This window comes from Lycium barbarum, chromosome 4 (assembly GCF_019175385.1).
Source record: "Lycium barbarum isolate Lr01 chromosome 4, ASM1917538v2, whole genome shotgun sequence".
Taxonomy (NCBI): Eukaryota; Viridiplantae; Streptophyta; class Magnoliopsida; order Solanales; family Solanaceae; genus Lycium; species Lycium barbarum.
In genome coordinates, this window is record NC_083340.1 from 26,871,406 (window position 1) to 26,943,280 (window position 71,875).

At 36.5% G+C, this 71,875-nt stretch overlaps 5 protein-coding genes and 1 long non-coding RNA gene across 9 annotated transcripts; 3 read left to right on the plus strand and 3 right to left on the minus strand.

Moving 5' to 3' along the window:
- Positions 1-20,350: 20,350 nt before the first annotated feature.
- On the plus strand, positions 20,351-26,575 carry LOC132635663 (pentatricopeptide repeat-containing protein At5g25630). The gene is made up of 4 exons (XM_060352143.1): positions 20,351-20,575; positions 22,196-22,308; positions 23,004-23,897; positions 25,403-26,575. Exons 2-4 carry the CDS (start codon positions 22,204-22,206, stop codon positions 26,270-26,272), a joined length of 1,869 nt encoding a protein of 622 aa, XP_060208126.1. The 5' UTR covers positions 20,351-20,575; positions 22,196-22,203; the 3' UTR covers positions 26,273-26,575.
- An 822-nt stretch (positions 26,576-27,397) lies between these two features.
- Positions 27,398-29,603, minus strand: LOC132635664 (uncharacterized). Of its 2 annotated transcripts, none has more exons than XM_060352145.1 (4): positions 29,550-29,603; positions 28,154-28,262; positions 27,936-28,060; positions 27,398-27,832 (listed from the first exon to the last, which is right to left on the minus strand). In XM_060352145.1, exons 2-4 carry the CDS (start codon positions 28,236-28,238, stop codon positions 27,599-27,601), a joined length of 444 nt encoding a protein of 147 aa, XP_060208128.1. In that variant the 5' UTR covers positions 28,239-28,262; positions 29,550-29,603; the 3' UTR covers positions 27,398-27,598. The 2 variants fall into 2 exon arrangements, with proteins under 2 accessions (XP_060208128.1, XP_060208127.1); XM_060352144.1 differs by having other exon boundaries at positions 29,461-29,595.
- Positions 29,604-31,410: 1,807 nt separating this feature from the next.
- LOC132635665 (beta-adaptin-like protein A) lies at positions 31,411-47,021 on the minus strand. The gene is made up of 11 exons (XM_060352146.1): positions 46,826-47,021; positions 45,721-46,237; positions 41,366-41,490; positions 40,522-40,720; positions 38,270-38,498; positions 35,538-35,704; positions 35,142-35,351; positions 33,649-33,759; positions 33,186-33,362; positions 32,576-33,004; positions 31,411-31,959 (listed from the first exon to the last, which is right to left on the minus strand). The coding sequence occupies exons 1-11, from the start codon at positions 46,876-46,878 to the stop codon at positions 31,669-31,671; spliced, it is 2,508 nt and encodes an 835-aa protein (XP_060208129.1). The 5' UTR covers positions 46,879-47,021; the 3' UTR covers positions 31,411-31,668.
- A 6,188-nt stretch (positions 47,022-53,209) lies between these two features.
- LOC132635666 (GTP-binding protein At2g22870) lies at positions 53,210-65,186 on the plus strand. The gene is made up of 4 exons (XM_060352148.1): positions 53,210-53,778; positions 60,628-60,697; positions 64,289-64,451; positions 64,575-65,186. The coding sequence occupies exons 1-4, from the start codon at positions 53,268-53,270 to the stop codon at positions 64,791-64,793; spliced, it is 963 nt and encodes a 320-aa protein (XP_060208131.1). The 5' UTR covers positions 53,210-53,267; the 3' UTR covers positions 64,794-65,186.
- Positions 53,785-59,924, plus strand: LOC132635667 (uncharacterized). Of its 3 annotated transcripts, none has more exons than XR_009580648.1 (3): positions 53,785-55,560; positions 55,649-56,201; positions 56,492-59,924. It is a non-coding gene; the product is annotated as an uncharacterized LOC132635667 (long non-coding RNA). The 3 variants fall into 3 exon arrangements; XR_009580647.1 differs by having other exon boundaries at positions 53,785-55,156; positions 55,254-56,201; XR_009580646.1 differs by having other exon boundaries at positions 53,785-56,201.
- A 999-nt stretch (positions 65,187-66,185) lies between the features above and the next one.
- Positions 66,186-69,797, minus strand: LOC132635668 (large ribosomal subunit protein eL37). Its single transcript, XM_060352149.1, has 4 exons — positions 69,654-69,797; positions 69,431-69,566; positions 67,267-67,368; positions 66,186-66,395 (listed from the first exon to the last, which is right to left on the minus strand). The coding sequence occupies exons 1-4, from the start codon at positions 69,654-69,656 to the stop codon at positions 66,349-66,351; spliced, it is 288 nt and encodes a 95-aa protein (XP_060208132.1). The 5' UTR covers positions 69,657-69,797; the 3' UTR covers positions 66,186-66,348.
- Positions 69,798-71,875: the final 2,078 nt, after the last annotated feature.

Consider the following 71,875-nt stretch of genomic DNA (forward strand, 5'->3'; position numbering starts at 1 on the left):
AAAGTGGATACAGATTTATGTTTTCGAAAGTAAAAGTGAATTTATTTTTGCGCCGTATATTGCAGACGTGAAAGTAGATGTAAATTTACTGTTGTACCGTATAATACGGACGTCAAAGTCGACGTGGATTTATATTTTGTACCGTGAAATGCGGACGTAGATTTATATTTTGAACTGTGAAAGTGGACTTGGATTTATTTTTCTGCACCCTGAAAGTGGATATGGATTTACATTTTTTTTGCACCATGGGAAGTGGACATGATTAGGCACCCACCTTAGAATGCGGGTATTTCAATGTTCAATCCAGGCACCCACCTTAGAATGCGGGTATTTCAATGTTCAAATTAGGTACCCACCTTAGAATGCGGGTATTTCAAAATTTAATTTAGGCACCCACCTTAGAATGCGGGTATGTCAATTTCAATTCAGGCACCCACCTTAGAATGCGGGTATTTCAATGTTCAAATTAGGCACCCACCTTAGAATGCGGGTATTTCAATGTTCAAATTAGGCACCCACCTTAGAATGCGGGTATTTCAAAATTTAATTCAGGCACCCACCTTAAAATGCGGGTATGTCAATTTCAATCCAGGCACCCACCTTAGAATGCGGGTATTTCAATGTTCAATTCAGGCACCCACCTTAGAATGCGGGTATTTCAATGTTCAAATTAGGCACCCACCTTAGAATGCGGGTATTTCAATGTTCAAATTAGGCACCCACCTTAGAATGCGGGTATTTCAAAATTTAATTTAGGCACCCACCTTAGAATGCGGGTATGTCAATTTCAATCCAGGCACCCACCTTAGAATGCGGGTATTTCAATGTTCAATTCAGGCACCCACCTTAGAATGCGGGTATTTCAATGTTCAAATTAGGCACCCACCTTAGAATGCGGGTATGTCAATTTTCAATTTAGGCACCCACCTTAGAATGCGGGTATTTCAATGTTCAGTTCAGGCACCCACCTCCGAATGCGGGTATCTTATATTTCAGTTCAGGCGCCCACCTCCGAATGCGAGTATCTTATATTTCAGTTCAGGCGCCCACCTCCGAATGCGGGTATCTTATATTTCAAGTTCAGGCGCCCACCTCCGAATGCGGGTATCTTATATTTCAAGTTCAGGCACCCACCTCCGAATGCGGGTATCTTATATTTCAGTTCAGGCATCCACCTCCGAATGCGGGTATCTTATATTTTATTTCAGGCACCCACCTCCGAATGCGGGTATTTTATATTCAAGTTCAGGCACCCACCTCCGAATGCGGGCACCCACCTCCAAATGCGGGCACCCACCTCCGAATGCGGGAATCTTATATTCAAGTTCAGGCACCCACCTCCGAATGCGGGAATTTTATATTTAAGTTCAGACACCCACCTCCGAATGCGGGTATTTTATATTCAAAGTTCAGGCACCCACCTCCGAATGCGGGCACTCACCTCCAAATGTGAATTCAACTTCTGAAACAGGGGCTGCAAGTGTAATTTCTCCAACCCTGGCTTATTTACATATATTTCTTTATTGCTAACAATTATTTTTAGCTGATGGCTTTGAACAAATATCAAAGTTGGTATCACACATCAAATCGTGGAACTTTTTCTTCAGCAGCGAACTGGGGCAATTCGTCGGGAAGGATAATCAGACTTCTCGACACGGGTCAAAGATCTACCTCGAACACTCGTCTCTAATCACTAGTATTCTTTTGCATTCCAGCAATTCAATTTTCAGAATTCTCAAGTTTCTATCACAATACCCAGTGTTATCATAATTCAACATTGGGACAATATTTTGCAAGTTTCGCGCCAATTGGGGTTCAAGTGTCGTAATTGTCCCAGAACTACACTTGACCTGATTCTCGTACAGCCCGAGGTATGTAGGCAACTCAGAGACCGGAGTTCGGTCATAATCCTTTCAAGTTTCCTTTAGCCGGGACAAAATAGGCTACTGAGTCAACGTCTTTGCCCGACAACTCTTTCATCATTACCGGGCAAAGAGGGACAAGTTGTTGACACCCAATTTTGTCCCGCCTCTCTTCCAAAATACCTATTTATGCTCCTAACATTTTGTGGAAAATTAAAAAATATATATATTATATCTTACTATGATTATTAGCCTTTTATCAAAGCCGGGGTTTCATTATTATATTACAGTTACTAATTATTATTATTATTATTATTATTATTATTATTATTATTACAGTTCACAATTTTTATGATTTCAGTATTTTACCAGCTTACGCATACACATCGCATTTATCTTTGCATAATTAAATAATAGTATTTATCTTACTGTGGATTTTCGAAATATTATTGCACGGCTATTACAACGCCATTTTTTATCTGAGCACTAATAATCGCATATTTTATATCAAGTAATATTTTAACACAAGTTATTTAAGTAGGTCTTTTATCTAAATGTGGTAGCCCAATCAACTCATACTATTTTTCGGACCAATTCACAAAAAAAAAAACCAGTCCACATCTAATTTACCAACCCAATTTTCAAATCAGCCCACATTTTAACCAATTCAGCCCAAATAATTAATCAACATTTCAAATGCCAGCCCAATTAATTCATACCCGGTCCAGCACATCACTGACCCGACCCGGACGGCCCATTCCCTTCCTAAACCTAACCCTCCCCCCATTTTTCTTTTCTTTTCCCTTCCCTCTTCATCGTCACCTCCTCGTCTCCGCCTCCCCTCCCCTCTTTCCTCTCATCTCCGCCGCGGCTCTCCCTTCCCCTCCTCCCTTTTTCGCCCGCCGCTCCTTTCCTTCATCCCTTCCCTTTCCCTTAACCCTCCAAAACCCTAGCGCCGCAACCCTTTTCCCCCCACGTTCCTCCACCCCACGCGTCTGACATTCTCCACTACGCTTCTGACATCCCACTCCCCTCTGCTCCACTCAACTTCACCACGTTACACCCACGCCTCCACTGCTCCGACACCGTCACACCACTTCACTTTGTCCCCCACTTCGTCACACCACCCGCTCCTCTCTCTCTTCTTTGTAATAAGCCCTAGAATCGCTATAAATAAAGGTTGGATAAGTCATCGGAGGGGGGACTGATAGGAAAAAACCCCACCCTTTTCCCTCAAAAATACGCAGTCTGAAAACCCGAAAACCCCCTTAAAGAGGAACGAGTTTATTTTCAGTGAAAATCACCATTGATACTAGTTTATTAGCCGCCTCAAATCTCTATAAAAACCAGTTTCTCTAGTAAATCATGGTCAAAAAATATCGAGTCAAATTCTAGAACGTTTATTTTCGTTTCCTGCTTTTATCTGCTTCGTGTTGTTGCAAATCCGGGCATCGCAAATTAGGATTCGATAGTATTCGGGGTAGATCGAAGATTTGAAGCCTCACTTCGCTGCGCCCGAAGAAGGTAACTTCTTCTCTTTAAACCATTTTGCTCATAGTCTGGTCTACATATGTGTCTGCTCTGTTTGGTGTTTTAGAGGAACTCGTCTTAATTTGTTTTGTGTACTGATTTTATTTTCTGTTTGTTATGTGTTTGTTAATACTTGTGATCGATAATTAAAACTAAGGATTAGTTCAGAGTTGTTATGCAGTTTTAGTATCATAAGTCTGTTTCTGTTTAGTTTAATGTAATACCATTTGCTTATAGGTTAGCTCAGCTGCTATTGCATTATTATTTTAACATAGTCCAATTTTCAGTTTGGCGTTAGTTTTGTCTGATTAATCCTTAAGTATGTTATTGGCTCTTATGTGAGTTTGGATGCTGTCTATTATCTTATTTGACTGGTGTTCATGGCAATTCATTCTTGGTCATGTATCCTCGCTCCATAAATTTAAATCATGTGTAATGGTCACTTTAATCTGCAAAAAATAGTTTGATTAATAGTGGCTTGAGTCATTGGCACCTATATGAAACTCCGTTACTGTCAGTTATCCTCTATATTCGTATGATTCCCCCCTTTTGATTCAATTAATCACGAACATGTTTAACTGAATGTTAATGAAAGCACATTCACCTGTTTGTCATAGTTAAATAATTTCAGGGTAATATGAATTATATATGTGGTTGGCTTGCTATTTCTTAGAATGATGTTTGCTTTAGGCCAAGGTCAGTGACTTTTCGTTTATCTTCCAATTCTGGTGTGAGCCTATTTCAGTACTTAATTAGCTGTTCAGTTCAGCTGCCATTAGGACGCACTCAAATGCTTATATGACGTAGTTTTGTTTGTTTCATCTGGTTGTTTGTTTGTGGTTAGTTTATCTCTATTCTGTTTTAATTCATTTTAAGACGTCGAATGTTTTCTGATTAGTGTTTAATTTATCTTACACTTCTAGTACGCCTGTTATAGTTTGGGTTTATTTATGCTTCATCCTATTTCCTGGAACTTGTTTTGGTTTCATGTTTGGACAATTGGATGAATGATTTAAGTATGAGACCGATTGGAGATTGCTGATTTCTTATAATTTCAATTTGGTTTAGGCAGTTTGCTACTTTGACTAACTGTATAATAGTTTAAATTAAGCATTGGTCTGTGTCTTATTGCCATCATTGTGATCCAAACCTAGCCCAGTCGTTAGCAGGTTAAGGAATTCCAATGTTATTTAGTCTATGTTTTCATTGATAAATTACAAGTTGGTAAAGTATGTGAAGAATTTCTGTCCATTAAAGGCCTGTTAGTTCATCACTAGATTTATTTGTTATCTAGGCCTAAGTCAATCTGAGCTATAGGATTGATTTGATTAATTTAATCACCAGGAGTCATGCACAAAGTCGTCAAATCTGCCTAAGTATTAATGCGTTCAACAGTATGCTCTTGGATTTCCCATGTTGGACTTGAATATATCCTCCCTCATTGCATATGGATGTTATCTTAGAATGTTGTATGAACATGTCGACTGCCTGTTTTTCCCTTCCAAGAAGTCCTATACAAACTTACTACTTTAATACTTGCTTAGCTGCTATGTGAAATTACCTTCCTTTACTTCTATGCAATAAATTGCTATCTTCATTTTATTTGACTCCTAATAGAATAAAACAATAGAACTGATAGATACCTTCCCTAGTTTAAAGGATGTTATTATTGTTACTGTTTAATACATGCAGCTGCGAATGCATAATCGTCGGAAATCATTACTAGTAGGTGCAAAACTAATCAGCTATTGTAATCATTTGATGAGTTAGAAAGAATGATCCAATCTCGGTATTATTGGGAATTTAGTAACTGTTCGTTTCTTCAGTCTCGCTTCATTTTCAATGTGATCATTTTGCCTCAGAATTTATGGGCAGAAAATATTCGTACATGTGAATTATATATGCATGCAAGTATGTTCAGAAGATACATGAGATATACTTAAATGTACATAGTTTATACATAATCGATCAGATTTTTTTTAGTTTATGTTTTTACATATTCGTTGAGTGTATACTAATCCTTTTCTTTTTTTATGCATGACCATCGCCCACGAGTCCGAGGGACCCATTCTCTTCCCGCATTCTGCGTTGGGCTAAAAGCCCAACGACGTCTCCTCCGTGCCATTTCTGTCCGCAGATAAAACAAAGGGGGTTCTGGGCCAAAGCCCAATAAGTATGAACAGTCGCAGCAGCTTTAAAATGGGCTAAGCCCAATCCCGACAGCAGCAATCCTAAAAATGGGTCGAACCCGTTTAACTTTTATTTATACTTCTGCACTATTTTTTATTTTCTTTGCTTTTGACTTATGTATTATTTGACTAACACTTTTCTTATTGTATTTCCCCCTTAGCTTAGGAAAATTATGGAAATTAACATGGATAGTTTTCTTTAATAACGGGTAGATAATTTAAGGAAATTAATTATTAAATTCACAAGTTTTTATTCTCTTTTTATGTTAAAACTATTTATAATGCATAATATTTATTTCAAGGACAATTGATTTGCAAAAGCGGCATGGCTTATATATTTTAAGTAAAGGAAATTGTATTTCATTCTTGCTATCACATACACTTCAAAACATCATTAATACTCAAATATGAACTTTTTTTATTAACTCTTTAAGTTTGAATCAATCATATATATATATATATATATATTTAGCTAAGCATAGTTAATAAAAAATAATGAAGAGGATAAAGAAAACTTTCAATAGCTATTTTGTATTTTGTTCCTAAAAATCAATGAACATCTCACCATTTAAATTATTTCAAGTATTTTGTGAAAACGCCGCATAAACTCGTATTTTCGTCTACTCATATGTAAATTATCTTTTGCAAGTTTTATTGCAAAAATAGCACTAGTATTCAAAATCATATCAACATTCGTAAGTTTATTTTAAACGGCATTTGAAATTTCCTTTTATGCATCACGTTTTCTACATGTCTCATTATAAATAGCATTTTTATTTAAAGTTTTATCAATTTCTATCAATTTTGTTTTAAATGGCATTTGAAATCTTCTTTCATGCAAATTATTATATTTTCTTTAAATCTTATCTTCAACAACATTCTTATATTTTTCTTAAAAAACCTTAGCAACATTTCTTAGCATTTTTTTTGTTTTTCTTAAGGTTTAACGTTTTATTTAGCATTAATTAATTAACCTAAGTTTGGTCGGATAACCGTAAGTTAACGGATTCTAAAGGATGCCTGACCCCTTCCCTTTAGGATAATATAGAGCCCTTATCTAGAATCACACTGGTTAAGCAAACTATTAATTGAGGTTTAGTTTTAACTTTGCCTTAGTTAACCTCTAGGTGTCCTAATTCACCGTTAAATTAATTAGGTGGCGACTCCTTAAAACAAAATAAACAGGAATCACCAATACGTCATACTCTTAATCGGCCCGGTTAAAATGGGGTGTGACAGCATGCTTCTGCTTCCCCATCCTTGATCCGGTCTTTCAGACTAACGCCAGGTTGGATTGATCCTTCCAAGTTAGCGGTCAGCCACTCCAGATAGTTATCCTCGCATCCAGCTTGATATCTATTTGGCTCAATTGAATCTGCTTTCATAGTTTCCCTCAATTTCCACATACGGATAACCTCTTTTGCAAAAGGAATTTTCCCTTCTTTGTAGTCAGCTCGATAATGATCCATGTCTGCTACTAAAGGTATGTTTTGCTTTCTTCCAGATTGCCTTAGAGTTCTAAGTGGGGCGTAAGGTTGCAAGCCCCGAAGTCCCATCAAAACTAAAAATGGCACGATCTTCGTACGAAATACCAAACCCTCGGATGGAAACCAACTGAACATCCATTGAATTGAATCATCGTTCAAATGGCTAAGAAGTTCTACCCACTCTTTGACACACTTTGGCTTTTCAAATGGTCTACCTGTCAAAATAGCGCCTGGAACATGTCCCAGAATGTGATTTTCACCCGTCGGCTTTCGGAATGCTAGACCCCCGTCGACCTTTTGAAGATGTTCCATCAACCAAATCTGTAAAAGCAAGTTGCATCCCTCAAAATGCTTATAACCGTGTTTGCAACGTCCTAATGCTCGGTAGATATCTGCCACGACCATAGGGACCACAGTGTAGCGTTTCCCGTCGATGCCACCAAATAGAGCTTTAGTCACAGTAATGAGATGGATGTGGATGTCTCTTGTGGTTCCTTTAGGGAATACCATAGTTCCCAAAAAACACACTGTGAAAGCGAAGCACCGTTTTTGTTTCCAAGAGTCGTATGAGAAGAACTCATCTTGATGATCGGTGAAACTTCTTGGATAACCAAACCTATGATACAAATACTCAAATGGTATCGTAGACCTTTGTAAACACTCCACCCCTTTACCCTTTCTGAACCCGAAGCTGTCAGCAAATTCTTTTGGTAAAGGTTCCTTTGGAATAATCATGCCACAGTTTTGCCATTTCTTCTGCTTATGTAATAAAGCAACATTTTCTATATAGCCTCCTATTTCCTCTAACAACGGAGTCATCTCAATGTTGCCAAATCTAAACACGGCCCTTTTCTCATCCCAAAACACAGTTGCCGCCTCGATGATGTCTCTACAGGGTTGGATATCCATCAAAGACGGTAAGTGCCCCAATGCTCCACGTACAACTCGCTGTCCGTAATCCCCCAAATCAACCCACCATGCTGTTAGTTGGGAAGGGACGCTCAAAACCATGCTGAATCTCGGGTAGGCATTGTGTTGACTCATGGTTACCTGCGTTCACAAATGGTTAGTTCTACCTAAATAGCACATGGTCCACATAACGCACATTCATCCTTCAAATCAATGCACATAACGTGATTACCGTCGCTCGGGGTCGTAGACCCACTTGGACATTTGGAAGAGGTTGACTAATGGACTTAATACACCCTGGGTATTAAGCCTCCTAGGTTCGTGCATGCCCTTAAAGGGTTTTGGCTTAGCTCTATCTTAGGCTGACTAGGAGTTGTTTTCCTATGACGCAAGGCTCCCCCAAGCGGACAACTTGGGAGTGGAAAGTCCGTGGCCGTCGACTGCACCGCTGATCGACTAAATCCACTAGACCAATCCAACTAAAGGGGTAATTTAGTAGTGCACGGGCGCGAACCGCGAAGCCGTTTTAAGTGTGTGAATATGTGTGAGTTTTCCAAGAGTGGAAGAAATATGAACGGAATGCCAGTTAAAGAAAGCAGTAACATATTATTACATAGAAAACATAACAAAACAATCACTCAAAAGGATATAAGAGAAACAAATAGAGCAACAATAAATGCAAAAATAAAGAAAAACAACCAAACATCCAACAAATTAATTATTAACCTAAGTTGTTATGGTTAAGAACCTAAAAGTCCCCAGCGGAGTCGCCAAGCTGTTATACCCCATTTTAACCGGGTTAAAGTAGAAGTACGACATATTGGAGATTCCTGTTTTTGTTGTTTTTAAGGAGTCGCCACCTAATTGATTTTAAGGTGAATTAGGGCACCTAATTATTAACTAAAGTAAAACTAACTAAACCTCCGTTAATAGTCTGCTTAACCAGTGTGATTCTTGGTAAGGGTTCTATATTATCCTAAAGGGAAGGGATTAGGCATCCTTTAGAATCCGTTAACTACGGCTATCCGACCAAACTTAGGTTAATTAACTAATGCTAAATAAGATGCTTGAAATTTTAAGACAAAAGGGGGCTAAGAAATGTTACTAAGATTGTTAAGAAAAATATAAGAATGTTGCTCAAGATAGGATTTAGAGAAAATATAATAGTTTGCATAAAAGAAGATTTTAAATACCATTTAAAATAAAACTTATAAAAGTTGCTAAGGCTTTAAATAAAAATGCTATTTAGAATTTGTAGAAAATATAATAATTTGTATAAAGGAAATTTCAAATGCCATTTAAAATGAACTTATAATTGCTGCAAAGACTTTAAATAATAATGCTATTTAAAATAGGATTTGTATAAAATATATAAGTAGAAGAAAACACAAGTTTGTACAGTGCTTTAATAAATATTTGAAACAACTCAAATGGTTAGATATTAATTGATTTTTGCAATTTAAGAGCATAAACAAAATATAAAAAATATGTGTAAATGACTCAAAACTTGAGAGTTATTTATAAAATATATTTGAGCTTATATTTGCATATTAGTGAAATTCTAAAATTCCTAAGATAGTAAGAATAAAAATGATTCCTTTAACCCAAAATATGTAGGTATGCTATTTTGCAAATCAATTATTCCAATAAAAATAAATATTATATATGCTATAAATAGTTTAACATAAAAGAAACTTATGGGACTAATGGTGAGTTTCTCTCTTAAATTAACTACCCATTATACTAACCCGCTAATCTTACTAGAATTTATCTAAGTTGAAAACAAAACAAAGTAACGGATTAGTCAAGTAATACAAGTTAAGTGCACAAAACAAAATAAAGGAGCAAAAGATATCAAATGGGCTCAGCCCGTTTTGGACTGCTGCAGTCCATAGCTGCTATTGGGCTTTGGCCCAGAAAACTTTATATGTTGCTGCTGTGGATCTGGGCTGCTGCTGTTGGGAATGGGCTCAGCCCATTTCTAATATTGTTGAGAACTGTTCATACTATTGGGCTCAACCCAAAATCTGTTTTTTTTTTTTTTTATTTCTTGCTGCGGATATGAGCTGGACAAAGAATGACTCGGAAGACTTCGTTGGGCTTTTAGACCAACTCCGAATATGGGAGAAGAAACGAGTCTCTCGGACTCGTATACGGTGATCATGCATAAAACGAAAGAAAAAAAGGATTAGGATATAATCAGATGAATAAGATCAACATGTAAAAATATACACTCAAAGCAGATCACGTATATGCGGTATGTAATTAAGTATACCTCATGTATACGTACTATCAAATACAACATGCTTGCAATGTAAAAGACATAAAAAAAATCGAACAGGCAGGAACACAACGTGCCTTATAGATATGACCCCTTTTACTTCTTAACAAGTTAACAGAGATTAAGCACACCAACTAGTTGACATACATCCTATGGTATAACCCGAAATGAGGAAGATTAAACACTGCCTAATCATGTGGAATTTAAACATGTGCCGAAACATAACATGCTTTACGGATCTAACCCTTCATTGCCTAATTTTATAAGGCAGTTCAGGGACAAGGAAAACAACAGCCCAACACTCCATAGAACATTGACTAAATGCAACAGTCTATTAACAACTTAACTTTCAAAACCCTTAACTAAGTGTAACAGTCCAGCACTCTATATTTCACTCGAAATAATTCAGAACACACAGAATAAAACAGACAAGCATACAGGTGTACATCATAGGCAGAACTCGAATGAGGTATATGGGAAATATTCATGCATATGCAGGACCAACAAAGTTTTCTAGAGACTGATATCAAACCACAGAGACTTACAGGTATATTTAAATCAGAAACATACAGATATCTCATGCGTAAGTAAACAAAACAGTCCATTAGAGGATCAAATACATATAAGAACTAACCAGGTTGAGACATTTAACAGACTTCTGGGCCAAAGTATGACTTTAAACAAGTATCAGTTAATCTAGCAATGTTCGGAACTGGGCAAGATACAGCTTCAGGTTTGAGAAAGAAGGCTCATATTCAATAGAGTAAACCCTTCATATATACCATTTCCGAGATTTGTGACTTTGAAACATCAATAAGCTAAGTGACTCTGAGCAAGTATAAGCATGCTTCAATTATCAATAAACTCTAGATCCATAATTTAGTGTACTGGTCTGATTGTAACAAAAGAAAAAAAATCAGGGGGGCATATTGGACATACATTTAGGCAGGGTGGGCATACATAGTGATATTTTACCCAAAAAAAACAATCAACAAGACCAATAATCATATGAACCTAGGTCCCCTTAGTATATGAGCAGACTTCTAAACTAACAGAATATAGCACTGGTCAAGTGTGATCCAAGGCAGGCTAGCTTTCAATTTACCAAGATGTTTCTAGTATTATTCCCCTTTGTCATGCCATCAGAATACCTCTAGCATAATACATGAACCATATAAGATCTTGACAGGACTACACAATACAGCTAAAAAAAAAGGCAATGAACAAGGGTCAAAATAAGTAGGCAGATCCCAACTGCTAAACATTAACTAAGGCAAAGGGACATTACTCATCTAGTATAGCTGCCACATGAACACACTAAGCTTGTACATAAAAGCACATTTAATTGGGGTGGATTAAACCAAACAACATGTGACCAACATTTTGGGAGTAAGAAATCAAATGCAAATAGCCAACAAGATAGCTTAAGCATGATGAAACTAACTATATCAATATACTTGGCAGGCTTCTAAATCATATTTGGACATGGCAATAGACAAACATCATTATCAGTAAATTCTAGGTCCATAGTTTAACCTAGATGCTAACAACAATCATGCCCTCACAAGAGGGCTTAACCAAACTGAAATGATACTTGTAAAGAACAGGCTTGGCTCAAACAAGTCAAACTAAACCCTGTTTAACATAATAGATGTATAAGACTAGGCTAAGTTGATATACAGGACCAAATTATCCACTAAAGAGTAAAACATACTAAACTTAAACTAAACAAGAACTAAACAGAAGATATGGATGATGGACCCCCTTATGGTCCAAAAGGTCATTTCCTTAATCCTCATAATCTTAACTAATTGTGATTAGCTCACTAACAGAAATAACTTATTGACTAACAACATCATTCGAGAATCAATCATATCGAAGCTAATAGCCGAAACAAATGGAGGTCATAACTGATTGTTTATAACCAACTAAAACAATATTCATGTTCACAGTTATAAGCTTACCACTTTATCGGATTAAACTAATTTAAACAAACCAAGCAATTCCATTGGCTGGCAAAACAGGAAGATCTTTCTTCTTCGATTACGATCACTATTTCAGCAACCAGATAAGGCAATATATATCATTTTTTCACTAAGTCAATGATCATATCTATACTACTACAGCCGTTTCAACAAACCATACCATACACGCTTAACCACATAAATAGGCTAACACAGAAACATATTTAACTAAACCTGAATCGAACTTGGCATATAAACACAGGAACACATCTTGACTGCTAAAACAGAAATTAACTAAATAAAGAAGAGTTGTTTACATACTTAAATAGACCAAACTAAACTATCCTACATAAACATGTTTTACTACATAAACATACTAACATAGAAACGGACTTATCTATCAAACTAGAACAACTTGACTAAAACTAACATACTTGAATTATGAAACAATAAACTAACAAAACACAGAACAATGAAAATGCAACAGAAATAAAAAGGGAATGGAGAATTACCTTCTTCGGGTGCAGCGAAGTGAGGCTTCGAGTCCCCGACCTACCTCGAAACACTACCGAATCCGAACTTGCGATGCTCTGATTCACAACAACAAACAAGGCAATCAAATACAAATTGGATCTAGTATTTTGACCCGATATTAAATAAGATTATGACTGCTAAAGGGACTGATTTTTAAGGAAATTTTCATGCGGCTGAAGAATTCTTTCTTTTCTGGGATTTTCGCAAATCAAAAAAAGGGGCCCTTAATTCATTCTAGGAACGATTATTTATAGCTAGATTTTAGGATTTGGGGATAGGGTTTTCGTTTTGAGGAAGAGAGAGAGGAGCGGGGGGACAGGAGAACGTGGGTGGCAGAAGCGTGGGGGGACAAGGCGAGGTGGGGCGGCAGAGGAATGGGAAATGTGATGATGGAAGAGGAGAGGAAAGGGAGCGGGAATAGGGGTACGATAAAATAGGAGGGGGAACAAGGTGTGGTGGAGGCGTGATGGAGGTAGTGGGGTGTCAGAGCAAGTGGGGGGAGAGGTGTGAGGCGGCTAGGGTTTGGGGGGTGAAGGGAAAGGGAAGAGACGAGGGGAGTAGAGGAAAAGAGGCGGAGGGAGTGAAAATCCCTTATTTTGAAGCGGATGCGGGTCGGACCCGGTCCATTTATGGACTGGGTTGATTTTTTGGACCGGGTATTAAGAAAATGGGCTAGGGAATTAAAAACATGGACTGGTCTAAAAATTGAGATAAAAAAATATGGGCCAGCCCAAAAATATTTAGGAGTTAATTGGACTTTGATTTGGGGTCCGATAAATCAAAAATACGGACTGAGTGCACGAAATAGTTTGGCTTCTAAATTTAAATAAAAGACCTGTTTAAACAACTTGTGTTAAAATATTGCTCAATATGAAATATGCAATCCTTAATGCTCAGATAAAAAATGGCGTTGTAATAGCCGTGCAATAATAATTCGAAAATCCGCAGTAAAATAAACACTATTATTTAATTATGCAAAGATAAATGCGATGCATGTGCGTGAGCTGGTAAAATGCCGAAATGATAAAAATTGTGAATTATAATAATAGTAATAAATAATAATAATAATAATAATAATAATAATAATAATAATAATAATAATAATAATAATAATAATAATAATAAACACGACAATAGTAATAATAATAATTGATAGAATAATGCAATGACGGTATTGATAGGAGGCTAATAATTATAGTAAACATAATATATATTTATTTTATTTTCTCAAAAATATTAGAAGCACAAATAGGTATTTCGGGGGAGAGGCGGGACAAAATTGGGTGTCAACAAACCAGAGCTGAGTTTCCATTACAACTCATTCATTCTGATATATGTGGTCCTATGAGTGTGAGGTCAAGGCATGGAGCCTCATATTTTGTTACATTCATAGATGATTATACTCGTTACAGTCATGTTTATTTGATCTCCCATAAGGTAGAAGCATTGGAATGCTTTAGACGATTTATGAATTTGGTGGAGAATCAATTAAACCTGAGAATAAAAGAATTAAGAACTGACCGTGGACGTGAGTACCTATTAGATCACTTTAAGTATCTTGTGATGAAAAAGGAATTGTAAGACAGATAACAATTTCATACACTCCTCAACAAAATGGAGTACGAGCGAAGAAATAGAATTTTGCTTGATTGGTTAGGTCTATGATGGCGCAGGCTAACTTGCCAATTTCCTTTTAGGAAGATGCATTGATGTCTGCAGTTTTTGTGCTTAACCGTGTTCCCTCTAAGTCTATTACTTCCACACCCCATAAGACAGGTAGAAAACCTAACTTAAATGTAATGCGACATTGGTGGTCTGCAGCTTTTGTGCTTAACCGTGTTCCCTCTAAGTCTATTACTTCCACACCCCATAAGACAGGTAGACAACCTAACTTAAATGTATTGCGACATTGGGGGTCTGCAGCATACGTGTATGATTCTTCTCATAAATATGGAAAGTTGGGCCCAAGGGGCAAGAAATACATCTTCATTGGCTATTCAAAGAAATCAAAAGGTTATATCTTCATAGGAGAAAATGAAGATGGAAGCATAACAGAACTTGAGTCACGAGATGTCACATTTATAGAGACATAATTTTCTAGTAAGGGTAATATTGATAGAACTGTGTCATTTTATGAAGTTGTTGATCAGCACAAGAATTTTCAAGACCAAAGAAGTGAGGAACAAGAATTTGTACCTTCTCCCGTTAATCCAAGTAGGAGATATATTCATTTAGAGGATATTTTCCAAGAGACACAGTTACGCAGGAGTACACGAAGAACTGTTCTCCGATATCGTTTTGAGATTGTAGGGGAAGCATTAATTGTTACTCCATAAGATAATGAAGAGCCTAATTTAGTTCAAGAGGCCCTTTTACTAAAGATAAGTGGATGAAAGAAATGAAATAGGAAATGGAGTACATGAGTACAAACATGTTTGGGATTTGGTTGATCTTCCGCCAAGCCGAAAGGCAATTGGGAGCAAATGGGTTCTCAAAATTAAAAGAAAGGGGGATGGCTGTATTGAACGCTACAAAGCATGTTTAGTGGCCAAGGGGTACACACAACAAGAGTGTATTGATTATGAAATTACCTTCTCTCCAGTTGTGAGATTTAGCTCTATTAGACTAATTCTAGTTATAGTTGCAAGCATGAACTTAGAGTTACATCAAATGGATGTAAAGACCGCATTTCTCAATAGTGAACTGGATGAAGAAATTTATTTGGAGCAACAATTAGGTTTCATCCAAAATGGTCAAGAGAACAAAGTTTTCAAACTCAAAAGGTCCATTTATGGACTTAAACAATCATCTAGGCAGTGATATTTGAGATTTCATCTAGCTATTACGTCTTATGAATTTAATATGATTGATGAAAACCACTGTGTGTATATGAAGTGGTCTGAAAATATTTTTGTAATATTACAATCAACTAGATCTGGACGACCTCCCTTCTTTTTACCGTCTGAAACATCGTGGCGAAAAAGACTGATTCAACGAGATATGTCTGCATGTCGAGAGTGCGCTCCAAGCCCCGTAGTTTGCTTGAACAGAAAGATGACTACAGAGGCCAGATAGAAGGTTGCTCATCCAGCCCAGCGGATCCATTGTTTATGCGGCAGTGCAATGCAGCTGAAAAAGGTCTTTATGTGGATGATATGCTATTAGCTGGAAATAGTCTTAATTTCGTAAAGACTATAAAAAGCTGGTTGTTCCTCAATTTTGAAATGAAGGACTTAGGTGAAGCAGATTACATCCTTGGAGTTAAAATTCATCGAGATCGCTCTAAGAATCTAATCGCTTTGTCACAAAAGTCATACATAAAAAAGATTATTGAGCGATTTGGGATGAAAGACTGCAAACCAATCGATACTCCTACAGCTAAAGGTAAAAGTTTGAACCTTGAAATGTGTCCCACAACTCAAAGTGAAAAAGAAGCCATGAAGAGGGTCTCATATTCAAGTGCAATTGGGAATTTGATGTAAGCAATGTTGTGTACACATCCAGCCATTTGTTATGCAGTTGGTCTTGTAAGCCGTTATCAGTCCAATCCAAGACAAATACATTGAAAAGCTGTTAAGAGAATCTTGAGATACTTGAGGGGCACTACTAATTACAAATTATGTGACCAAGGTAGTGACTCGCAATTGGTAGGTTACTCTGATGTTGACTGGGGCAGAGACTTAGATGAAAGAAAATCCACTTCTGGTTATATATTCTTGCTAATAATAGTACTATCTCGTGGAGTAGCAAGAAACAAACATGCATAGCTTTGTCAACTATGTAAGTAAAGTTTGTTGCATTGACTGTAGCAGTACAAGAAGCTGTGTGGCCAAAGAGATTCATGGAACACTTAGGGATCGTTGACAAGCCAATGGATCCAGTGAAACTCTTTTGTGATAGCTAAGCTGCCATAGCTTATACAAAAGATCCTAAGTGTCATAGTAAGACTAAGCACATAGATACAAAGTATAACTGTTACACCTCGTAGTTTCGTCCGTTGAAATTCGTTAGGCGTTAGTTGTCCTAATCGTGGAAACGGGAGTTACCTTAGGATATATGAGATTACATGTTCCTATAATATCATTATGGGGGTTTAAGCCCATGAAATGAGCTATGGAAGGATCTAAGAACAAACAAATAAAGGAATGGAGTTGGTGGGAACTTTGGTAAACCTTGGCAAAATTTTCGGATAGGATTTTGGTCCAGATTGGGGGAGGCATATCTCCTAGAATATGAGGAGTTTTGTGTGTGTTTCTTTTGTCCAAATTGAATTTCATCGAGTCTAGTTTCCAACGCAACAAACCGTTCGTCAATGTGACGTCTGAGTAAAAAGTTATGGGTGTTTTACGACAGACTGTCTGAGCAGAAAATTTCTGTGGACCATTTAACGGCCCGCAGGAATTTTGACGCCTCGCAGAAAATTCTGCGGCCCGTCAAATTGCACCAGCCCAGCGTAAAATGGTCACAGTGAACCATATTTGGCTGGGCAGTTCTACGGACCATTTTGATGGTCCGTAAGAATTTTGACGGCCCGTCAAAATGGGCGTAGAATTGCCCGATGGGATTTTAAGTTCTGCTTTATATAATTTACTCCACTTCATTTGGACATTTCATCTCACAAAATCAGATCCAAAAGCTCTCTAAAAACCTCTCTTCCACTCCATAAACGAATATAAGCCAAAATCCAAGGGAGATTAATTATCAAGAGGCAAAAATCAAGATACCTATGTGTTAGAAGCCTTGCTAAGGCTATTAGACTCCAAGAATTCTTTGGATATTGAAGCTAGGGTTTTCATATAAGTTGATAGCTTGCTCCAAAACTCATTCTTATGAGATAAAAGGTTAGTTTTCATACTTATTACATGTTATCAAGAATTTTTAGTTGTTGAACAACTTGGGTAGAAGGAGAAAGTAGAAAATGAGTTCCAAATGTAGTTTTTATGATGTTTTTGAGTAGTAAGCTAACTTGAGTTATGATTCTTAGTATAATATGGATATAATATTGTTATGGAAGGTAGTAATGGTGATGAGGAAGCATTATATGAAAATGTGCTAAAATGGGTATGAAGTTGCTAGCATAAGTTAAACATAAGGATGAATTTTGAAGGCTTAATGAAGTGTGATCACTTGATTATGATATTATGAGTGTATTATGGATGTTATTGTGGTTGTTGGGAGTTGTTTTGTGATATGGTAGAAGTTGACGAAATAGGGGAAATGCTGCCCAATTTTCATTAGGTCATGAATATTCTAGTTTGAATTGGGGAGTATCATTAAGGCTTAACCATGGTATGAATCCTTCTAAAGGTAGATTATTCCAGCTTCAACGGGGAATGTTAAGTAGTTAAGAAGACAACGAGGTATGTAAGGCTAACCCTTCTTTCATTACGGTATGGTTCCCTTGCTATATATGTATATATATCCTTTCATGAGTTCCATAATGATTTATAAATGACTCTACCTCTAAGAGTACCAAAGCTCATGATTCTCGATACTTTCACGATACTAGTACTTCCTTTATATGATAGTTGATCCTATAAGGATAGATGTAACGAAAACGATGATGGTAATGATGTTGATGATACTTATGGACTTTTATGTATACGTGTCTAAGTATATATGACTATTATGTAACACCGAGCTTATATGGCCGGGAGGATGATATGCTTAGCTTTCTCACACGAGCAACCACCTTGGGCGCTTATGGGGAACCAGCCAAGATGAGACATTCGTGTTTCTTATAGCTAAGGCAGTTAACAAACGTTATACTGCGAGTATGAACACATAATTTAATGTCGCCCTAGTGGATGACTAAGATGAGATTCTAAAGAAATGTTAAATAGAAGGATCGAATTATGGATTCCCACCATCCATAATACATATAGCCAGATGTGAGATCTCCTCTAGAGGCCAAAAGAGGCTAGCAAAGTGGTAGAACTCAGGTAAGGTAAACGGTTTACCTGGACCAAGATCTGTACAGTGTAAGTAAAGAAAATCGGCATACGCTTGGGAAATCAGAGGTACACTATAGCATGCATTTCATATTGCATGTGCTTTATTATCGCAAATTGGGAGTTAGGTGAATTAACCCTGCTTCACTACTGTGTAAGACCTAGAAAGGAATATATCCTTTCATTGGTGCTTTTAGACTTTGACAATATCATGAGGTGATGGGTTAGTGTATGCTACTTTAGTATGCATCCAAAGGTTATGATAATATGATCTAAAGGAGTAATGCCAGGAAAGCAGCTAATCTTGATCTTAATGATATGTGGGCGAAAGGAAAATATGTCAAATGTATACATATTATACTTGTGTCTTAGACGGGTCCATTATGAAGCCTGTTATAGATGGCATCATAAGTGTAGACACATGGCATAGTTGAAATGAGAACGACATGAGGGTTGGAGAAGTCGTATGTACATAGACATATCTAAGGCATCTGAGACATTTTATATTACAATATAAAATATCATAAATAACAAATGGGTAGTAGTCTCTTATACTGAATCTGAAAAATATTTCGAGTGTAAGAGCTCCCAAAAATCAATGTCCGAGCGGTCACGACAACACACTCTGTATAAAAGCCCAAAAGGAAGTTTACTTTCAAAAGGTTGTATGTGATTCATCCCATCATGTGTTGAGTGGGAGATGTTAAAACTAGTGTACGCCCATAATGGATGATACATAAGCCATAAGTTCGTGAATGAACTAACATGTAACTCTCTAATTAAGATAAGAGTTATGTTATCTACCATAAAGTAGGAGGTTATGTTATCTACCATATGGTGGGAGTTAAGTATGGAACTCTTTATGAAATAAGAGTTACTTGTCATTTGGTTCTACTATAAAAGAGAAGGACTTGTGGTCTAAACCAACACATTTTAGCTAAAAAAAATCCTTTAGACTAAAAGTGTAGTTGTTGTGGATAAGTTACAAGAGTCCACAAGTGATCTTGAAAGAAACCATTTGGCAACTGGTGGTAGTAACACACATCGATCCTAGAGAAGAAGGTATATATTATTCCGCATAAATCTCCGAGTTTAAATCCTTCAGTGTCTTTAATGTTTAGTTAGTGAAGTATGCATATCGTTGAGATTTAAAATTTAAATAATTTTATAATTTTTTTATTACATTAGAAAATAAAAAAAATAGATTTTATGCATCTTTTTTGTCTTTAACAGCCAATTATTATTTAAATGTCAAATGTTGTTATAGATGTATAACATACATTGTCTATAACAACTAAAAAATTTCAAACTCAACGATAGAGAGGTTTTAAGAAAGTTGTTACTCCCTCCATCTCAATTTATGTGATATAGTTTGACTCGGCACGGTGTTTAAGAAAGAAATGAAGATTTTTAAACTTGTGATCTAAAACAAGTCATAAATATTTGTCTGGTTGTAAATCATTTTATTAAGGGTAAAATGACAAGTTTTAAATTAAATTATGTTTTAAATATAGGAATGTATATTCTTTTTGAATATACCAAAAAAAAGTGTATGACATAAATTGAAACAACAAGTAGTTTATGAAAATCCAATAAAGAAAAGAATGAGGATTTGATCCAAATTGTCTCTTTCAAAATTTCCAGCCTCTCTTCTCTCCATTCCTTATCTATTGGAACTTGGAGGGACTATATTCTTATGCAATCCAGTTATATATAAATTTGTGGATAAGATATTTCAATAACAAATTGTGTCAACTCATTTCTCTGATATAAGAAAAACCAAGAAGTGTTAATAGTACCGCATGCACATAAACAGATAAACTGTCCCTCTCTTTTTCTCCACAGCCAATCCCAGAACTCCAACAAAGGTACTACAAACACTTCATTTTTTTCTCCTTTTTTTCTGTCTTTCAAGAACTCAAAGATGCTAAATTTGGTTTTTGCTTATTGTTTCTTGAATGTGTCTTTTGGGGTTGATGGTTAAGGTTTGTACTATGGATCATTTTGTTACCTTTGTCTTGTTTCTCAGCTCTCTGGGTTGTCTTTAATGCTTTTCTTGGTCTGAAATTTTTTGTTTTGTTTGGGGAGAAATGGGGTTTTTTTTTTTTTTTTTTTTTTTGTGGATGTCATTAGAAATTCTTGTGTAATATATTTGCAGTGTATTCTGAAACTGGAGGGGGGTGGGGGTGGGGGGTGGGGGGTGCGGCAGGTAATTTTCTCAATTTGGGCCATTTTATTTTCAATAGTCAATGATTAGCCTACAAGAAAGTAACCCTGATTTTAACTGATTGTAAACAATGAATGTTCTGTTGTTTGACCTGCTTTGTTATTGCTTTATTCTGAGTCAAGAGTCTATCGGAAACAGCCTCTCTACCTCTCAAGATAGGGGTAAGGTCTGCCTACACTCTACAATCCCTAGACCCCACTTGTGGGATTACACTAGCTATGTTGTTGTTATAATGAATGTTCTGTGGTTGTTGATGATCAACGTGTACACTACTACTGTTGTAGCAAACAAGCTCCTCCTTTCTGGAACCTGCAACTTACTTTCTATTAGTTGCATTGGTCGTTAAGGTTGTATCAGCTCCATTTTAAGTATTCTAATGTATTTGTATATAGTACTACCCAACACTTGGAAAGGCGATGTTTATCTCATGTAGAATAGGTCTACAAAGAAAAGCTAGTTCAAGTAATAATGGTAAAATATCCAAGGAAATTCAGCAAAGAAGTCCTGCTCCCTCTGCGTTCATATATTGAGTTCAGGAATCATGCTTAACTCAAAAAGTTACTAGCGAGAAAATTGTTAACATCATAGTCCAACTCATCTGAATTATTTTGGTCAGTGGATACGATTTTTTGTAAAAATCTGTTTATTCTTGTTTTGGATTGAAAGAGGAATATGCTTGAATCCCCTAACATAGGTGGAAATGGGCGTAATTTGCGAGTTCTTCTAAAGCTGGAGGATTGAAGTAAGATTAAGTCGGAATCCCAAATTTAGGAAATCACAGGAAATTTAGAATATTACAGGTATCACAGGAAATTTAGAATATTACAGGTATTAGATTAGATTTTTTTTTATTTTTTTTTAATCTTTAGATGAAATGTCATTCTGTGGATCTCTAGTTTAGACGCTCCATATTATGTAGAACTTGACGAAGTGCCAATGATAAGTCTCAAGAACTGCTCTTGATTTACATTTTGAAGCTTTATCCGAAACTTGAAGTCAACATTGAAAAAACCTCACTCTTATTATATAAATTGCATAAAAAAGTGGTGCATCTTAAAAGTGATGCGTTTTTCTTTAGTGTTTCATTCCAAAAACCAGACCTCGATCTATATATTTTACTTTCAACTTTGCTAAATTTTACCCCTTTCTAGTTAATTTGTCTGTGGGATTTGTGGAGCTTCCACAGTAAGCCTGTTTACATATTTTCTATAGCCAATCGAGGGCACCAATATTCACTTGGCAAACACTTTCACGTTTTCAGGAAATTACATGGATGATTTTGGAAAAGAAAGGCCCAACTGTGAAACATCTCGCAAGAAGTCGGGAATGAGGACCCTTATCAGAAAAGAGTGGCTGCATGCATTACCAATCAAGGTACATTTAATGTGATAACATGTTACTCAATCTCTTCCAATATATGACACCTTTCACAGTTTGGAACGTTTCAAAATGTTTGACATCATTGTATTTCTATACAACCACGACTTTCAAGTCCATTAAACTATTTGGCTTTAGACTTTGATGTGATGTTTTCCGTATCTATCTAACTTAGTATTTTTCCTAATATCAGTAATTCAATATATAAGTAAATTAACATCTTAAACTTTGTGCCCAATCAAATAACAGAGTACAAAGTAAAAATGAAACACTGCAAAAATCATATCATGTTGTAAATTAGTCACATGGTCAACGAGAACTCATATGGCCGGCCTCAACTTGTTTGGGATTGAGGCGTAGTAATTGTTGTTTTTGTTGTTGTATAGTTGTCTTACATAGAGGATTAGTTTGACTACCGCATGAAGTAAAAACACCAAAACCTCTAGCTAATTAATTAGATTCATTGTACCTTTGCTGGTGGGAGGTAGCACGTACCCAGTGGAATTAGTCGAGGTGCGCGCAAGCTGCCCTGAGCACCATGGTTATCAATAAAAAAATTAGATTTCAGTTTTTACAGGAAGTTCTCTTTGATTTAAAAACAAACATTTCTAAAAGATAAAGAATAACTGCTTTGCTGTTGTGGTCGAAGTATCAGTGATGTTGCTAAAATCTGAAAGCTTTCATGACTGCAGGAAAAGGATCTAGACGACAAGATGCCACTGCGACCAACACCAGAATCTGGCCTCTGTACCTTTTGTGTGAATGGTAATAGCTGTAGAACTGTTCGGTCAAGAACAAAACTGATGAACACCGTTTTAGAAAGAGGGAGGCCCGAGGAAGCCCAGCTGATCTTTGATAGCTTGATTAAAGGAGGGCATAAACCATCTCTAATTACATACACTACCCTGTTAGCGGCTTTGACAGTCCAGAAGCGTTTCAATTACATCCATTCCATTATGTTTGAAGTGCAAAAAGGTGGTATGAAGCCAGATCCAGTTTTCTTCAATGCTGTTGTTAATGCATTTTCTGAATCTGGAAACATGGAGGAAGCAATGAAAACTTTCTTGCAAATGAAGGAGAGTGGGATAAAGCCTGCAATCAGCACTTTTAATACTTTGATCAAAGGGTATGGAATTGCTGGAAAGCCTGAAGAATCTATAAAGATAATGGAGTTAATGTCGCAGGAAGTTAACGTGAAACCAAATTTGAGGACATACAATGTACTTGTTAAAGCATGGTGTAACAAAAATAACTTCACCGATGCATGGAATACGGTGGATAAAATGATAGCTTCTGGCTTGCGACCAGATGTTATCACTTACAATACGATAACAGCAGCTTATACTCAAAATCATCAAACTGAAAAGGCTGAAAGAGTGATTTTAGAAATGCAAAGGAACAATGTGCACCCTAACGAAAGGACTTGTGGCATCATTATAGGTGGATACTGCAAAGAAGGTAGACTAAAGGATGCCTTAAGGTTTGTATACAAGATGAAGGATCTTGGAGTTCATCCTAACCTTGTCATTTTCAATTCACTGATCAAAGGCTTCCTTGACATGTCAGACAGCGACAGTGTTGATGAGGTTAGTATTGGTGTGGCTTTTGATTGATAAGTATTAACCTTGTATTAGATGTCAGAAAACAATCTTGTGATTAGTTGCACAGATTAGATGCCACCGTTCTTCGGTTTCAGAAAAAAAAAATAGGGGGGACAAAATTAACTTCCTCTTTCTTTGATGTTTAAACTTTTAAGAGTAACAGACTGATATAGTATGACTTTGAGGGAAAGAAAGGTAGAGGTTTTGTATACTTAAATGTTGGAAATGTCAAAGTGCAACATATAGAAACTCAAGCATGAGCCACTTTCAACTTTTTCCCCTTTTTATGTTTTTGGAGCAAAGCAATGAACATAAAAGCAAAAGTGTGATTGGCAGACTGCAAATCAGATGAAATTATATCAAATCCAACCCAATGAGAAGGCACCCAGTTTAGGGAAAGTAGATACAACAAGCTTACCCTACTTTTAGGGAGATTAGAGCCAATGACCTCAAGGGTCCTTGCACCTCAGCCATACTATTTTAGCAGGTCCTCCTTGGAAAAATATTGCTATCTCCCATGTTGGGATTTATAGAATGCCCCAATTTTGACAAGACTGTTTAAACAGAATATCTGAAAATCATGTTATGAGTCGTTTCATCTTAAATGATGGAAACTTTTGACTAGCCAGAATGAAAAGCCAACTTTCCAATTGAATCAAGGGGGTAGGGGGTGCAGAAGAGGTACTTTACTTTTCTTTTACTCCCCTTTCTGTCTTCTTATTTCACAACGTGATGAAAACATGCTCTGCAGGCTAATAACCCATAAAAAGAAAAAGGAAGAGTGGAAAAGCGTAAAGAACTGGAAGTCAAAGATTCAAAACAACAACAACAGCATAACCCAGTATAATCCCACTAGGTGGGGTCTGGGGAGGGTAGAGTGTACGCAGAGTTGACTAAAAGCATTCTATGCAGTCTCTAGTAGCTTGGAGCTGAAAGTTAAATGCACCTTTCTTAAGTTGCTTATTCTATCAATGCTTTAACCTAATCCAAAAAAATTGAAAGATCAAGCAACATCTCAACTTACTGAAAAATGTTACAAGGCTGTCAAAATGATGCAACACAAGTATTATCCATGTTGTACAAGGCTGACAATCTTCACTCCCCAAATGAAATCTTTATTAATCTTACCTAACAATGCCATTTGGAGTCTTCTTATCCAATTAAGGACCTACAAATATGTCGACAAGTACATTTTCTTGTGGAAATGTTAGCATAGATCAGTACAGTCTAGGAGACATGATACTATTTAAAATGACATTTGAGGATGTATGTGTGCATGTACACATGATTTCAAGTTTGCCTGCCTTATTTATTAGCCCATTCGTTCTAGCTTTTTCTGCATTTGAAGGTTGAATTTTGCAGTTATATGCTTCTTTAGGAGTGTAGAACTTGTGCATTTTTTTTCAGTTACTCTTCACACGCTTGCCAAATTGCAAAATATTTTACTTAGTATGATGCTAAAAGGTTTTACTCTCCATCATTTTGATCAGGTTCTTACATTAATGGAAGAGTTTGGTGTTAAACCTGATGTCATTACTTTCAGCACCATCATGAATGCCTGGGCCGCTGCGGGATATATGGTTAAGTGCAGGGAGGTCTTTGATGACATGGTCAATGCTGGCATTCTACCTGATGTTCATGCGTATAGCATTTTGGCCAAGGGTTACGTCCGTGCAATGGAACCAGAAAAAGCAGAAGTAGTCCTGAATGACATGATTAAATCTGATACTCGTCCAAATGTTGTGATTTTCACTACTGTAATTAGCGGATGGTGCACTGCTGGTAGAATGGATTCTGCAATGAGGATCTTCGAGAAGATGTGCGAGTGCGGGATATCTCCTAATCTGAAGGCTTTTGAAACTCTAATATGGGGCTATGCAGAAAATAAAAATCCTCAGAAAGCGGAAGAGTTGATCCAAATCATGGAAGCATTCAACGTTCAACCCGAGAAAAGCACTTATCTGCTTGTTGCAGAAGCCAGACGTGGCATTGGTGTGGCCAACTCAGTTGAAAAGCAAAACTGTAGTAGTAAACTCGATATGAAAGACGAAACGGAAGTGGAGAACTTAGAAAAAGTCTACCAGAAGGATGCTGTCCATCATTGTTATCCCAAATTTTTGCAGATACCCAATGAACTAATTAATGAACCAAAGGGGCCATTAACTGCAGCTAAAAGGGGTCGTATGGTGCTAAGAGAAGCTGAAATTTCGTCTGATACTTTGTCTGGTGCGACAAGGTCATTACATATTAGCTGTAGATTTGGAATGCGTGCTCCTTTTATTTGCCAGAGACAATTCCAAGTACAGCTTTGTGCATCTGGTCAGGTTGGACACTCAAGTACAGTTGTGTTCTTGACCTGAAGAGAGAAGTGGCTGTGAAGGTAATGTGAGTCTTGTACATACAAAGAGCGACTTCAAATTGCTGATATCTACATCTGTATCCACAGGTCTTGTAAAGCTTTACTGATCATTTAACTCAAATTTCATGTTGTCCATTGTATCGGCATACTGTGGAGCTGTAGAAATCATATTTGGATAAATGCAAAGTCCAGTTGTAAATGCACTGTTCGATCCTCAGTATTCTTACATCCATAAATGACTCAAAAATGTAAGGAGAAAATTTATGCAGTTTGAAATTTTACAAAGTATGCCTTTGTTTTTGTTCTTGGTTTTGATTAGAGGAATAGGAGGTAGCAATACTATACACGATCCTGCAAGATACGTACTCCTCCCCATTTTATACGACTCATTTTTCTTTTTACATTTTATACGACTCATTTTTCTTTTTAGACAATCTCAAATGAATGACACCTTCGTTTATTGAAAACTATTTCAAATTACCATCCCAATTTACATTAGGACTCTTACCAATGACCACCACTCATCTAAAATGGAAGGACATGTGAAACTCATTTAAAAGGATAATTTAGGTATTTTGTATACATTTAGGTGTCTTCTAAACTCTGTATTCAATCAAACACGGTCAAGGACCTGCATTTAACTTTTACTTGTTTATTGGATAGGAATCCTCCTATTTATTAAAGTTTCTTTAGAAAGACTAAATCATTCTTCAGCTTTCACTTCGTAGAAACATATAAAGAATCCAATATATCAAATTGCAAGACCTTATAAAATGATTATTGAAATGCAAAAAGAAAATGCTATATTTTGTTTATATTACTGCTTAAGCGCAAGAGTTTATGAGATGGCAAATAGCAACAGCCCAACCTATCGGTATCCCTGCAGCAAGTTAGTCCAGCGCAGTATGACCGATAATTCCCTTTCTACAGAAAGACTAAATCTGAAGCTTCTAGGCTTCATAATAACTGCCTCTGCCGAACAATAAGCTCTTAACTGCTTGTGTTCTCATCAAAGTTGTCAAAGTTAAACAAGTTTCAATATTGGACCACATCAAACAGCATAAAGTACCCATGACAACGTTTCAGCAAGTATATGATGTCAGGCTGAAAAAAACAAAAGCTGATAAGCACATCCATACAAAGTTTCCACCACCACAATATTTTATCAAAATAGAGGCAGCTCATCCATTCGCTGACTATGTTTCAAAATATCTGCTTTAAATCAGAGACCTAGAAAGAAACAAAAACTAGATCGCCTTCGTAGTGGCTTATAACTTGTTAGATTTATGCTCCATGAATCACTCGACAGTTGACAAATCAGAAAAACTTATGTGGCTGTCTTCAGCTCAGCAGTTGTAGTGCTTGAGTAGATTGGGTGAAGTACGTGACCATCCTTGGGCTCAACATGCACCCATTTGCGCCCACTCAGCTTGTGGTGCTCAAACTTAACATTGCCTTCTTTCAAAGCATAAAGCGTGTGATCTTTCCCGATTCCAACATAGTTTCCAGGATGAAATCGTGTTCCCCTTTGACGAACAATAATATTTCCTGGTATCACTCTCTGCATGTAAAAAACTATGTTACAATAAGAATATAATTGGAACATAAAAGTTTCTCTAAACTTATTAAAGCTTCATCTCATTTTTCAGAAGAGATTTTCTTACCTCCCCACCAAATTTCTTCACCCCTAGATTCTTTGGTTTTGAATCACGGCCATTCTTTGTAGATCCTGCTGTCTTTTTGGTAGCCCACCGCCTAAACATCAAGCTCAATCCATCTCCAGAAACATCTTGAATTTGCACAACAGAAACATAGGTCAGAGTTTCTAAACATTTCATCTATTTCCAAAGCAAATGATTCAGCAACGAACGGAGTACATTACCACTAGCGGTATTGTAAGCAGGTGTGCTTGTTACCAGCTCTCTGATATTTAACCTCCTAAACAATGATGTTGCAGCGTTCATCATGTAATTCACCAAAACCAAGTCGGGCTGAAGAAATGGATTAGAATCTACGTTAACTATAAGAGTAATTCATCTATGCACCAGCATGAGCATTTGCAATCAACTATTTGATTAAGCATATATAAGAAGAAAAAAAGATCAGACCAGATGCCCCATATCAGTTTTTGATAAACATAGTAGGGAAAGGAAAACTGAGTCAAATTTACGCCTTATCCTCCTGCCCTTGATTCTGGGGATCTAGAACGAGTGAAATTCCAATTATTTGGAAACTACTTTTGCTTTCCGCCCCTCCAATCACACCCCGTTTGGAGTTTCTGCTCTACTTAATACTTACTTTAAAACCTTCCAACCACCATTTTATTCCCTAATACCCCATCCTATAAAGAAGAGGGTTTTTCCAGTCAGAGCGGCAGAGACTACGAAGCATTTTTTATGCGTATCACTTTGTACTAACCAATAGTTAAGGGTTAGTTGATTCAGCTCTCTAATAACCAATATTCACATTCTGAATTATTAGTGAAATTTTGAAAGTAATTTACTTTTTGAAACTATTATTAGTGAAATTAATTATGTTTTTTTTTTTTTTTGGTTGAAATCATTATGAATTCCCATCATATTAACCTAGCTCAACTATTGGTTTAAATGAACTAATTTAATTTTACGGACTTTTTAAATTAATCAAGGGCTATTTCGATTAAAGGAGACTTATGTTACGGAATGAATTTGAGCTAAATCTACAACTAAAACTAAGATAACCTAAGCTATACTAATTAGAGCTAAAAGATGATTTTCATCGATAAACTCTAAAGTGGTTACACCAATAGAATATATTCTAAAGAACCTTAGCTAGCCAATGGGTCTAAAAGAAACAATTACAATAAGAATTGGGGTAAGCTGCATAACTAAAGAACTAAACTTAATGGGGTCTGATTGTAATTAATGAAACTTGTGTCCTCCTTCCAAATATCAAGCTTCCAACACCTATGTACTGCACCAATTGCACTCGGTACAACCACCCCATGCCTTAGCTCATCTCCCAATTTTCAGATTGCCACAACTTTGGAGCCATAAACAAAGTAGCAAAATGCATATTCCAAATTACAAGTGAACCACAAGTAGCAATAGAAGAAATTATCACAAGGGCCAAACAAGAAACCTAAATATGTGTTGTTGAGTATGTGTGTAATATACAAAGAGAGAGAGACACACACAAATGCCTACTTACTTGTAGAATTCAGAAAGAAGCACAGGATTGGATGCAAACCCCGAATTTCAAAGATCAATTGCAGAGAGAGAGAAAGAGAGAGCACTTACAAGGAGACCTCGCAGGATAAAGCAATATTGCTGAAATGTGAATTTGGGTCCAATCCATGTTCGGGTGAGGCCTGTTGAGTTTGATCCAAACAAATATGGATCAAGTGCACCAATAGCCACTTTTAGGCCTAGTATTTAAACGTAAGCCACTTTTTAATAAGTAATCCCACTGGATCAAAAACAGTGTCCACTTATCAAATCAAAAAAGACTTAACTTTATTTTTTCAGATTTATCCCTATTAAGTGTTATGTGATTAAATCTCAATACCTATTTAATTAGAGACAGTTTAGTCAAATTACCTATTTTTTCTTAGGAATTAGTATTTTCTTAAGGGGAGTGCAAATGACTAAGTGGACACTCTTTTTAATACCGAGGGAGTATATTCCAAAGTGGTCTTTAAATTTTGCTCCTCAAATTTGCGGTCGTTAATTTTGCCCTTTACCACTTTTGGCCCGGTTTAACTTTAGATTTCGCTTAGCAAAGTTTACATTTAGCTCGACATAAGTATCATAACATCCACAAGTTATTCTGGACACAGAAAAACTTTAAACACTCGATATAATCTTAAAAATACTACACAATTTATGCCGCATAACTTAATTCCTACATAACTTGTGCCAAGCGAGGCAAAAGTTCAGTTTCCGAAGATAAAAATGTTATAGAGCTTATGTCGAGCGAAGCAGGTCTGGATATTTTCTTAAATGAGCATCAAGGGAAAAAATTAAGACAAGTGTGTTTGAAGGAAAATCTGTGCAAGAACTTCGTGTTTAAAGTAAAGCTACTTTTAATACGTAGCTTTATAACATAGGAAATATGTATAATACTCTTCCACTTGTTGTTGTGACGGGACATTTACGAGAATGACCTTGAACTTTTGACCTCGCTGGCCCCATGTGCAAAACTTCTAAGAGTTTTAACCTTTGACCTTGAAGGTTTGCCTATGAAGCAAGCCGGGGTCAAAAGTTCAAGACCACCCCTTTTCAAAGTCATTGGTTGTAAGTTCTTCCTCTTGCTCCATTGACGCTGCTACTGTGTCGCTTGATGCATTTTGGAGTTTCATTGATAAATAAATAAAGCAGAGACTGGACTCTTTTTTTCCTTTATTCAAGCACCTAAGTATTTGTGAAGCTCACTGAGCAGAAAGCTAGCTTGAAATGTGGTGCTGAGTTCAATCATCCATGATCTTGATTTCCCAATATAAACACTACATAATTATTTTTGTGAAAGACATGAGAGATTTTTTAGATGTTTATATAACTATAATTTAGTATAGATTATTATATTTCATAGTCTGCATAACGCAAATTAAAATAGGCCTGAAATTTGAATTACACAGTTCAAACTTCAGGACACTTATTCTGAAGTTTGAACTACGAAGTTAAAACTCAAAGACCCTCAGTTCAAAATTCTGGCCAATTTCAATATTCAACTGATTAAGCAAATACTGATGTATGTCATTCTTATATATTTGGGAAACCGCACAAATGGCTTTGAAGTGGACTGCTTTCTCATCTTGATTCAGAGAGTTCTTATTAATTCTTATCAGATATGGATCATTATGCAGTCCCTTCATGCTGAAGCCACAAAAAGTTTTTCTCAAGTGCTTGAGAAGCGACTAGTAATTTGATGAACTTTGAAAGATCTTTAATTATGGCAATACTATACTCAAAACTTTTCCAATAGCTTGTTGCTCAGAATTCTCATTACCATAATTTCTCATATCCATCCACCATGTAATATAAAAGAAATGCCTAATAAATCCGATCATTTGGTATTGAGAAACAGTAGCCAGTTGATTTTGTTGTTGGACAGAGGAGTCTATCCATAGAAAAAAAATACAGATAATAATAGATAGAGAACTTGGAAAAGATCACTTGAAATTGGCCACAAAGGTACACACGATGCCCCCGTGGGATTTTTCAATTCAATCACAAGGTACAAAAGTAATTTTTTGCCGCAGAATTACAGGGTAGGAGCATGAAACACTCATCTTGACTCATGTTGTACACCACATTGTGACTCTTATTTAACTTGCTACAAAAATAAAATTACAAAAGGAATGTTGAATCCACTAATAATTCTAAGGAGCGTTACAACAAGAGGGTCTCATCCGAATGACTATGAAAACCCAAATTTGGACAAGGCTGACTGGAACAACTCAGAGAAGGCCTGAGATGTACTCTGATCATCAGCTTTGATTTTTAACTGTACTTTACACGACGATGAATTAACTATACACTCTACCAGATAGGTAGACGGTTCCTCTGCTTTTTGTGCATAGAAGAAGAACTTGAAGTTCGGGGCTTGACCACCAGAAGCTATGCAGTGGATTGAATGGCCTTGCATGTGACGGATAAGCACTTGAGTAGTTGTCATTGCAGCCACTCCTTGTGGATTAATGGATGTTTCCTGATAAAGGAAAAGGCAAAGTAGTATCAGCATTAAGGAGATTTGACTAATAATAAGCGATGTCTTAATAGTAAAGTTCTCATATTCAAATCAAGGACACAAACGGAAAACAAGTATCCAAAGGTTAAAGGGATGCAGTCACAGTAATACAATAATGTTTTTTTTTATCATTATTGTAATATGATAACATTTTTCCTATAAAATGACCACGAAAGAGATTTGGATAATCATGCAATTACAGCTTGATACTTCCAAGTAAGTTTTGAGTTCTCGTTTACAAGTACTAACTGAAAACTCCTGACATGATTAAAACATTATTTTCTTGTGAATAGGATATTTTAAAAGCAGACAAATATAAGGCAAAGTATCAGACAGTGCCAGATTTTCTGGGAATAACTGCCCCCAGTAACCCCTCATATGCCAGATTCAAATGTTTCCTCTTCTACCTTAGAATTTATTCAATATATCCTAGAGTGTAACGGAAAGAACACAAGCCACAAGGACAAATACACTCTAATTAAGCCAAAGCTGTAAGTAGTTCCTACGTCTGCCTCTGTAGTGAACAAATGAAATGATGAAGAGGACACGTCATAAAAGCAAATATTCAGTTATTCACCTGTGATATTGATATTGAAAGTTGACGCCATTTCTGCTGGAAAGCGTTTGGTTCTAGAGCAGCTTTAGTATTGAGCTTCAAAACAGGAGGCGGAGGAGGGGGGCTAGCTGCAGCAGGCAAACCAAGACCAAGTAGATCATCAATTGCCAAGGAAGCTGATGGCACATTTGGAGTAGGTTTGTAATCCAAGGAAACAAGATCAGTTTGAGAACCATCATATCCAGGAGCACTGTATGCAGAACCATTGTGGCTAGAACCTTTACTTTCTTCTTTATCGGACGTACTCAAAAGTAAATCCTTGTCATTTGCCTCGATTCTCTGCGCTGGGACTACATTATCAGTTGATTCTGTCCCAATAGATAAATTTCCGATTTCCTCAGAGAACGCAAATGGCCCTCTATGTTCCTTATCCGTGAACATGTAAGAAGGCTGCAAAAATAGTCATGCTTGAGAAACAGGTAAAGTAGATTACTGGGGTCTTAGCAAAACAATAATGAGAAACATGTTTCATCTTTCACTTATGTGCCGTAAGCCCGTAACATTGAGATTACACTTCTGACTAAATTCCTCAAATTATACAACTGGTATGAGCGAAGAACAAATGGCATACCTTTTGATAAACAACAGAGAGGCTGTTAAACTCATCGAAGATACGATCTTTAATTTCATTACTTTGTGTATCAGCAAAGACAGAAACAGCTTGCTTTGGAGGATTCACCACACGCTCTGCTATGGAGACATTGTACTGCAGAAGTCTATAGTATAATAATGCCCTATCATGGACATCCTGCAACAATTCTTGCCCATCATTTAGAGGCACACAAACACTTCATTTTTTTTGATTAAGCACCGGGTGTCCGGGTCTCTTTGAGCCCCGACTAATCCCGGAGGCACACAAACACTTCACACTAATATCTGTTAATCAACTATGCAAATCTCAATCAAGTTGGGTTAATCTGAAAGAATCTGCTGCAACCATTCTGTTCTATTCGGGCCTACTCCATTCCTAAACTAAATAATTTGTCTATCCTACCAGTCATTTTCTAAAAATATTATACAAACAGAAGGGATACCTGATGAAAGTCATTAATACCAGCAGCCAATGCAGCTCCCAAGGCTTTCTGAGTCTCTGGAGGTCTTCTAAAAAAGCACTTAACTACTGCTGTAAGAAGATGCAGACGAACCTGCAGAAAACATTAAAAGCTAAGTCTAATTAAACCTCATAGACATTTTATACCTCATAAATGAAAAAAATAGAAGAACTATAGTAATGCCGTTTATGCTGACATGCCAAACATTACAAAGATGAACAGTTCAGTTACACAAGCTGGAGAATCGAAAGCACACACAGAAATAACAGAGAGTAAAAGACAAGTAACATTTGCAGCCGGTCGCACAGAGTAAGGCAGTGCATCTAAAAAATAAAAATTGTACAAGAGGCTTGGCTTTGCTTTCAAATGGAGGATTTAAATTTCAGGATCACAATAGCAAAATTTAAATACAAGGTACAATAGACCCTTGTGGTCCGGCTTCCCCGGACCCGCGCATAGCGGGAACTTAGTGCACCGGGCTGCCTCGGGTTCTTCAATTTCCTTTTCACATAAAGCCAATTCTGAACAAGACCTCACATGGAAAGCCCCACCAAGAAAAAGAAAAAAGTATGTGTAACCAAATCAAGACAACAAGGTTATTGTCTTGTACAAGCATTAGAGACACAGAAGGTGCGGTACTGTGAAGGGAAAAAATAGGTGTGATTCATTCTGTTATAATTATCCACTTTATAACAATAGTTTTTTTTTTTTTTTTAAATGCACTTTATAACAATAGTTAGCACTTTATCCTTTTTAACATGACATTATATGCATGCAGTACCAAACAGAGGACCTAATCAAGCAATCTTAGAGCTTTATCACAATGACTGTACTTGTTACAAGAGCGTATGAATGGACTAACCTTGCTAAGCATCTTATGTATCTATTTTTATTTTTATTATATGTATACATTTTTTCCTCTATGAAAACTACATTTACAAATGCCTTTTAACACATCCCAACCTTCCTTCTGTATTTTTATTAGATAAGGTATAGAGGAGCCCAAAGAAGAAATTCAAATTTCTATATCATTCATTTTCATTGCCACACAAAGCCTTCTTGTATCACTCGTAAAAGGAGACTGATGACCACGGATGATATGAATGATGCGGATGACTTTAAACTATAGAATCAAGAGATCCTAAATTGAAGCAATCAGGAAGGAGGCAACTGAACAGAGGACCACCTTTTGCAATTTTGACGTCATCACCTTTGTACTAAGCAAGTTATTTATTGGCTTGCATTAACAAACCACAAGGTCACTGACAAAAGTTAGAGAGGACTGTTTACTCCAAAAAAGCATTTTCAAGATTAAGAGCCTCTTGAATGGACAAATAATCAAACTATGGTATTACGACACTCTTGGCAATGCTCAACAGTTGGAAAGATCAACAGCAGGGCACAAAAGAGTACAAAAATACTTGCATAGGAAAGAAAAGTCAAACACATAAAAAAGAAATATGCAGCTTGATTACCTCTGCAGAGTGCTCCTCTTCCCAATTCTCAATAAGACTCTCCAAAACGTAAGGAGCATCTTGCATGTCTTGAGCATATTCCCCTAACATCCAAATAAGAGCTGACTTGGCTTTGGGTTCCTGGACATGTTTGCTACTAATATTCCCTACAACTGCTATACAATCATGGCTCCACTGAGGATATTTCCTAAGGAGATCTTTCACAAGTACCTATATGAGAAAAGCTTAAATGGTAAGACCAAACAAGAATAGCAAGACATGAGGTCTCACGCAATTTCACATGTTTAATGCACTATTCCTCTAAAGCAACATCATTAAAGGCTATTGTCCCTGCCACCCCCCCCCCCCCCCCCCCCAAAAAAAAAATAATAATAAGGAAAACCAGTGACAATATACCAGAGTTTCCGCAGTCACATGGTCCTTCTCCATTTCCAAAAACTGGAGAAGCCTATCTACAATTGCATTAACATCATATTGTTGTAATGCTATTTTGCCAACAGCCCTGATTGATTCTCTCGCCATTGGAATGTCAACATTTGCAGCATATTCGCATAGCTCCGTCACTGAAGTCAATCCACAAAGAAATCAACATCAGACTGGCTAGTCAAAAGATGCAAATTAATCGGTGATGGAGACGATAACTTGAAGTTGTATAGAATTTGGATATTAAAAGCCCTTGACAGTACTCAGATGACCTACCAATTATCAAAAAACAAAATGCAATAACAATGTGAAATTTCACCATATTAAATTCTCCACAACAATTATTACATGCATAAAAGTTAGTGGGAAATCTTGTAAGCAAAACTTACTTACCCATAAAAAAAGGTAAGTAAAGGTTAAGTCTTTGTTATTTGAGTTGGTTAACATCTTGGATGAAGATACTTGAGAAAAGGACCAAAATCATCCATAATGTTTGAATTTGGATCAAAATAATACATATTCTTTCACATGGTGCACTAATAGTACATTATGTTTGCATAAGTGGTGCACTTTTAGTCACAATCCCAAATAAATTTAACGGAAAAGAACAAAAATGCCCCTGAACTTTTAGAAAAGGTATAAAAATACCCTTTATTCATCTATTTTGCTAAAACTACCCCTCAATTCAACTTTTTGAGAATTTATTCCCCTTGGCTAACGGACAACACTAATTTTTTATTTTTTTAAAAAAAATAAATTGCACATGACATTTTATTACTGAAAAATTGATTTATTCTTTTAAAAAGAAATCTGAAACCTTGGAATTTTTTTAAATTTGGAAAACTTTTTTTTAACGAGTAAAACCTTGACTAACGGACAACACTAATTTTTTTTCTTTTCAAAATGTGAAAAATTGGATTTTTATAAAAATCTGAAAAAATTAAATTTTTTATGGAAAAACTGTGTTTAAAAAAAAAACCAGAAAACTATCTTTTTTTAAATCTAGAAGAAAATTATGGAGTATTAGTTTTGCACATTTTACTTAAAAAAACAATCAGTTTTTCAGATTTAAAAATTGAATTTTCTAAAAAAAAAAATGGGGTTTCCACCCGTTAATTTTTTTTTCCAAACTTAAAAAAATTCCACATGTTTTAATGAAAATCCAATTCTGTTTTTTTTTATATATATATATATATATAAAAGGCTTACTACATTTGTTTTTTTAAAGAAATGGATGTTGAAAAAATATTTTTCCTTATTCTACAAATAACGATTTTTCAGATTTCTTTTTAAAAGAATAAATCAATTTTTCAGTAATAAAATGTCATGTGCAATTTAATTTTTTTTTTTAAAAAAAAAAAATTAGTGTTGTCCGTTAGTCAAGGGGAATAAATTCTCAAAAAGTTGAATTGAGGGGTAGTTTTAGCAAAATAGATGAATAAAGGGTATTTTTATACCTTTTCTAAAAGTTCAGGGGCATTTTTGTTCTTTTCCGTTAAATTTATTTGGGATTGTGACTAAAAGTGCACCACTTATGCAAACATAATGTACTATTAGTGCACCATGTGAAAGAATATGTATGATTTTGATCCAAACCCAAACTTCATGTCTCTGTTCAGATTTATATGATTTTTCATTTATTTTTGGGACGTTTCAAAATGTTCGACACTACTTCATATTTCTACAACTTTTAAAAGTTCAAATAAATTAAATTACTCAAAATATAATTTTCGATGAGATGTCTTTTTCCATCAAAATGATTTTTCAACATTCGAATATATTTCAGAGACATGAAGCATATTTTCCAGGAATTTCCTTCCACCAGATAAATTTGAATCAATTTTTTGGTGTTAGATAAAGGCAAATGAGAACATGTCTATACATATGCCTATATAGGATTAGCAACAAAGTTTCATGTAAGAGTTTGATTGGAGAATTATATGAGTCTAAAGTGTATGGAACTTTGCACCCAAGGGTGTGGCCTAGTAGTCACTGAAGTGGGTTGAGAACCATGAGGTCTCAAGTTCAAATCCCAACAGAGACAAAAACACTAGGTTATTTCTTCCCATCTGTTCTAGCTTTGGTGGACAGAGTTACCTGTTGCTGGTGTGAGGTGGCAGGTATCCCCTGGAATTAGTCAAGGTGCGTGCAAGCTAGCCCGGACACCACGGTTAATTAAAAAAAAAAAAAGGATGGAACTTACAAGATATTTAACACTTCATTTAAATTTACTAATCACTTTTTTTATCGATAAAAACGTACTGATCACTCTAGATATCAAAACCAACAGAACACGCTCTACACAGCTTTACTACTACTTTTACTGATTATTGCGCAAAATCACTCTTTCTACCTTTATCCCCTTAATTTATTTCCGATATTTGGCAGGTGCAACACCAATAATCCCTTTGACAGTGACCTGATACCAGGAAATAAGGTATACACTACGACCTTGAGGTTGAAAACTTCGGTTTAGTTGAATGATATTGATACTCACCAATTTCATATGTGTTGCTTTACTACTAGTTTTACTGATTATTGTGCAAAATCAGTCTTTCTACCTTTATCCCCTTAATTTATTTCCGATATTTGGCTGGTGCAACACCAATAATCCCTTTGAACATGACCTGACACCAGGAAATAAGGTATACACCACTACCTTGAGGTTGAAAACTTCGGTTTAGTTGAATGATATTAATACTCACCAATTTCATATGTATTGCTCTCATTTGCCACGGCAGTCAGCATCTCAAGCTTTAGCTTTTTGACATAAAATGGCTCATTGTATTGGCAGTAGAAGTGCTTGTAGTCTGCTGAAAAAATATATGGTGCACGCATCACCAGCAAATGTAGATGGCTTAACACGGCATAGGATTGCTCTGGACCTCCGGAGCTAACTAAAGTAAGTAGAGGTGCTTTTAAACGCTCATATACCTAAACATAAGAAGAGTAAACGAAAATTAAAACTCAGCCTTAGTTAAGCATTACGATGCCTCACAGATGAAGATTACAGAAAATTTTGCACAAAGTAAATTTTGAATAACAGCATTATTTGCATTTTATTCAACTGCTAGGTAACAAAGGTTGTCAGACAATTAATTATCAAGTTTAGGCGGATACAGAGCTAAGTGTGAGTAGTCATACGTGATGTAATACAGTTTTACATGGCCCCCGTCGGCTAAATATAGCTATGAACATTGTAATGTTTTTTTTTTCAACATGAACATTGTAATGTGTGCCTATAGAAGGAATCGGATTTGAAACATTAGTTCTTATGCTTTTTCTCCTATCTCCTCCTTGTTTCTCTTAGAGATCACAGAGACTAAATCTGGTGAAACATTTGGACCAATAGAGCATGCGGACCCCATTTGTCTATAAAATATACACTGGTACAAAAGATTTGTTCCAAGGCGGGCATCATCACGGGATGATTTCTCCCAAAACAGCATTTTTGTTATATTTGTTTTAGGTCCTATACTTGCTTCATCTGTACGTAAGAAAAGCTATATCTCAAAATGTATTGGCCTTTCATGTTTCATCCTTCTTTTTCAATACACAGCAAAGATTCTTAACATTTTCTATAAGGTAAATAATTTTATTTATGTTGAGAAAATCCCCATAAGCAGTATACTAAGAGCCTGTTTGGACAAGCTGAATTTAAGTAGCTTTTAAGCACAACGTGCTGGAGCTGAATTTATTAACAAGCAATTATGTGTTAGGATAAAAGTGTTGAAGCTGAAAATAAGTTGCTTATGTGTTAGGTAGAAAAGAGCTGATAAGCACTTTTTCTGTCAAAATGACTTAAAATACCCTTAAGGCTGTTAACACTAAAAATAAGTTTATTGGTGCAATATTTTTATTTTTAAATTGATTCAAGTGCATATCTTGTATAGCATGATTTCTGTAAATGATACTAATTCTTTATTAGACTTGATAGATTTCCTATACTGTTAGCACTTAGCAGCAGGGACTTCTGAGTCAACAAGAACAAACAACTAGGCTTCAATCCCGAACAAGTTGGGGCCAACTATATGAATCCTCACTGATCATGTTTCTGCAATTAATATTCACCTAAGGCCAGTATAATACAAAATAAAAACAAAAGCAAGAAGTACTAGAAGTTCTGTATATTTTGTACCAGCACAAAAAAAATTGAACTAGGGCTAAAAGACTCCTCTAGAAAGCATAGGGCGTTAAGTAAACATACCAAAATGACTAAAACATATTCCCAACTAAAAGATATCGCCTATATAGATCTTTTTCTTTCAATCTTTTGCTAAGTTCCATGGATTCCAAGAGATTGTAGGATTAAAACAAGAGGGGGCTTCTTAGTCCCTTTTCTGTATATAACATGCACTTTGTTGATACAATTTAGTAAAGACATTTAAATTACTTTACAAGAGAAGAGAGAGAGAGAGAGAAGCGTTGCCGTAGGTTGACGGCTAAATAGTCAAACTATGATACATACAATTATTTGATACAGAGGATTCATATGGCCAGCTCCAACTAATTTGGAATTGAGGTGATCTTAATTGATAATACAGGCAACGGCATCGAAAAGGATAAGGCTAAGGAATTGCTGAGTTACTGGAGGAAATAACCCGCCAGAAATAACCAACTCATTAGATATTTACATTTTATGTGTAATGCACAAAGGGTTAAGATCTTAAAATTGGGTCATTTAACAATTCAAGTTGCAGGAAACACTAGTTCAAGCTGTCTGTTTTCCGTGTATGATGCTGTGGGATCTCATTGACTAAACTCAAACAGCGGTTAAAGGAAAAGATTTGTCAGGAAGCATAGCCAGAAGGGTAGTGGAAAATAAACACAGCAAAGTTAGTTGACTTCTTGGACAGTAGACACTTTAGCTGGATGATTAGTTAAAAGAGATGGCCGAGTAACCATAGACAATACTATCTACTAAGGAAACATTTCAGATGAATACTAAAATGGGAACCTGTTGATGAATGTCAGCCATGGAGAGTGTCAGTTGTAGAAATAACTTGATTGTTGCCAAGACAACAGCACTATTAGCATGTTGAAGCCTATCTTCAAGAAGATTCATCATGTCAAATATCTCATTACTATCAGAAGGCACATACTTAGAAACCAGCTCAAGAACAGCACATTGAGCCCATTCGCTGAATTCCTTGAACCTGAAAAATCATGTTTGAAAGATAAGCCAATCTCTCACAAGAAAGTCCAAACAACTAAACGACAGACAAAGGGGAGCAAGAGAATTCTGCTTTAATTTCATGGCATTTGACGAGAAAAAGATAGTAAAGTTAACATTGACACACACAAACTTTATCATCCGTGTACTGTATCTCTTTTAGCAGATTAAAGAAGAGCCTCCCATGCAAAAGAGTCTTACATTACTGCAAGATCTGAAGCACAACATACCCAGTGTAGTCCCACAAGTGGGGTCTGGGGAGGGTAGGATATACGCAGACCTTACCCCTACCTATGTGGGGTAGAGAGGCTGTTTCCGATAGACCCTCGGCTCAAAAGAAAAGACAAGGATGTGAAGCATGGTATCAAGAAAAATATGATAATAAATACTGCATGATCTTAAGCGGTTAGAGAAAATATTGAACCAGTATCGCACCAAGTAAGACGTAAGGACATATCAACTTCATTCAGAAATGACTGACAAAAAGCACACCACAAACTGGTTCCTTTTTTCTCTTTGATGAATACTCAGAGTTGATTTACTCCATACAGTACACAGACATGAACGGAAAAAAGTAAAAAGCAGATTGGAGACTTTATTCAATCAAATAGTTATGACAGCAATCTACCTATTCAAAAGGTAATAAATAAGTGGCTTGCTTAGCAGGGTTTCTCTTTCTGTTGATGCTTCCTCAGATTTGGTTGCTTCCAAACCCCAGATTTCCTGTAGGGCGCACAAACAGTTGGCTACAACCTGAAGAAAGAAGACAGATGAATATGAGTAAACGATAACCAGCGATCATGAAAGGACTGCTTCTTTTGCACATGAAATTAGGTTGCTAAAATGCTTTCTGGTGATAAATAAAGAGCTTTGAGATTTGCTGAAAAGCATTCCATGTTGAAACACGTATATGGAAATAAACCATGAGTGGAGAATCTTAAACATATGGCTACTTTATAACTATCTAAAGCAAATGATGGAAGACTAAAAGGAAAGAAATGTCAAATTTCTTGGAATAGCGGCATTCAATATACACAAACACAAACGTAAGTGACATCTCAAGACTATTACTTGAAAGTAGCATGCACTCTGGGATGGTAAAAACAAGAACTTCAAGACCATCTAATATCAACTGAACAAAAAGAACCCCAGAGAAACGTCCATCAACCTGAACTTAGTGGCAACACACCCAAGGGAGAATATAAAATTATACTCTACTTTTTGAAAAACATGTTCCAGCAGACATCAATAAACCAGCACAGGATTTTCTTTTCTCTCGAAAGTAAACTAGCTTCCAAAAACTCCAATCCTTAAAGAAACAACAACATACCCAGCGAAATCCCACAAAGTGGCGTCAGGGAGGGTAAAGTGTACGCAGACCTTACTCCTACCTTGGAAGGTAAGGAGGTTGTTTCTGAAAGACCCTCGGATCAAGAGAAAGCATGGCAGAAAAAAAAAATCAGATAAGGACAAGCAATTCAAAGCAGTATGAAAATGAAATAACGAAAGCAAAAAACCATGATAAAACAGTCTGAAAAAAGGAGCAGTTGCTACCACAAATAAATAAAATAATCGAAGTACAAGAAATAACATATAGTAGCATAAAACAAAGGACAAAAACTATAGGGCAAAACTGAGAATATTAAAGTAAAAATGACAGAAAATAATACTGATCCTACTGGGAAGGAAAATACTACTAGTCCTACAACTAGCCTTCTATCCTAATCCTCGATCTCCACACCCTCCTATCTACGGTCATGTCCTCGGTAAGCTGAAGACTTGTCATGTCCTGCCTGATCACCTCTCCCCAATATTTCTTCGGCGTACCTTTACCTCTCCTCCAGCCCTCCATCGACAACCTCTCACATCTCCTCACCGGGGCATCTGGGTCTCTCCGCTGGACATGTCCGAACCATCTCAGTCTCGCCTCCCGCATCTTGTCTGCCACAGAGGCTACTCCCATCTTTTCCCGAATATCTTCATTTCTGACCCTATCTTTTCGAGTAAGCCCACACATCCATCACAACATCCTCATTTCCACAACTTTCATCTTTTAGACATGAGAGTTCTTGACTGACCAATACTCTGCGCCATACAACAGCGCTGGTCTAACCACCACTCTGTAGAACTTCCCTTTTAGGTCTTGATGGTACCTTCTTGTCCCAATCCTTAAAGAAACTTGTAAAGATATAGAAGAAACTTCTTATTGACTTGGTTAAAGTGTACAAGATGCGCTCCTTATATAGGAGTCTTATATATGGTAGGTAATCAATCCTTATGATTATAAGCTATGTAAATATTTTTTAACTAATTATACAATATCTTAAGGAATCTTTCCTTTTGATAAGGTAAATGATTTTATTGATGATGGGAAATTCCACATATAAGTCGTATGCTACAAGTAGAGAACTTAAACCAAGATAGGGTTCTCTACGAAAGAACACCAGTCATCAATACACATAGGCACCTCATAGGTGCACCAAAAAGAAATAAGAAACAAGAGATAATTTTGCAACTTAACAAAATCACTATCAACTCCTTCATATGCTCTCGGCTCTCCTGTTTATCTCTCCCCAGAACCCACATTACGGCAATGGAGAAACATCCCAAGCCCTCAGTCTTCTCTTCCTCCTTCTAAAGGCCCAACTATACAACGCCTCCTTTATTGTAACCAACATCACCCAAAGTAGACCAAATCAATTTTGGCCCACCAACCAGAATCGTGTTGCCACCTGATCAGCAAGATATGATCTACATCTTCTCTCCCACATCTACACATATAGAACCAACTAACATAGGTGATCATCCTCTTCCTCAAATTCTCTGTTGCCATGATCACTCCCCTTGCTGCCCAGCACATGAGGAAACACACTTTCCTAGACACCACAGGATCCATATAGACCTATATGGAAACTCCGACTCCTCTCTCATAACAAGCTCTCTAGTAATGAGATTTCACACTGAACAAGCCATCCCTACTTTCATGCCATCCCCATAGGCCAGAAGTTTCACGCAATGCATTTTGCCTATAGAATAGCTCAACCAGCCTTTGGAATTCCCCAACTCCCAAACCTGGAGGTTCCTCCTAAATTTCAAATTCTAATGAACCCCGCATGTACCCTACAAATATGTAGTATACTTAATTCTTTCTGACACGAGATTTTGTATATGCTGGGGAAGACAAACTTTAACCCACTCTCTCCACCCCATCTGTGCCCCCAAAAACTAATCTTACATCCATCTCCTACCCTAAAAATAATATGAACATTGAATTTTTCCCATCCCTTCATAATAGCCCTCCAAAGGTTGCACTCAAACAGATATGTGATATCTCTAGTCGTCCACCCCCTTCCATCGTTCCGTATTTCTCTGGTACCACACCCCTCCATTCACCATTCACCTCCATCCAAACATTTAGATCCATTTTCATGTAAAACCTTGTTAAGACCTTTAAGATCTTTCACTCCAAGTCCTCCCCGTTTCTTCGGGGTTCTGACAACATTCCAATTTACTAAAAGAAACTAGCTAGTGCCATTCGCCGCATCCCATAAGAAATTCCTCTGAAGTCTTTCCAACTTCTAAGTCACAATAGCCGGAGCCTGCAATAGTGACATAAAATATGTGCTACACAAAATGCTTTTAGTCAATACTTCCTTCCCCCCTTTCGAAAGGTATCTCTTATGCCAACCTGCTAGCCATTACTCGGACTCTCTAAATAATCGGGTTCCACGCCACAAGATCCCAAGATCCTTGTTGGAAGCACCCAACGAACCAAGGTAGGTAGCAGGTATTGCACTTACTTCACAATTCAACACCTGCGCTAGCTCTTCAATGTTTTCCACCTCACCCACTAGTATGATTTCACATTTCCTAAGGTTAATCTTGAGACCTGAAGCTACCTGAAACCAAATAAAACTTTGTCTCAAGTATGCCACCTGAGAAACATCTTCATCACATAAGACCAAGGTGTCATTAGCAAATAAAATATGGGTGACCCTTAGATCACACTGCCCTATGAACGAGGCAGAGAAGTCCCTCAAGAGCCCTCCAGCAACACTTATGTCCATCATTTAACTCAAGGCTGCCATTACAAAGATACATAACATGGGCGATAAAGGATCCTCGGTATCAACCCCCTCGAGCTTCAGAGGCAACCGCATAAACTCGCATTTACCAGAATCAATGTTTGCTCCAACTCTCCAAAATTACTAATCCCCAAAAAATACAAAATCTCGAATATCTCGTCATTGTTCTAACTTTGAAAAAATCGCAATTCCTAGAAAACTTTACCTTAGTGGTAAAGAGACTAATTATCACCATCCGTTGTGCCTTTCTCAAATTTACACATTTTAATCTTTTAAATCCTTCAACTAGCATAGCATTTTTTTTTATTGGTACCTTCAACTAGCATAGCATTTTTGTTGTATGTTTATTTACTTAAACTAATACTTATAATACATGTACAGAACTTTAATCTCTATACTAATTGGACCTCCAATCCCCAAAACAAAAAGATTTTTCTAATATCACTTAAATCTCCAATGTTGTAATCTTTTCTGTCCCATCGACCATTTCCCAACACAAGAATCCCTTCAACGAACATAGTCTAAGTTCTATATGGTTTTTCACATGAGTTGCAAGGAACTAAGTTTCTAGAAATGATCTATTTCTCTGAAATTTATCCAAAAACAGTATCAAATTATGCCAACGTCTGCTGCAAATGTTGAAACGATTATCCATTATGAGATGCATGGAATCATCACCATCTATGCTGAAATTCTACCCAATGGCACAGAGAGAGAAGGAAAAACTGAAACCAGAAAAGAGGGAAATCTATAGCTATATCAAAAAGTGTCTGTAGCTACTTTGTTGTCATTGAAAGTCATGTTGCAACCAAATAGTAGGTGAAAATTTCTTTGAAAAACTCAAGCATAAGAAATAGATAAAAAGAAGAAAGATGTCATGTAGATCATAATGCCAGACCTGCGCATCTCGATCATTCAGCATCATATGCTTAAGCGTGGCAGGAAAATCCGTATCCAAGCAAGTTGATGCTGAGATATGGTACAACTTCAAAACACCCATCGCTGCAACTGTCCTAACATAACTATTTGAATCCTTCAACCCTGAACCCAAGGGGCCGACCAAGTACTCGACCAAATTTGTCACACGTAGAGAACACAAGCTCCTTAGAGCCAAACCACGAATCATGGGATCCTCATCTTTGCAGTCCCTCTGAAGAAAGTTAATGGTCAAAAGCGCGAGATCCGGGTTGTTTTTAGCATAGTTACCAACATAAAGGTAGCACATCTTTTTTAGCACAATGTCTGAGGTCGCTGAGCACATAACCATTTCGCTGAAAACTGAAGAAACGTCGATCCCAATTGTCATACACGAGATCACCTTCTTAAACAGCTCCCTCTTTGCATCATCAGTCCCCGGAGCTCGACTACCTGCCAGCTGCCTAAGCTGCATCTTCAAATCTGAAACTTCCCCTTTTCTGCCCATATCAAAATTAACATCAGCAAAATCTAATAGCATATGTTTTATACTGTAAGTAAAATTCCAATCTTTTCCATTCCAAAAGCTCAAATCTTTATAAAATTCCGATCTTTTCCATCCAAAAGCCCTAATCTTTATAAAATTCCAATCTTTTCCATTCCAAAAGCCCTAATCTTTATTTACTTTTCGACAAGAAGATTGCCTTATGCAATCATAATAAAATGGAACATACGATACAAGCAATCATTAAGATTAAAATAATTTACGGTTGTTAATACAGAACTATTAAGCAAAAAAAAGTTACTATTTGAATTGGTGAACTGTTTAGGCCAATGTGGGAAATACCCATATCATAATCAAAGATAAAAGTTCCAATTTTGATAGATTCTTGAGTAGTTCAGTTAGTATTTACAACTTGGGAATTTCAAGAATTCAACTAAAGACAATTAATTTCATCCCCTTTTCCAAAAGGGTCAATGAAAAAGAGGGGGAAAAAAAATCATACTGGATGTGGGTTTTTGAATTGTAAGTCCTAAAGGGTACATGAAAAAAGAAAGAAAAAAAAAAAGGAAGAATAGTTAGTTACCCAGAAGGCTGAGAAGGTGAAGATGATCGATGAGTTTGAGCTGGAGGAGCCATTGATACACACCCACTGGATCTTGATTTGTTGGATCTGTGTTTTGGTTATGTAATTAGTACTAGTAATCTAATCCAAAAGTTGAGTTTTTTTGCTGTTGTTTTGAGGCTCTCTTTGCTACTGTGACATGGATGTGGAAGTAATCGATATTTACTTTGGTAGCCCTTGGAATTTGGTGAATTACAACAGATTGTGTCTCAAATTAATGGAAAACGGTTAATAGGTAATGTTGAACACGTTAAACTCGGTTTCCACGAGAATAAAACATAGATAAGTCCCTTGAGTTAAAGAATGAGTCCGTTTGGATTGGCTTATAAGTTGCTTATAAGCTGTTTTTAGCATTTTTGAGTGTTTGGCTGACCAGTTTAAAGTCATTTTGTGCTTAAAATAAGCTCAAAAAAATAATTGGGTCTATTTGACTTAACTTATTTAAAGCAGCTTATAAGCCAAAAAAAATAAGTTAGACTACCCCAACTTATTTTTTTTTAGCAGCTGCAAACAGCTTATAGGCATAAGCCCATCCAAACAGGCTCATTGTTAATGTTTGGTTCCTAATGAGATTTAAACTCGGCTTGGATATTAATATTCAATCAATTCTTATTGGATGCTTATCGGTTAGTTTGATTTGGTTATGAATGGTATCAGTTTGTAAATATGTTAAACTGATATTGAATTATTAACATATTGATAATTGATTATTGATTAATCTGTTAGCAGTCATTAACGGTTCGATTATTGATTTAATCTATATAGGCAAGAACCTTATATTTTTCAAACACTCGCAATAAAATATAAAAATAAACATGTGATACTCCATGATATAGTAGCATGTAGATGCAATATTTGAGTCATCAAAAACTACTGAAGTAACTAACAACACTGGGAAGAAAGCTAGTACGCATCAGTTGTGGACAATATTGGAGAAATAGAATAAAAAAGGAACCTAATAGATTACTAGATAATATATTCAAAACGAGCTAAATATCTATCAATCTAGTGCTAAGGAAGTGATAAAGATTAGTAACTTATTGGGATAAAAGGGAAAAATTAACGAACCTTATTGACTAAACCATAAAAAAAAAAAAATCAAACAACCATTAACCTAACGATAAAACAATAGCATAAAATACAAAATTATTTTTGAATTGATAAATCAATAGCACTTTTTCGGCTCAATTTATTGGTTAAATCAAAATTTATACAACCTTAGTGCTTACTGCTTACCATGAAAATGGTATGGCGGATTAGTTATTAAGTGTCAGTGACTTCAATGAGATGTTTTGAATTATTATAACGCTATAGCCTCATTTTCTATGCCTGGTTCATTTCGAATTTTTACTGTAACAATTCTCATTATGTCATATTATTTTCACTAAAAGCGATAGAATATTTCTTCTCACTACCTATCAAATAAAATAACTTGATGTTATTTACATTTTATTTTTTTCTAAATAACAAAAATATTTATATCCTATAAACAAAATTAGGAGTTAACTTCGTTTTACTGACCATTGTCATACCCCATTTTAACCGGGTTAATTTAGGAGTACAACATATTGGTGATTCCTATTTGTTTTATTTAAGGAGTCGCCACCTAATTAATTTACGGTGAATTAGGACACCTAATTGTTAACTAAGGTAAAGTTAAAACTAAACCTCAATTGATAGTCTGCTTAACTAATGTGATTCTAGGTAAGGGCTTTATATTATCCTAAAGGGAAGGGGTTAGGCATCCTTTAGAATCCGTTAACTTACTGTTATCCGACCAAACTTAGGTTAATTAATTTAAATTAAATAAGATGCTTCAAAATTTTAAGAAAAAAGGCCACGAAATGTTGCTAAGGTTTATAAAAAAAAAAATATAAGAACGTTGCTTAAGATAAGATTTAGATAAAATGTAATAATTTACATGAAAGAAGATTTTAAATGCTATTTAGAATAAAACTTATAGAAGTTGATAAGGCTTAAAATAAAAAATACTATTAGGATGAGCTTTGTAGAAAAAGGTAATAATTTACATAAAAGGAAATTCCAAATTCCATTCAAAAATAAAGATTTATAAATGTTACAAAGACTCTAAATAATAATGTTATTTTTAATAAAATTTGCATAAAATATATGAATAGAAGGGAACACAGGTTTGTGTGATGTTTTAATAAACACTTGAAACAAACTAGATGATAAAGCACTAATTGACTTTGAATTTTAGAAGTATAAACAAAATTATGTTTTATTAACTACATTCGACTAAAGCGTGCATAATTTAGATAACCTTAAAAGATGTTTACAAGATATTCTTTAGTTCTTTTCCTTAAACTAACTACCCATTCCTAAACTAAACCTACTAATTCATTAGGATTTATCTAAACTAAAAAAGAACAAAAAGTTAGTTGCAAATACAAATTAATGTGCACAAAATAAAATGAAAAGGTCAATGATATCAAATGGGCCAGCCCACTTTTGAGGGACTGCGCTGTTGGGCTTTTAGCCCAGAATTTTTTATTTGCTGCGACAGAGCTGATGCGAGGGAGATTATGTTGGGTTTTAGCCCAACACCGAATGCGGAGGAAGACGAGTCCCTCGGACTCGTATGCGATGGTCATGCATAAAATGAAAGGAAGAGGATTAGTATATTATCAATGGATAAGGTTAAACGTAAAAATGCAAACTCAAAACAAATCAGCAGATTGTGTATATACTATGTATATTTAAGTGTACTTCATGTATACACGTTCATAGCTGTTTTAAATAGAGGTAAACCAGTAATTACGTAAATATGCATAACCCACAGAAATACACTTGCAACAATGCACAGAATTTAAACAGCATCAAATGATAATATAGACTACGCACAGGACCTGCTAATACATATTTATCCACGTGAAGATGCTCGGAATATAGATTAAGTATATTGGCAACGTACAACATATATCAAGCCCAAATATGGCATATTTGCGACGTATAAAACACCTGTTGAACTCAAGAAGGATGCTTATAATACTCGGGCATATTTTCTAGTTCTCCTTTTTCTATTTCGAAGCTAAACACTGATGACTATAACAAACTATCACCACTGCCAGTAACTTATGATTCCATTCAGCTGAAATCACAAATGGCCTCTTTTAACTTTACACAAATCACAAATTCATATATCATGCTAAGCGCTAATAATACAAGAACAAATTACGCGTTGCCAGCCAGATTTTACTCCATCAGTTCTGCTTCTTTATTCTACTATCAAGCAAAAATGGAAAATAGCATTTCTCACACAGAAGCAAAGAGAGGTGGTTTCAAATAATAGACTGCCAAATACCAAAGTTTTAAATTTATCCAGGACATCTGGAAGGAAAAATATGCATTTAGCATGTTCATGCGACATTCAAAGAATAACCGCTATATGCAATGATGAAGAATATGTTCAAATCCAACATAGGGAAACCCAAGAGCATACTACTAAACACATTGACACTTAGGCAGATTTGAAGGCTTTGCACATGACTCATGATGAGTAAATTAACGAGCCTACAACTCAGATTGACTTATGCCTAGACAACAAGTAAATCCAGTGATAGTCTAACAGGCCTATATTGGATAGAAATTCTTTACATATTTTAACCAACTTGTAATTTATCAAGGAACCATAGACTAAATCACATTGGAGTCCCTCATATGCTAACAACTGGACTAGATTGGGATTACAACAATGGCAACAGGACACAGGTCAATACCTAACTTAAACTAACATATGCTTAGTCAAATGGCGACTGCCTAATTCAAATTAAACACATTTTTAACATGGTTCATGATGCAGAGCAACTAGTCGCTACTAATCAGATAAACAGCCAGCGAGGAATAAGAACCAACCAAACCAGCATGCATAATTCTCTTTTCGATACAACTAAACTAAGCAGAATGTAACTAACCTACTTAAACAAACTGGACTCATTCATTAGATACCCTGGATCACTAATGACTCTTATTTTGACTTAAACCAATACACAGACATGTTAAAGCAGCAGTAGACAGGTATCATTCAAACGATATACTGAAGATCAAATTATCCACCAAAGAGTAAAGCATACTAAACTCAAACTAAACAAAACTAATTTAAGCAGAACTGGAATAATATCTACCAATATTATCACATTACCTAAACCAATAAAATGTAAAGCATATGAAAACAGATAATACAAAAACAGAGGTTGAAGTAGGCATAACGTCGATCGAATTGATTACTCAACATACTTTAATATCGACTAAACAGGACCTAAGCTACCAAATAAGCAGGAATTAAATACTCTTAAGCATGATTGAACTTAGCAAATAAGGAGAACATAACTAAACACAACCAACTTTAACATATGCAATCCCAGTTTAAACTATCGAACAACATAATTATACTAACGAAACTTCAACATGCCAAACCAAACACCTGACGATACTTACTCCTTAACTAATACTGAAACCGAAACAAATGCGTGTCGACATAGAAAGCTAACTCGTACAAACATCACATCGAAAATAAAAGTGAACTTTCAAGAAAAGAGGAAATTGCTGACCTTTTGCAAGTGCAGCGAAGTGAGGCGCGGAGTCTCGATTTATCCTCGAACACCACTAAATCCGAACTTGCACGCGCTCGGATTCAAACAAATATTAAAGCAAAATATAAGAGAATTTAATGCTTGAGACGATATCTAGAAAATGAAAAACTGATATTTTAAAGGGAACCTCGTGCGATTAGGGATTGGTATTTTTAGAGGTATTTGAAGCTGAAGAACTCAATATTTTGGGAATTTTTGTGACTGAAAAAAAAGATGACCTAGTTCTTGAGGGATCGAAAAATACTCCAGTTTCTTTGGGGCTTTCACTGATAAAAAATCCTCTAGGTTCTTGGGGGTTTTTCCAATCCAAAAATCCTTCTCTTTTCGAACATAACCATCAAATTTTATAGGGGAAATCTAGGGTTTCTTTGTGAAGGAGAGAGAGAAGCGGGGGACAGGGTGGAATGGGGTGACAGTGGTGTGGAGGGAGCGATGAGGATGGAAGAGGAGTGGAGGTAACGTGAGGGTGGTGTCAGAGGTGTAGTGGAGTGGGCGACAAGAGGAAATGGGGATGACGAGCGTGGTGGGGGGGGGGGGGGGGGGGGGCAAGACGAGTGGGGGAGCAGAGGGGAGTGGGATGTCAGAAGTGTAGTGGAGTGGAGGCGGCGATGAAAGAGAAGAGAGGGAGGTGAAGGAGGAAGAGCGGCGGAAGGAGGAAAAATGATGAAGGGAAATGAAAGGGAGACTTTAGGGTTTCCCTTATTTTGAACGGATGGGCCGGGTCAATCAGTGGACTGGGTTGGTAGTGTATTGGGTTGGGCTGGTCCGTTTTGAAATATTGGGCTGGTATTTGAAATGTGGATTAGGCATTAAAAATGAGTTGGGGTGAATTAAAATGGGCTGGTAAATTAAAATGTGGACTGGTTTTGTGAATTGGTCCGAAAATAGTATGAGTTGATTGAGCTACTACATTTAAATAAAAGACATATTTAAATAACTTGTGTTAAAATAATATGCAATTATTGGTGCTCAGATAAAAAATGGCGTTGTAATAGCCGCGCAATAATATTTCGAAAATCCACAGTAAATAAACACTATTATTTAATTATGCAAAGATAAATGCGATGCGTGTGCTTAAGCTGGTAAAATGCCGAGAATGATAAAAATTGTGAATAATAATAATAACACTGATGATGGCTAGTAACTGTAATGGAATAATGAAACGCCGGTATTGATAAGATGCTAGTAATTATAGTAAAATATAATATATATTTTTAATTTTCCAAAAATATTAGAAGCGTAAATAGATATTTTGGAGGAGAGGCGGGACAAAATTGGGTGTCAACAACCATAATATTCATCATAAAGATTGTTTTTCTCTTTTATAAACTTGAGAGAGGTTGGAAAGAACTTTAAAAGAAGTATTTGATAAATATTTAACCTTTCACCATTAAATAATTCTCACATTCATTTTCCAACAATATACAAATGAGAATTTAACTTTTATGCATGAGTGTAATATTTATTTACTTATTCACGTTAAATTAACTTACTCTTACTAATAGTAGTTAGTAATTCTTTATAATAAGTCCGATTTAACATGTGAAACATAAAATATAATTATCGGAACTCCATATAACAACATCAAGTAAATCTATAATCTAAAGTTCAATTATAGCACATAAAACTTGGGAGTAATTTGTAATTGTACTCATATCTCAAGGAGCTTCTGCAATTATCTTATCCCAAAGGACCAACACCAAAAAGAATGTGAAAATATCTTTTTACAAACCACAGCAAAACCCACACACCATGGTGGCAGTGACCAAATTGAAACCCAAAGAAACAAAATGCTTATCACTCATCTTCCAAAACTCCATTACTTCTCCATTTTCTACTCAAAACCCAAGATTATAATCACCTCAACACTCTTATCCAAATCCAAACTAACCCCAGTTTCCCATTTTTCATCCATCACATCAGCAGCCAACACGCTCCTCCAAACAACACCAGAGTTACAAGAAACCAAGAATTTGGAAATTGAAGATGTTCTTGAAAGACCCCACATTGAAATTTCAGTTGAAAAGCTGTTTTTCCCACCTGATACTGATGTTTCTTGTTCTGGTTCAAGGCCATTGAGTAGTAGGATATTGAAAGGGTCAAATATTGTGCTTAGTAAGTATGCTGGTGATGCTCAAGTGGAACAAGCTGAGTTTGTGAAGAGTAGTGTGGAGACTGAACAGTGTCCTTCCGATGGATTGCCTGAATTTGCTCTTGTTGGGAGGTCTAATGTGGGCAAATCTTCTTTGCTTAACTCGCTTGTAAAGCGTAAAAAGCTTGCTCTTACTTCCAAGAAACCAGGTTGAGATATATTCTTTGTTGAACAATTTTGTAGAATATGATAGTGTGTGATTCTTGGTTGTAGAAAAGATGTGAGTTTTAGTTCTATAGAATAGCTGTAAATTGATTCTTAAGAAAAGATGTTATTTTTAGTCTTGTAGAATAGCTGTAAATTGATTCTTAAGAAAAGATGTGATTTTTAGTTTTGTAGAATGGCTGTAACTTGATAAATCGTGATTCTTGACTGTAGAGAAGATGTGATTTTTAGTTTTGTAGAATAGCTGTAGTTAGATAAATTGTGATTTTTGAGGGCTATTTGGTTCATTAAAGATAGCTGTTTTGAGCTAAGTTACTCGGACTCTTCGAAAGTGTTGCCATACCCGTGTTGGATCCTCCAAAAATACACTATTTTTGAGGGATCCGACACGCACCCGATTTTAAGAGAGTCCGAGTAACTTAGGTTTTGAGTATAGCTAGATATTAGGTCCTTGCTTGATAGAGAAATTTCTGATCCTTTCATTATTGATTACATGTTTGTGTGGCTTTCAGCATTATGGTTAACTGATCCCTGCGCCAAAATGGCACATTTTTGTAGCCTAAAGACCAAAATAGCATGCCAAAATTTTTCTATAACCAAATGGGTTTTTCGTTGCACGTGCAACTAAATGTCAAAAAACATTAACGTCTCCATCTAAAAAAAAAAATACATTTCGCCATGATTATAACGAAATGTAGTTAATTTTTTTTTCTCATTTCGCCATGGTTATAATGAAATGTAATTAGCTTTTTTTTTTTCTACATTTCGCCAAGAGCCCAACAAAATGCTCTTATTTTTTTTATTAATTTTTTGCACTTCGCTGGACATGTTCTGTGCTTTTTTTTTTTTACATTTCATTTATATTGTGACTCTCGTGACTTAAAAGAAACTAAAGTTGCAGATTCAAATTTAAGACGAGCATTGATTGGTCACATCAAAATAATTTGTTTTTGTAGTTCATGACTCAGTTTGCGAACTACTTTACTTTTTTCCGTTAATAAATACTGCCTATCTTTACCCATCCTTCATCTTTCAATTTTCTTTTATCCATTTCATATCTCATTTTTCTCTTATCTGTTTCATATCCTTCAGCTTTCATTGTTCTCTCATCCATTTCATAAAGGATGACGGAAACTTATGTAAAAGTATATTTATTTTGTGGTGGTGAAGTTGTGTATGATGCGGGTTTGGTTAGGTACAGTCGACATCCTGAAATAGGGCAAAGGTTTTCAATTTTCCTAAAATACAATCGTCTGCAACGCGTCTTAAGGAGTAAAATGTTCGTAAATGATCCTGAACTTTCGGTGGTTATCACCGGACGATGTCCAAGGTCATTTACAGCCGATGGTTTACCAATTTATGGTGAGATGCCGATTTTCTTCATAGTCCTGAGATTTTTAAAAATCACATAAGCATAGCGGCGCTTGACATGTATGCTACTGTTGAACGCTCTACCCAGGTTGAAGTACCTACCGACAATGAATTCGAGTTCGGAGGTACTACCTATCTCCCAAGTTTGAATATTGGTTTTCCAAGGGGTGTAGTTCAACAACAAACAATGGTAGGATTTGGTAGTTAATCAAACTATACGACTAATTATGGTACACAGTATGATGGTGTGGATTAAACGCACTATCATAACTTTGATTGGAGCGGGCAGAACTGTGAGACGGGAGACCAAGTAATGCTACTACGCAATCGCAGAATTTGGATTGTAATGTCCGACACCCTTCACATCCAGGTCCAAGTGAATTGGACAGTGATAGGTAAATATAATCATATTTTGTTCACTTTATTCATGGATCTTATAATTGTGTTTGACTTGTAAATTCTATGAATTTTCCTTATCTATAGGCATAACGATTTTGAAGATAACCCCACATTGACTCAGCTCACACAAATTGTGAGCAACAACGATTTAGCTAATGATATAATAAATGAGTCCGATAGTGATAGTCCATTAGATCATGAAGGGACGGATGATGATCAATCGTCTGCTGACGACAACGATTCTGATGAAGACGTTGTGGCCCCCAGTGATCTTAGTGTTAATTGTCATTCAAATGTGATCCCATATTTGGATAATATAGAAGAAGCAGCGGAAGATTTTGCATACATGAGAGGTAACGGGTCTGTTCGGGCTGCACTTTGGAATTTTAGAAATCCTAATCGGATAGCGATAGTCCATTAGATCATGAAGGGACGGATGATGATCAATCGTTTGCTGACGATGACGATTCTGATGAAGACATTGCGGCCCCCAGTGATCTTAGTGTTAATTATCATTCAAATGTGATCCCATATTTGGATAATATAGAAGGACAGGAATATTTTGCATACATGAGAGATAATGGGTCTGTTCGGGCTGCACTTTGGAATTTCAGAAATCCTAAAGTTACCAAATCAGGTTAGTTTGGTGCGAATAATTTTTTTAATACTCCCTCCGTCCCAAAAAGATTGTCCTAGTTTGACTTGACACGGAGTTTAAGAAATAAAGGAAGACTTTTGAAATGTGTGTTTCAAAACAAACCTTAGATATTTGTGTGGTTGTAAATCATCTCATAAAGTTAAATTGTTTCTAAATATAGAAAGGTGACAATCTTTTTGGGACGGAAAGAGTAATATATTGTTTTGTGAATTTTGTGATTTTAATTGGTGTCATTAGAAGTTGATATATTTCCTTGTACGTGCAACTAGGTATGTTATTTCACAACAAGAAGCAAATGAAAAGTGCAGTGAGACTCTACAATATAGCCAACAAAAAAGAATTTAAAACGGATCAAGCCAAAGGTACATTTTGGAAGGTTATTTGCAAGCGGCATGAGTTAAGTTGAAGTTGGATGATTCGTTTTTCGTTGATCGGAAATGGTATGTGGAAAGCAGGCAAAGTGGTTGAGCCACACACATGTCCATTCAGGAAGTTATAACAGGGATCCACAAGTATAATCCTAGTTATAGAAAAGCGCAAAAAGGGCGTAAGAGAGCTTTTGAGAGGGTGTATGGTGATTTCGAAGGTTCATTTAGGGCGTTGCCTCGATACATCGCTGCCCTACAACATTTCAATCTCGGCACTGTTGTTGAGTGGACACACGAGTCAACTACAATGCAAGGCGAACACATCTTCAAGTATCTTTTCTGGGCCTTTCAACCAAGCATCAATGGATTCAAAAGTTGCAGGCCGGTCATCTCAATAGATGGCACCCATGTCTATGGTAAGTATGAGATGAAATTGTTGATTGGTGTTGGAATTGATGCAAACGTAAATATTTTCCACTTGCATACGCTATAGTTGCACGTGAGAACTTTGAGTCATGGACTTGGTTTCTCTGTTTATTATGGAGACATTGTTTGTGATAGAAAAGGAATTGGACTAATTTTCGGCCGTCATCAAGGCATCTTGCAATGTATCCAAACACATGAATGGTTACAGCCACCCACCACACACCATAGATTTTGTTTTCGACATTTGAAAAGCAACTTTAACAAAAAGTTTCTTAACTCTGATCTTGAGAACCTAATGTCGTTGGCGGCTACAGAGCACCAGATGAAGAAATACCGAATGAGGATGCAACAAATCAAAACTTTGTCACCTCCCGCGCATATGTGGTTGAGCGAACTTCCGAAGGAAAAATGGACATTGTATAAGGACGATGGTTGTAGGTGGGGAGCTATGACGACAAATGTCTTTGAGTCTTACAACGGTTTATTGAAGAAAGCCTGTGGACTGCTTGTTACTGCCATGGTTCGCATGACCTTTAAAAATCTTGTTGATCGTTTCGTTAAAAGAAGTGCCCTTGCTGCTTTGCTAATTGTAAATAAGAAAACTTGGCTGCCCGTTGTTGATAAGAAATTCCATGAATATTGGGAAAGGGCCAACATGCACACTGATGTGATGAACTAGGGCGGAAATATCCATAAAGTCTCTGACAATGGAAAAAAGTGTTCATGTGGGAAGTTGAAAAACTACCATATGCCATGTTTCCATGCAATTAAGTTTTGTCGGATCCGTAAAATTCAGCCCAAGGACTATGTTAGCAAGTACTACAATTGCAGGTATTACAACGTACAATGGAAAGTTTTCTCCCTTGGGTGATGAGGCATATTGGCCTGCAAGTCCCTTCCGTTTAATTGCAAACACTGCATACGAGCGAACTTCTGGAGCCCAGAGAAAAACTGGAAGGAGGAATGAAATGGATATTGCTCCTGCTCGCATGGCTAGGAGGTGCAGTACTTGTAGGCAAACCGGTCATAACAAGAAGCGTTGCTCCAATCGTACTCAGTAGTTGTTGTTGCTTATTTGCTATTGTTTACCTATCACTGTCCAATTCACTTGGACCTGGAATTACAATCCAAATTCTGCAAATGCGTAGTAGCATTACTTGGTCCCCTGTCTCACAGTTCTGCTCGCTCCAATCAAAGTTATGATAGTGCGTTGAAGCCACACCATCATATTGTATACCATAATTAGTCATATCGTTTAACTGACTACCAAATCCTACCATTGTTTTTTATTGAACTACACCCCTTGGAAAACCAATATTCAAACTTGGGAGATAGGTAGTACCTCTGAAATCGAACTCATTGTCGGTAGGTACTTCAACCTGGGTAGAGCGTTCAACAGTAGCATACATGTCAAGCGCCGCTATGCCTATGTGATTTTTAAAAATCTCAGGACTACGAAGAAATAACGATAAAGATTCATCGTCCATAATCGGCATCTCACCATAAATTGGTAAACCATTGATTGTAAATGACCTTGGACATCATCCGGTGATAACCACCGAAAGTTCAGGATCATTTACGAACATTTTACTCCTTAAGACGCGTTGCAGGCGATCGTATTTTAGGAAAATTGGAAACCTTTGCCCTATTTCAGGACGTCGGCTGTATCTAATCGAACGGTCATACACAACTTCACCACCCCAAAATAAATATACTTTTACATAAGTTTCCGTCATCTTTTATGAAATGGATGAGAGAAAAATGAAAGCTGAAGGATATGAAACAGATAAGAGAAAAATGATATATGAAATGGATAAAAGAAATTGAAAGATGAAGGATATAACATGGGTAAAGATCAGTATTTATTGACGGAAAAAAGTAAAGTAGTTCGCAAATTGAGTCACGAACTACAAAAACAAATTATTTTGATGTGACCAATCAATGCTCGTCTTAAATTTGAATCTGCAACTTTATTTTCTTTTGAGTCACAATAAAAACGAAATGTTAAAAAGAAAAACACACAACATGTCCAGCGAAGTGCAAAAAAATAAGAGCATTTCGTTGGGCTCTTGGCGAATGTGGGAAAAAAAAAATTTAACTACATTTCGTTATAATCATGGCGAAATGTTATGTTTTTTTTTTTTTAGATGGAGACGTTAATGTTTCTTAACATTTCGTTGCACGTGCAACGAAAAAACCCATTTGGGTATAGAAAATTTTTTGGCATGCCATTTTGGCGCCGGACTCATGGTTAACTTCTAAGGTTAAATTTGGGTAGATTACTTCATATAGACTTTCGAAAAATTAATAGCCAAGTCTTTGGTGAAGGTAGAAGGTTATAAAGATAGCAGTAACAGAAGAAAGAACAAATCAATTGAATTGGCTATCAACAAGCTCCAAGTAGTTAAATTAATTTGAAAATGAGCTTTATTTTAGGGGTTGATTTTCTTTTGAAATTTCAGGGACTCTAATGAGGAGCAAGTGATTGTCTTTTAATGTAGTAAACTTCACCCTTATCCCCACCCCACCCCCCAAAAAGAAAGGCACCCCTGCCCAGTAGCCCAATAGTGGCTATTTGATATTTCCCACTTTGCTTCCTTGGTGACTCGAAAAAAGGTAAGTTTTGTTATATTGGATATTATAACACCGATGGAGGTCCTATAGTTTCATCATATAACAGTTCAGTATTACTTAGGACCGCGTAGATGGTAGTAGGGGGCTTTAAGCTAGCAAAGTGACAAGGGTGATCAAGTGGAATGAGAGGGGATGCACAGGGCTCTTTTGGTGACAAATGCTGGGATTTTTTTTTCCTTTAGTAGGCTAATAGACAGTACCTCTCCCCCCTCCGCCAAAAAAAAAAAAAAGGAAGAAGCTGGAATAGTTGGCTTAGTTCCATATGTGGAAGAGATGGAGGAACATAAGTACGATGACACTTTTTTGGACCTGATTTATAGGGACTGACTGACTGAAGAATTAAGAAGGAGAAGAGTGGAGAAAGCGAAAAAAATACGGGGTACCTTGCAGGAGTCAATGCAGGTGCAGCAGTTTTATGTTCATTCTTTCATCCGATTTCCTTCTGCTCTTTCGATTAGCATCAGCTGTCATCCCAGCGTGAGAGCTATTGAGTTTCCCGGAAAAGACTGCAATCAAAATTTGATTTTACTGGACTTTCCAGCTTTACTGTTCTGCCAGCCAATTCTTCCTGGTGGGTACAAACTGCAAGGGTCATCTCTTGTTTTATGTTCTTTTATGGGTCATATCTTGCTTTATTCACTCCAGTGAAATTGTATCGGCTGTAAGCTTTTCACCATAAGGTATGATAAATACGATGTGGTTAATTAGTAACTCAGTATGTGGAAATTTTGATGGTACAATGTACATATCTTTTCTTTTTTCTTATAATTTTGATATCTTGTAAGTGCTCTCTTTGTTTAGATAGGCAAGCCAACTTTTATGGGGAACTTGACTGGAAACTAAATTCTAAGAAGCTAGATCAACAGTATATATCGTCATCTTATGAAGCTTCCGATGTGTTTTACTTTTCAAGATTTTCTTTACAGATTTACTATTAGGAACCATAAAAGTAAACATGTTCTTCTGTCTAATTACAGGAAAGACACAATGCATCAACCATTTCCGAATAAACGACAGCTGGCATCTTGTGGATTTACCAGGTTACGGGTATGGAATTCACTGCAAAATGTTTAAATAAAGTTGAGTATACTTTCCTGCACCATTTGAAAAGCTACTGTAAAATGCACCCAAGGGTGTGGTTGTGGTCAATGAAGTGGGTTGGGAACCATGAGATTTCAGGTTCAAATCCCAGTGGAGGTAAAAACACCAGGTATTTTGCCCGTATGTCCAAGTATTGGCGGGTAGAATTACCCGGTACCTGTGCTGGTAGGGGATAACTGGTGCCCTATTGAATTAGTCGAGGTGGTCGCAAGCTGCCTGTACACCATGGTTATCAAAAAAAATTGTAAAATGTGATATTCACACTCTGTCATTGCCTATGCACTTTCATGATAGCTTATCTGATGGCTTTCTATAAGTATTTGATGAATAAGTCATTGTTACTTGTTGTAGTTTGAATTGTCAGAACTCCGTGCTCTGTCAGTCTAGGTCTGTCAAATAAGGTTGACTAAATTAATATAAATGATTTTTCATTTCACGGCGAGGAGAATCTCAATTACATAAAATAGAAGTTACTAACTCGAAATCTAATTGTAAAAGTAAAAGATTAAAATCAAGAACCTTATCAAGATGAAAGGGAAGAAGAAGAAGAGGGTCGTGGATGACCGGCCTAGGATTGGGTGGGGGAGTTTGACCATGACTAGTGCCCTAGAGATGGGTGAGAAATTGACGGCTATGGGGGCCTGGGAGAGTAGTGGGGATGCGACCAGTATGTGGGATAGGACGACTAGTTGCATTAGGGTAGTAGCCAAGAAGGTGCTGGGGGTCTCGACAGGTAGTCGTGGTAGGCATCGAGGGGACTGGTGGTGGAATGGAGAAGTTCAAGGGAAGGTGGAAGCAAAGAAGGTGGCGTATGCAAAGTTAGTAGAAAGTAATGATGGGTGGAAAAGTGGACGAATAGGGAACTTTATAAGATGGCGAGGAAGGAGGCGAAGTTGGCGGTTTCGACGGCAAAAACCACAGCTTTTGAACGCCTTTATGCAGAACTAAAGGACAAAGGCGGGGTTAAGAAATTGTTCAAGCTAGCCAAGGGAGGGAGAGGAGGGCACATGATGTGGATCAAGTGACGTGCATCAAGGACGAGCATGGCAAAGTTTTGGTAGAGGAAGCTCTCATTAGACGGAGATGGCAGTCATACTTTCACAAACTCTTGAACGAAGAAGGGGACAGAGACATTGTGTTGGGAGATTTGGAACATACCGAGAGGCAGTCGCGATTTTGGGTATTGCATGAGTATTAAGGTTGAGGAGGTTAAGGGTGATGTTCGTAGGATGCGTAAGGGAAGAGCGACCGGACCTAACGAGATTCCTGAGGAATTTTGGAAAAGTGCGAGCTCGGCAGATTTGGAGTGGCTGACTAGGTTGTTTAATGTCATCTTTAAGACGGCAAGGATGCTCGAAGAATGGAGTTCAAGTGTAATGATCCCTTCATACAAGAACAAGGGCGATATCTAGAGTTGCAACAACTATAGAGGTATCAAGCTGGCCATACTATGAAAGTGTGGGAAAGGGTGGTGGAGAAGAGGGTGAGGAGAGGCGTGTCTATTTCAGAGAATCTGTTCGAATTCATGCCGGCATCAGAAGCCATCCATCTTGTAAAGAGACTGGTGGAGCAGTATAGAGAGAGGAAGAGGGACTTATACATGGTATTCATCGACCTAGAAAAGGCTTACGACGAAGTTCCAAGGGAGGTCCTATGGAGATGCTTGGAGGCTAAAGGTGTACCTGTGGCGTATATCAGGGTGATTAAGAACATGTATGAGGGAGCCAAAACCAGGGTAAGGACAGTAGGAAGAGACTTAGAGCACTTCACAATTGTGATGGTATTGCATCAATGATCAACTCTTAGACTGTTTTTATTTGCCTTAGTGATGGATGGATTGACGCGGCAAATTCAAGGTGAGGTGCCATGGTGTATGCTTTTCACGGATGACATAGTCCTGATCGACGAGACTCGTAGCGGAGTTAACGCTAAACTGGAGGGTTGGGGACAAACTATGGAGTCTAAAGGGTTCAAGCTGAGTAGGACCAAGACAGAGTAGTTAGAGTGCAAGTTCAGTGAAGCACCTCATGAGGCTGGCGTGGAAGTGAGGCTTGGTACCCAGGCCATCCAAAAGAAAGTAGCTTCAAGTATCTTGGGTCTATTATACAAGGCAACGGGGAGATTGACGATGATGTCACACATCGTATTGGGGCAGGGTGGATGAAATGGAGGCTCGCTTCCGGAGTGCTATGTGATAAGAAAGTGCCACCAAAACTTAAGGGCAAGTTCTAGAAAGTGGTGGTTAGATCGACTATGTTGTATGGGGCAGAATTGTTGGCAAATTAAGATCTCTCACGTTCAAAAGATGAAAGTTACTGAGATGAGAATGTTGAGATGGATGTGTGGGCACACTAGGAGGGACAGGATTAGGAATGAGGCTATCTGGGACAAGGTGGGAGTGGCCTCGGTGGAAGATAAGATGCGGGAAGCGAGATTGAGATGGTTTGGGCATGTGAAGAGGAGAGACACAAATGTTCCAGTGCGGAGGTGTGAGAGATTGGCCATGGATGGTTTCAGAAGAGGTAGGGGTAGGCCGAAGAAATATTGGGGAGAGGTGATTAGATATGACATGGCGCAGTTACAGCTTACCGAGGACATGACCTTAGATAGGAGGGTATGGAGAACTCAGATTAGGGTAGAAAGCTAGTAGATAGTCTCGTTCATCCTTTCATATTAGGAGTCACATTATCGCGCTATAGTTTCTTGTGCTTTGATTTCTGCTACTATCTGTTATTACTCTACTTTGATTATCTTATTTTATCTATGGTAGCTACTGTCCCTTTGCAAACTGTTTCATCATGGCTTAGTCACTTTCATTATTTTCATTTCCATATCGCTCTGAATTTCTTGGCCTTATCTGACCTCTTTTTATGCTTTCTATTGAGCCGAGGGTCTTTCGGAAATAGCCGTCCTACCTTGGTAGGAGTAACGTCTGCGTACACTCTACCCTCCACAGACCCCACGTTGTGGGATTTCACTGGGTTGTTATTGTTGTTGTCGTCTTAGTAAATGTGAATCAGAACCTAGCATAGGAAGTGTCTGTGGATATCGAGACTTGGTCAAGGGATATGGTTAAAGTGCTGGATTGAATACAACTACACGTCATATTGTGGTAGTCAGGTTGATGCAAGATTTTAGCCAACTTTACTAGATTGAGAAAGCTGTCCAAGAGACAGGCTGAGATGTTCATAAAATGCTTGAGCACCTAGCAGACATGTTCTTTAGAGTGACTTTATGTAATTGTTGTATTCCCTCTCTCCTGTAAATCCACTTAGAATAAAGCCTCTTTCTTGTGCATGTAGATTATTGTGCCCAGCTGCAAGCCACTTTATTTTGTTGTCTATCTTCATGGTGATCAACTTCTGTCCACACTGTGTCTCTCAATCATATTTTGCAAATTTCCCAGTCTCTCTATCACTCTCAACATGCATTAGAATAATCTTTCTCCTTTTCATGCCTCAAATTGATATCTTTAACGTGTACGCAGTATTTGTATATTCAAGATTAATTGCTGAGTTTCTCTATTACATGGTGAAGGTATGCAGCTGCACCGCATGAAGTACGGACAGATTGGGCTAAGTTCACTAAAGATTATTTCCTAAACCGGCCAACCCTTGTCTCAGTCTTCCTCCTAATAGATGCTAGCATTCCTGCAAAAAAGATTGATCTTGAATATGCAAGTTGGCTGGGACAGAATAAGGTTAGTCGAAATGCGTGACCTATTTAGTTTGTGACAAAATGTTGATGCTTTTCTGTTTATTTATCTGTATTTATGAAGACTCTTCTCTAAGTTTTGTGTTGTATTGTGGGTGCTTTGTTTCAGATCCCAATGACACTAGTTTTCACCAAGTGTGATAAGCGGAAAAAGAAGAAGAATGGAGGAAAAAGGCCCGAAGAGAACTTGCAGGATTTTCTGGAGTTGATACAGAAGTTCTTCCAAACTGCACCACCTTGGATTATGACCAGTAGCGTCACCAACCAAGGTCGAGATGAGATACTGTTGCACATGTCCCAGCTGCGAAACTATTGGCTTAAGCATTGAGTTTGCCGTCATATGCTTTATTGGTGTTGTGACTAAATTTTGTCTAAAAACAAACCTGTGTTGGCACCCGCTATGCACAAGGACATGCTGGGTGCAATTGGTATTATCAAGAACCGGAAGCCTGAGTTATTGGAACAAATGGGACAAAAGAGTCTTGCGATGACTCCCTTGAGCAATTCCTGTTATTGTTATACTTTATTAGAACTAGTTATGTTTCTCCACATTTACTCGGTCAGAAAGTCTGTCACTAGTTTGAATAGGCTGCAGTTGTTAGTGAAACTCAAACTGGAGAATGCCCAGGCAACTGGATTGTCTCTTGTATATACATAGCCCTCTCTCTCTTTGATCTATGTAACGTATGTTTTGCCAAAATACATTGTTGTTTATTTGTGACTTGCTGATAAGTGGTTTTTGATCTATCCAATTGAGGTCGGAAGTCTCATTTTCCCGTCAAATTTGAATAGCAAAGCATTACAATTATTGGCATGACGAGCTCTTGGAAAGTTTTTCTTAAAACAATAAATGAAAACAAGTTTTTGGATTTTTTTTTTAAAAAGGAAATGTTCTTAAATGTATGAATGATGTTCATTTGATCGCATCGACCCTCTCCTGATTCTGAGAAAATGTGGCTAAACAATATACATTCTCATCAAATAAATTTGCGGATTACTTTCATATGGACTGGTCTTTAATTTTTGCCCCTAAAACTAGAGATTCCAGAGGCCAAAAAAAAAAAAAATCACAAATCAAGATTTCATAGCAAATTATGTTTATTCAGACAAAAGTTATGCCTTAATATAGTTTTGTAGTAACTACATAGAAACTATGTCTCGTGCCATAATTCTGTAGGATAATACTTTACATAAAAACTAAGGCTTAAGGCATAATTTTTGCCCAAATAGGAATAGTTTGTTATGAAATCTTGCTTTGCGATTTATTTATTTTATTTTACTCTGCGAGGTTCAAACCCAAAACCTCAAGGCTATTTTCGACCACTTTTTTATTACTTCAAGTCCGAAAGGCAAAAATAAAGACCACCAATTTGAGGGACAAAAATTAAAGATTACCCCCGGAACAGGGCATTTGTGCGAATTGCCCCATTCTCATAGTAACTCTGCTTGCTGGATTGTCATAAAATCGCAAGCAACTTATTAAAGCTTTCATGAACTGCTCATAGTCTAGTCCAACAAGTGAGGTCTGAGAAGGGTGAAATGTACAAAAATCTTACCCTACTTTCGTGGGATAAGGAGGTTGTTTCCGATAGATCTTCAGCTAAATAAGAACTGCTCATAGGACAAATCTGCAGAGGAAGTTCTACCAATTATCATTTAAATGTATCTCATTAGCCTCAAATGATTAGGCTAAGAGGAATTGAAAACGAATACCATAACAAAGACAGAAAGCAATCAACATTGGACATATATCCTAAACAGCAATAATTCCAATCTGACAGATGAAAAGTAATACTCGAGGTACAAATATTCAACACTTTGATTCATCAGCAAATAAAAGGCAAAATTAAAAAGAAGCAATATCAAACTGCCTCTCTAGACACTTAAGAGGCCGCAGCAGTGCCCTTCTTCCTTGGAGTTGCCTCGGTTCCTGAAGTGCCAACAAACAATAAAGCCAATTATTAATCAAGCATTTAACTGAGCCAAAGTTTGCAAGCATCAAACATTTAACCTTTACTTTGTTAGAATCTAAAGATTGATCCATCTTAAACAGAAACTAGGTAAGCTTATATAGCCTTAGCCCCACAACTTAAGTAACGAGTGAGTGATAATTTTCTAGACAGACGTGTTCATTTACTAGAAAAGATAATGGATAAAAAAAGATAAGATCACATGAGAAATGTACCAAGCCGAGGGAACCCAGATAAAGAAATTAGGAAACAAAATCTGGGCAAAAAAGAAACCCTCCGAATTGGAAAAGATAAATATATGCCCCCAGAACAAGGCCATCAAGAAATATGTCCTTGAAGCTGAAAGAAGAGGCAATTAGGGAAATAATTATTTTACTATACACATGTCCTAAAATAGCAATCTTTCCTCAAAATAAGACCTAGAAGATGAAAAATGACCTCTAGACAAATTAAGTATCAAAACATTAGTTGTAAATGTTAGGGTTGTTAAGCTTAGCTAGTTTTTTTTTTAAGATGATGATCAAGAAATCCACCTGGGCCAACCCTTAGGACCAATCGCAGCCCTTGAAAGCTCCGGGGTAATAGGCCCGGTCTTGTGCCCTTCTTCACTTAAATACCAGGCTTAGCTCATATTGCGCTGGGCTCGAACATGTGAGCTAACTCACAAGCCCCTCAATCTTTGCCACTTGAACTAAGTCCTAGGGGTTAACTAGTTTGTGTATTAGAGGAATAAGTTAATAGAATCTGCTAAATCGAGGGTTAGACGCACAAAGTTGTAAAGTTGAAGGTAAGATATGCTTTATTTACAAAAAGATAACAAAGACAACTTACCCTCTCTGAAGTTCGTCTTAAACCTGCGGGGTACATTGCGGAGATACCTCATGCGACCAGTTCCAGTGGTCTTTCTTCTAAGTGCCTTGACGCTCCAGTTATCTACAGCCAAAAACAATAATCAGCATACTATACCACTGTATTAGGTTGCAAAAACCACCCAAAACTAAACAGTTGTATTGCTTTTCAAAACTAAACAGTTGTAGCAATTGTTTCTCAAAAAATCAATTGGATCTCAGAAATCAACTTTGTAATGGGTAAAAGTTCGCAGAGCCCTTTATTTCTTTTTCAATAAAAAGAAAAGGTTGTGTTTGAAAAAGATACTGGAAAACCAATCATGAAGCGCCCACGTGGGGCCTCAGACCCCTTCATTTCATTTAGATTACCATATTTTAAAACCAATTTTTTTTTTGCTGGTCAGCTGTTTAACCTTATGGACGGACAGGGCCAGTCTCTTTTTTCCTTTTCCCTGTTTGATCTAAATGGCTAGAAAGTACTTACTTAAAAATGAAGTTCAGTAGCAAAACAGGTTTAATTGATTTTCTTGTAATAATGTTATTCTCAAAGGTTGATAAGTGATAACCTAATCCAAACACAATATTTTCCAAAACCAATTTATTCCAAACCAACCCAAACTCACAATGGCTATCCACGAACCAAACTTAAGACCATCCAAAACACATTACAAAGCCAAATAAGAGTAAGCCTTAATCAAACAACGTTGTGAGACATACTAAAGGCAAATACTAAAGTGTAGAAGAACACAATAGCTAAAACGCCTAACATGATATCATGCAAATAATTTTTATACTATCCAATTCATTATAAAGCCAAAAAGAACCCATTTGGTTCCCATTATTTTACCCAATTTACCCAGTTCCCTTAATTGCACAAGAATTTCAACTTTTCAAGCTAATAGCAAATTGCTAGCTCAGTAAAAGTGACTGACATTTAATATTTTAATAATTACTTATTCAACAACTAGAAACTAAAAGGATGACCCAAAGAAAAAAGGCCTAAGTTTGATGAGATTCAACACTAACCTCTTATCAGCCGACAAAAATACATCAATTTTCAACATCCAATTGAAAAAATATCAACCAAAATAGCTCCCTAATCCAAACCCCTCTTAAACCATGCTAGATCCAACAAGTAAATGGCAATGGCCCAAAAAAACAGAAAAGTAAACAAAAGAACTCAAATCACCATGCACTTCAGAACCCATTTCTATTATTTCACCTTATTTATCCAGTTTCTTAAATCAAAAAGTTAGCTGATGGTACAAAAAATTCAACTGTTTGACCTAATAGCAATTACTACCTCAGTATAACCGACTTTCTCAATCAGATATCAAATAATTACCTATGTAAACAGCCATAAACCTTTTTTAATCCAAACCAAACAGGCTCATACTTCAATAAGATCCAAACTACCCTCTAATCAACTAAATAGTTGCATCAAATCCCAACACCGAAACATCTCTCAATTATTTCAGTTCCAACAAGTAAATGTCAATATCAACAAGAAAAATCACAGAAGTATTATTTCACCTTATTTACCCCTTTAATCAAAATCACAGTTAGATGATAGTAAAAAAAAAAATCAACTTTTTGTCCTAATAGCAACTACTAGCTCAGTAAAACTAACTTTCTCAACCAGATATCCTATTATTACCTATGTAAGCAACCACTAACCTACCATCTAATCAAGTAAAAAGTTACATCAATTTCCAACACTAAAACATCTCTCAACAAATAAATATCAATAACAAGAAGAAAAAATCACAAAAATGAATTAAAACGAGTTAATAATATGTAAATGAATTAAAATTTACATATTAGTATCAAATTGACCGCATATTACTATTAACTTCACACATTGAGATCTGGTCACTTAGCACTTAATAAGGGAAAATCTTGAAAAATGAAGTTAATTCCTTATTGATTATGTAAGTGGACACTTATTTTGAACCAACATAAAAAGGCTAAGTGGATACTTATTACGAAGAGGAGATACTTAAATGAGATTCAAAACTACCCTCTAATCAACTGACAAGTTACATCAATTTCCAACACTAAAACATATCTCAATTATTTCAGTTCCAACAAATAACTATCAATAGCAACAATTAGAAAAAACACAAAAGAGAAATAAAAAGCATTACATTTTCTGAGACGTGCAGCAGGGTAAGCACAAGCAGAACAACGACTCTTCTGGATATGGAAACTACGACGACCACATCGTACACACAGTGTGTGTGTCTTATTCCTTCTCTTACCGAAACTCCCTGTTCCTTTTCCCTATTAACACATTAAACTCAAATTATTACACACAATCAAGATTGAATATATGGAGTTAAATTGTTTGTTTGTAGATTGGATAGTTACCATTTGTGCAGCTTAGATGATGTCTTGTATAGAAGAAATGTATACGAGTTAGGGTTTTAGGATGTTCAGCGTTTTTATTTGGTTTTTATTTTATGATTTGGGCCTCGAAATGAAGCCCATTTGTTACTTTGTTCAGGCCTGATACTGTTAGTTAATTAGTTTGGTAGGATTTGCGCGAGTTGCCGATTAAAAGGATATCATTTAAGGTCAATCTCATTGAGAGACACTAGTGGTTGATAACATTTTTCACTTAGACAACTCAACTAAACCTTGTACATATTTAGCACTTAAACTACATTGAATTTGTTCCACTTAAACATTTTTTGCTGACATGGCATGCTGAGTGTAATACACTCATACTATTTAGCCGATTTTTATTTTATTTATCTCTTCTTCCCCATTTTTCCAGTCATTACCTCCCACCATTTCCCCAAGCTTAAGCTCCTTCAATGGAGGTCGAATTTGATCTCTACATTTGCAATTGCCAAATTGGAAGAAATCTTAAGTCTTGACTCCTTTTTTTTTTTTAAGAATGGAGAATAAATTTAATGAAAAATGAAAAGTAAAGAACGATCTAAGCTCCTTTCAATTTTGGCATTCGGAGATGGCGCATTTCATCATGAGCTTTAGGGCATGCAAATTCCTTCCGACCCAACAAATTTATAATTCATTTTGATCACACCTTCACCTCCCACATTTACAGTCCAAACAAGTATTAGTGTATATGAGCAAAGAAACATAACCTAAATCGAATTTTTCCATTTTTGGTCTGAAATTGATCTCGTCGATTGCCTTTGTTTGAAATCGATAGTAAAATTGATGATGAAAAAAATTGGCCCAAAAACAAAAATGGAATTGGAAGTTGAGTGTGTTGACCTTTAGTCAATTGTCTTTGCTTTGTTGTTTCAGAAATGGAGTTATGGTGGAGATCTCAGTTATGGTGCTAAAGTTGAAAGCCAAAAAGAAGGGGGAGATCGGGGTGGGGATGGGGTTGTTAGTTCCGTAGTAGCCTGGTAGGGGTGAGATTTTATTTTTACTTTTTATTTATTTTAAATTAATATTTTGCAATTAAATGCCACGTGTCCTTTTTTAATTAGTCATCATACCGCGTCAGCCGCGAGTGTAATACACACATTTTGTAAATTTGGCAGATTGCCAAAAAAGTCTCATTGAAACAAATTTGATATAGTCTGAGTGTTCAATAGGTACAAGGCCTAGTTGAGGTGTTTAAGTGAAAGATGTTGTCAATCACAAGTGTCTCGTGATGGGTTTGGCCATTATTTAAAATAAGAAAAATAACTTAATGATACTACTTAAGACAATATATTACAAAATATAAGGATATTTTTCTTTATTTACAAAACATACCAACAAAATTACAAAGTATATCGGATATGAGCTTAATGGGATACCCATGATTTTGGACTTTTTTTTAAGGAAGGGAATCTGATTTTAAATGTGTGCTTAATTTTAGGATAGTTACCAATCAGTTTCTTCTTTTTTTTAAAAAGATTTTTCTCTCTCTCCCTCTATGATAGACATCATTTCCAGACCTAAAATTTATCTTCTCTCCTATTATAAATTTTAAAACCAATATTACAAAATATTTTTTTTATTACTAACCTATGTATTAATTGTATATAAAAGTTGGTTTGTATCGTTTTGAGATATGTGCGGTCATTGTATGTTTGAAATCTGTATAAATTATATAAATTGTAGTTTTCAAAAATGTTGAAAACCAGTATATCTATGAAATGTGTATGAAATCTGCTATATATCATTTTTTAGATATATGCGGCACAGTGTGTATGAAATGCGAATAAATTAGATATGAATTAATCTTAAAAATGTTGAAAACTGATGTGTATGAAATCTGGTATCAGAAAACTTATTATACATATATACTTTCTCATAATCTATACATACATTGATCAGATATTATACAATTTATATGTACTTTATCATAATCAAAATATACATACAACTTTTATACATATTTCATACATAAAAATTTTAACGAATTTATAAAGTTATACATATTGCATACAAAAATTTATACATATTTATTTTCTGGTGTATGAACTTTGTATGGAATCTGGTATGTATCAATTACAAATTTATTATACATATTTTCTCAAAATTTAGTCAGGAATGGAGGAGGGGTCTCACTTATGGATTTCGCTAAAGCCTTTAGATTGGTAGTAGCCAACTCGCGTTTCCCG

Bases quoted from the DNA above. Each gene is read 5' to 3' on its own strand.
- LOC132635666 (XM_060352148.1), top strand. From the start codon at position 53,268: ATGCTTATCACTCATCTTCCAAAACTCCATTACTTCTCCATTTTCTAC. The intron at 53,779-60,627 runs GTTGAGATATAT...GTCTAATTACAG, and splicing joins TCTTACTTCCAAGAAACCAG to GAAAGACACAATGCATCAAC. The intron at 60,698-64,288 runs GTATGGAATTCA...TACATGGTGAAG, and splicing joins GTGGATTTACCAGGTTACGG to GTATGCAGCTGCACCGCATG.
- LOC132635664 (XM_060352145.1), bottom strand. From the start codon at position 28,238: ATGATGAACGCTGCAACATCATTGTTTAGGAGGTTAAATATCAGAGAG. The intron at 28,061-28,153 runs GTAATGTACTCC...TGCAAATTCAAG, and splicing joins TGCTTACAATACCGCTAGTG to ATGTTTCTGGAGATGGATTG. The intron at 27,833-27,935 runs GTAAGAAAATCT...TTTTACATGCAG, and splicing joins TGAAGAAATTTGGTGGGGAG to AGAGTGATACCAGGAAATAT.
- LOC132635665 (XM_060352146.1), bottom strand. From the start codon at position 46,878: ATGGCTCCTCCAGCTCAAACTCATCGATCATCTTCACCTTCTCAGCCT. The intron at 35,352-35,537 runs GTATATTGTCAC...TTTCTCATATAG, and splicing joins ATGTGACTGCGGAAACTCTG to GTACTTGTGAAAGATCTCCT. The intron at 33,760-35,141 runs GTAATCAAGCTG...TGTTTTCTGCAG, and splicing joins AAGAGGAGCACTCTGCAGAG to GTTCGTCTGCATCTTCTTAC.
- LOC132635663 (XM_060352143.1), top strand. From the start codon at position 22,204: ATGGATGATTTTGGAAAAGAAAGGCCCAACTGTGAAACATCTCGCAAG. The intron at 22,309-23,003 runs GTACATTTAATG...TCATGACTGCAG, and splicing joins TGCATGCATTACCAATCAAG to GAAAAGGATCTAGACGACAA. The intron at 23,898-25,402 runs GTTAGTATTGGT...CATTTTGATCAG, and splicing joins ACAGCGACAGTGTTGATGAG to GTTCTTACATTAATGGAAGA.
- LOC132635668 (XM_060352149.1), bottom strand. The intron at 67,369-69,430 runs GTAATGCTTTTT...TTTTGGCTGTAG, and splicing joins TGCTGCACGTCTCAGAAAAT to ATAACTGGAGCGTCAAGGCA. The intron at 66,396-67,266 runs GTAAGTTGTCTT...TTGGCACTTCAG, and splicing joins TAAGACGAACTTCAGAGAGG to GAACCGAGGCAACTCCAAGG.